This window comes from Gymnodraco acuticeps, unplaced genomic scaffold (genome assembly GCF_902827175.1).
Source record: "Gymnodraco acuticeps unplaced genomic scaffold, fGymAcu1.1, whole genome shotgun sequence".
Classification (NCBI taxonomy): domain Eukaryota; kingdom Metazoa; phylum Chordata; class Actinopteri; order Perciformes; family Bathydraconidae; genus Gymnodraco; species Gymnodraco acuticeps.
Genome location: NW_022992166.1, coordinates 243990 through 316078, shown reverse-complemented (window position 1 = coordinate 316078; position 72089 = coordinate 243990). Strand labels below are relative to the sequence as shown.

The 72089-nt window shown below is 43.9% G+C and overlaps 1 protein-coding gene across 1 annotated transcript; it reads right to left on the bottom strand.

Moving 5' to 3' along the window:
* Positions 1 to 13735: 13735 nt before the first annotated feature.
* fam83c (family with sequence similarity 83 member C) lies at positions 13736 to 51482 on the bottom strand. The gene is made up of 5 exons (XM_034204624.1): positions 50660 to 51482; positions 39886 to 40053; positions 34218 to 34342; positions 16033 to 16257; positions 13736 to 14795 (listed from the first exon to the last, which is right to left on the bottom strand). The coding sequence occupies exons 1-5, from the start codon at positions 51164 to 51166 to the stop codon at positions 14051 to 14053; spliced, it is 1770 nt and encodes a 589-aa protein (XP_034060515.1). The 5' UTR covers positions 51167 to 51482; the 3' UTR covers positions 13736 to 14050.
* Between the last annotated feature and the right edge of the window lie 20607 nt (positions 51483 to 72089).

Here is a 72089-nt window from a genome sequence, read left to right as displayed (position 1 = left end):
TTTTTTACACAATTACAAATAAAGTCATTGTATTGTATGACATGACGTTGTGCTTCATTCGGAGTCAATAATAAATTCATTCTGCCTTCAACTGCGCAATGATTGTGGACTGCACCGACATCCATGTAGCTGCCCCCCAGTAAGATGAACCAAGCAAAGAGGGTCACCATCATGCCCAAGGACATCCAGCTGGCCCGCCGCATCCGCGGAGAGAGGGCTTAGACTGACCTGAGACCAGCACACCCAAACACAACGGCTCTTTTAAGAGCCACCTACAGTTTCAAAGAGTTGCAATCCTACGTTATTATAATGATTAAACTGGTTCATGTATCACTTAGTTTACTGAACCGTGATGAATGAAATAAATGAGTGAGGTAGTGGTTTACTGAAGTTACAAAGACATTAATATATGAGTAACAGGTCAGTGTAAACACAAGCTTCTGTCAATTATGGATCATTCAAACTATTTATATAAAAATATGTAATAAAGTTCTAAAACAAGTATTCGGTATATTCCTTGATAGCTTTTGGAGAAGGTTGTTTTTAAGTTTACTAAAATCTATCGTTTCAACTGTTTCACTTTATAAAAAGGGAACAGGTGAGTAGAGCATCATTGAGTTTCTTATTCTGTCAGTAAATTATCCAAATGAATGTTTTTCATTATTTTAGTCAACCCTAAACAAATTGATTGTACCTTTTAATGATGACCTTACATGGTCGGCAAAGTTAAATTAACTTCAGAAAATCAAATCTGTTCTGAGAAAAAACTAATAAATGTTTAAAGATAGGAACTTGCCATCCCACTGAAAAACAGTCCGTAGAGATTTAAAGGCGTAGTTGTAGTTCAGTCCAACGTTTCATTTGGATTCATTTGACAACAGTCAACTATTTTCATAAAGAATATATATATTTTTCAAAGTCAACTTTATTGTCAATCTTACTCAGTTTGAGAGATCAAAAATACGCTTAAATAAAATTATACAATTTACAGATATGTATACAAATATATATATCCTATATACACCATCATGTATAATGATGGTGTATGATGTAGAAGGAAGTGTGGTAGATAACAAGTAAATATAGAGTTACATACAGATCCATGTTACAGCAAAAGATGGAATAACTAAGAAGCACGCAGTATAATAATAATTACATGCAACAATTAAATAACTGCTCAGCATCTCCACCACAATCCCAATCTGCTGTGTCCTGTTTTCCTCCCCTCTGCATAACACCCCATCACACATACCAAACACAACGCAGAGTCCGAGGGTGTTAAGAGTATGTTTATTGAAATGTCCTCCTCTCTACTGGCCAACACAGGGAGCATATGCTGGGTGTAGAATTGTTCCAGGAGGAGATTTCCATGCCATGCAGGGTCTTTGGGGATGGGGATGATGATCGCCTCCTTCGTGGTCCACACAACAAAGTAGCAGAGACTCCGGTCTGTGATGTGCAGCTGCCCTTGGACCTGGTGCCAGTATGGGTGATTCTCCTTGAGAACATAAGACCCACCCTCCTCACGGAGACAGAAGGATGGTAACTGGACTGCCTCCGTGATGGTCATGTTCCTCTGGCTGTGTGGACACTTCACCTCCAGCAGGGCAGATGGCTGCACAAGACCATCGGGTGATGCTCCCAAAACACCCGACTCACTCACAAAGAGACCAGACTCGATTCTAACACTGTCACTTGATAGGCCTCCACAAAAGCCTTCACCCCTTCGGCCTCGTTTACAACCCCCCATTTGACAGTTGGCGATGTCTCTGGCCAGTGGGTTGTATGTCTCCTCTCGCTGTTGGTAAAGTTGAGACACCGGCTGGACTACTTTGGAAGTGCCAGGCTTCCTCCACTGGCACTCAACATCTGTGGAGCTGATCTGCCACATGGCAAATATTGCCAATGCTGCAGCGTGGCTGCATTTGTACATCCCCTGTGCACAATCACAGACAGCGCTCTGCATCGCGCCATCGTCTCCCATGCAGATCTGTAAAAATAAAGTAAGTGCCATTTGTTAGCATGCTATAATAGATTGAATGAGCAATAATACAAGGATGGTCCGGATCTGGGGGTGGGAGGGTTTAATTTTCCATAGTGTTGTCCTCTTGTCTGTTGTTATTGTTTGTTTTTCTGTATTTTTTGTAATTTGTGTTGTATTGGTTGTGATTGTACATTGTATTTTTCTAAATGTGTATGAATACATTTTTGAAAAACATTTGATCAACAATAAAAAAGGATTTGGTCAGGATCTAGACTCAGTGTGTAGTTTATTAATTAATCAATGCTCTCTACATTAGGAAAACACATACCAGTGTACCAGAGGGAGTCACACACAGCTGTGCCTAGATAACCAAAATCCTTGAATCGACACACAGCAAATAAACTCAAATGACACAACGAGAAAAAGGAGATCACACATACAGTATAGTCGATATAAAACTGGCCGCTTCAATCTGAAGAGCAACTAAAACAAAACACGGGAGTGTACCTTGTTCTTGTGAACACTAATGTTATCCACAGCATACACAGAGACCACGAAGTTCTTAAGGAGAAAACTAGTTGCTAAAACAAAACACGTTAGTGTACCTTGTTAGCTAATGTTAGCTAGCTGACATTAACGTTACACATTGCACTCATATTACTCACCGAAACCTTGTAAAGCCGGTCCCGCTGCTCTTACAGAACCGACTAACTCCCCTTTCATATAGGTACAGCTCTCAACGTGCCCAGACTTGTAGTGATTTTCACCTCGTAAAATACTTTTATTCTCATGCTGAAAGAATGTGGTGAAATGTGCTAACGTGACGGCCATCTTTATGTTGGTGACGCGTATTGTGCGAGACGAGAGACCTGTAGTTCACTGAGCGGTTTCACACGAAAAAATGTGTAACTTCACAGTTTTACGACACATTTTTATTTTTTTGACTTGCAAAATGTTCTTTTAAATTGACAAACATCATATGTGTCATTCGTGGCACAATTCAAACGGGATCAAAAGATAACCTTTCTCTCTCCATTGACTTCAATGTATAATTTTCCGCTTCCGGGGTCCCATGGAGGCTTTCGGAAGGGGAGGGACTTCGCCTCTCTATTGCTGCCGATGCATATACTCAGGGCCGTCCCTGGCCAACTTGGGGCCCCAAGCGACATTGTGAGATGAGGCGCCCCCCCCCCCCCCCCGACAGGAGTGTGAACATTTTTTTGGAAACAAAGCACTTTGCAAATATAATTCCTGTTTATTATTATTATCAACACAGTTACTTGTTTATACAGTGAGGTAAATGGTAAATGTGCATGTATGTCGTTCAGTCTGCAAATACTAGCCTCAAAAATATTAAAATATAATTAATGCAAATAAACTACTTCTACTAATAATAATCATAATCATTTCAATAATATAAATACTATATTATTTTATTATAATATAGTTGTAATATAGTCAAAACATGCTTATGACATGCTCAAAAACTGATATTTCTTAAATCTGTATTCAAACGTAGTTCCCTTTGTCAGCAATGTATCAACAACTACACACATTTCTATCAGTATTTCTCCGTGTTGTGGTTGACATGACGATGACTGTTAGGAGTTAAGGGGAGAGGCTGAGCGTCACCATGAAATGTGCAAATTGACAGACAAATGAATAAAAGGGGGCAAAATGCTCCATGTTTTTTAGGGAGAACTGCGCTGAGAACTGAGCACAAGCCGAGCTCATAAGCCGAGGCCCCCTGCGCGAGGCCCCATGCAGCCTGCATGATCGGCCTGTAGGGAGGGACGCCCTGCATGTACTGCAGATACGTTGATTTGATGGGTCAGAACCATCCTCTTCCAGTGGGGGTCACTAAAGCTCCAGTGAGGTATTTAAGCCTTCTTCAGTTCAACGGTTGCAAAACAGCCTTTTCATTTATTGTAAAACCAACAACAACTGAAGTTGCTGTTATTTAAAGTATGGCTTGTCGTTTACAAGTGTTCATCCAGTTTAATGTTCTACTCCTCCTTGAAAAGTACCTATTACTAGTGCATATATTAAAATAGTTATATATTTAGTTTTAATTATTACATGTTAATGTTACAAATATACTTTTTTTTTTCAAACTCACAGGATAACTCACTCTCAGCTAAACATCACCGTCCTGTATTGGAAAACGATGCACTTAGCCACACAGCCAAAGAGCTACTGAAATTGAATAATAGCCAAGAATTGGAAGGAAGAAATCGTTAAATTGGACAAACAGAAGCCTTTCTAGCTGTTAAATGAAAAGTAGAACATATAACAGACAGGCCCTTGTATTAGACAGCCCTACAAATAAGAGGTGAACTGATCTCTGATGTGGTATTCACACAAGAAATCAGCTTAAAATGACTCAAAATTGCTTGTTTTACACATGTTTGGGTTAATATTACAGATAAGTTGTTCTGTACTGTTGTTGTGCGTTGATAGGATAGTCAGTGACACAATAAAGAGGTCTCTTATCAAGGGAACAGGTTGGGAATCCCTGCTATAGGGACCATGTGCAATTAAATACTGTATGTTGGATTCCTCTACATCTGCATAAATCCTTTATTGAAGAATTGTATTGCTTATTTCTTAAAGCACTGCGTTGCAATAGTCAACCGTCTGAATGTCATTGTGTTGTTAAAAAACCTGTTTCTTCTGTGTTCTTTGGAAAGAATAAAACACACACGCACACACACACACACGCACACATATACACACATACATACACACACACACACACACACACATACATACACACACACACACACACACTACATAAAGTACATAAAAAACATGCAAGGACCGAAGACACAAACAGTTTGTCAAGGACGCTCATTGATACACACACAGTTGCAGATGCACACACACATTCCCAGGAGCATGCACACACGCACTGAAGGCCTGATACTGTACTCAGTCAGCAGAAATAGCTCTGAGAGGCAGGAAGCACGCTGCATCCTGAAGATAACATCACAACAATCACATTCCCAGTGTGTTGCTGCAGGAAATGCTGCTGCCGCATCCAAGTAGGACCTTCTGTAATGTTTACACTCAGCCATGATAGTTTCCTCAGGTTTGTGTACGTCTATGTTTGATTTTCAGGAATGACATCACTGTTACTTTTTTTGACCTTGCAGACGATCACGCAATCCCCTCTTTGATCGTCACAGGTGCTGAAGCTCTCTTGCACGGCCACGAAGACACTGGTGCACTAATAGGGCTTTACTGAAAGGTGGTAACCTAAAAACAGATGAACCCCACCATGTATGCAAGAGGGTTATCCCCGATAAAACTCGTCAATCACTTCAAAACCTGGGATCACCTTCATCATGGACTCTGGGAAAAACGTCCTCTCTTGAAAAGTCACGGCCCTCGGCGGCATGCAATAAACTGAACCTTCGAGCCCATCCTCATGTATCGTTCCAAGCTCTGGACCATCAATGATTGACTCCATCATCCTGTCGACAGGTGCTACACAAACCTCCTTTGCAGGGTACACTATCTTACCTGGAAGAGTCATCCAACATTACAGCAGATATTTGGTGTATAACCCTTAACCTAACCCTAACCCCTATAACAATCACCAACAACTAGAACAGATGTATGGTCTAAAGCTATAACCCTAACCTGGACTAATTACTAACAAAGCACTTATATACTAATAAAGGACTGGCTTATCTAAAGCCAGTTGAGTAGCACTTGAAATGTTTTGCTCTATGAAACCTGATGTACTTTATGATTCTGTTTTCTTCAAGTTTGTATCTTGTTGGTCGAACGCACTTATTGTAAGTCACTTTGGATAAAAGCGTCAGCTAAATGTAATGTAATGTAATTAACCAACGTTACATTATACATATGGTCTATAACCTTTAACTCTAACCTGGAATAATCACCAATGTTACAGCAGATATATTTTTCTATAACCCTGACCTGGAAAAAACAATGAACATTAGAGAAGCTATCTGTTCTATAACCTAAACCCTATCTTTTGGATGTCTAATCCAAATGAAGTTTTGCCATGAGTACACCACTGATGGTTCAGTTTTCCGTGACTTTGTCAGAAAGGGGGCTTCAGAAGCACTTTAATGTGCAGATGTAACTCATAACATGGCGTTGAGTGTAAATATCATGTGCTAACAACATAAACAACAACACCAAAGGTTCATCTTGATCTCACATAAGCAGGTAGGGATGGGTATGACTTTGAGAAAGTACATTTTAAATAAAAAGAGCTGGTTTTACTGGGTCTCATTAGTTAGTGGATAACTTTATGTATGGTATCTTTTTAATGCAAATGGAATAGGCTATAAAGCCACAGAGAAAGTGTCTGTTGCCTGTGTTAGTCCCTCTCTCTGCTGCCTGTCACTGACTCCGGTAACAACGGTCGAATGTGAAACATGAGCGGGGAAGATTGTGTTTCCTCGTCTGCTCGACAAACCAGCGACGGACCCACAGAGAGGAGCTTTGACTGCTTTGTGTGTTCCTTCAAGTGTATCAATAACACTCATACACCATTAGTTCTAGGTCTATCTACTATAAAGGAAACGGTTGCAACATTGTTATATCTTCATGTTCCTAACAATGCCACAGTTAAGCATTCAGAGCCAAAGATCTACGTTCCCTGTGCCTTGTTTCAGACGTGACTCCCAATCAAAGAAATGTTCTCTGGAAACTGATGTCATTCCTCACGGTCTCCCACCTGCAGAAACATGAGGCTTTATGGGTAATGAATGGCTGGCATTCAGCCACAATATTTGTTTCTGCACAGCAGTTATATTTATCTTATCGTAACACTCAACTAGTGTGACCATCATTCCTCATTCACCCCTTTGCGCGATTCAAAAGCAACGTTGGCATGTATCACAAACACCCTACCGGCTACACCCATCATTAAACACATTTCCAGACTTTCTTGATCGATTGACGCGGCTGATCTCTTGTTCTTTTTCACGACAGCCATTGGATTAAAGCCAAGTTTAGATCAGAAATGATACACCCTGGTTTTGACAAAACAAAGTCTGGGCTGTGATGTGCAGTAAAGACAACAAACCTGTTACCTTATAAACCACCAGGAGTCCACCTGTTCACCTGTTACCACGGCAAACCGAGAAAAACATCCAGGCCACGAGTGCAGGGCAAACCAGTAACCAGGTACTGACGTTTAGCGCTGTGGTTTAGGGTGTCATTGTTTTGGGAGATTCCTTTCTAGGTGAGCCGAGTAATGTTTGGCAGAAGTAAACAGGACACCTAAAACACACTGACTCCTGCACCGTTTTAGCTTTCCTGACGTCATTTTAAAGCTGATATTAGGGATCTTAAAATACTCTAAGACCGGTACGATGTTCATTAATGCAAGGCAAACTGGTCTGGTGGGACCAAACTTTAATTGTGTTTGTTTCCTTCACATAAAAACACCTTCTGTCTCAGGATTATTGATAGATGTCTGTGCAGTGACATAAATGTGCAGTCCAGTTTTAGGTACGTTGGGTTTGGTTCATTGGATAAGATAAGATAGAGCTTTATTGTCTCCCTTATTGTCTTGGGCATCGAGATAATACACATAAAACCTTCAGGTCAATCAGTCATAGATGCAGAACAAAGATCACATATCACATGGCAAAGAAACATACAGGGACAGCACTTTCCCTATTGCATTCATACACAAATCAATATTGCACGTTCCCTATTCCCTATGCATAGTGTCCGTCAGATTGCACACATCCCTATTGTGTCCATACCTATTTACACATAATGCACTTCCCCTATTTAACCTTCTCCATTGCACAAACTCCTAACCTGCTCCATTGTTCATGTATCTGTCACATTGTTCTTTGTTTGGCCTGCGACAAATCCCCCTGGGCTGGATTTCCTGACAGGAAAACATGCAGTGCAGACTGCAGACGCTCCAGGGGGGAGAGGTGGCCTCAAGTCCAGCAAAACATCCTTGTTTCAATGAACATAAGAAAGCATAAGACGGATGGTCTTGGCAACACTCATTCATCGTTCATGAGGATCGATTGTCTCCGAAGTGATTTATCGATTCAAAAGAACGATTATTCGTATGGTGGCTGACCGGTGCAAACGTGTTACAACGGCTTAAAACTCTTCCATCAGGAGAAACTCGCTTCAGAAAGGATGCAGATATAAAAAGATGTTCCTGTGCTCATGAAGAAACATCTTCAGCAACTTGAGGAGACATGGCAGCGTTTACACAGCTGGGAGACCAGGGGACACTAAAGAGTGACGCACACAGCTGGGAGACCAGGGGACACTAAAGAGTGACGCACACAGCTGGGAGACCAGGGGACACTAAAGAGTGACGCACACAGCTGGAGACCAGGGGACACTAAAGAGTGACACACACAGCTGGGAGATCAGGAGACACTAAAGAGTGACTCACACAGCTGGAGACCAGGGGACACTAAAGAGTGACTCACACAGCTGGAGACCAGGGGACACTAAAGAGTGACACACACAGCTGGGAGATCAGGAGACACTAAAGAGTGACGCACACAGCTGGAGACCAGGGGACACTAAAGAGTGACGCACACAGCTGGGAGATCAGGAGACACTAAAGAGTGACGCACACAGCTGGAGACCAGGGGACACTAAAGAGTGACGCACACAGCTGGGAAATCAGGAGACACTAAAGAGTGACGCACACAGCTGGAGAGCAGGGGACACTAAAGAGTGACTCACACAGCTGGGAGACCAGGGGACACTAAAGAGTGACACACAGCTGGAGACCAGGGGACACTAAAGAGTGACGCACACAGCTGGAGACCAGGGGACACTAAAGAGTGACGCACACAGCTGGGAGACCAGGGGGACACTAAAGAGTGACGCACACAGCTGGAGACCAGGGGACACTAAAGAGTGACGCACACAGCTGGGAGACCAGGGGACACTAAAGAGTGACGCACACAGCTGGAGACCAGGGGACACTAAAGAGTGACGCACACAGCTGGGAGACCAGGGGATACTAAAGAGTGACGCACACAGCTGGGAGACCAGGGGACACTAAAGAGTGACGCACACAGCTGGGATACCAGGGGACACTAAAGAGTGACGCACACAGCTGGGAGACCAGGGGACACTAAAGAGTGACGCACACAGCTGGGATACCAGGGGACACTAAAGAGTGACGCACACAGCTGGGAGATCAGGAGACACTAAAGAGTGACGCACACAGCTGGAGACCAGGGGACACTAAAGAGTGACGCACACAGCTGGGAAATCAGGAGACACTAAAGAGTGACGCACACAGCTGGAGACCAGGGGACACTAAAGAGTGACTCACACAGCTGGGAGACCAGGGGACACTAAAGAGTGACACACAGCTGGAGACCAGGGGACACTAAAGAGTGACGCACACAGCTGGAGACCAGGGGACACTAAAGAGTGACGCACACAGCTGGGAGACCAGGGGACACTAAAGAGTGACGCACACAGCTGGAGACCAGGGGACACTAAAGAGTGACGCACACAGCTGGGAGACCAGGGGACACTAAAGAGTGACGCACACAGCTGGAGACCAGGGGACACTAAAGAGTGACGCACACAGCTGGGAGACCAGGGGATACTAAAGAGTGACGCACACAGCTGGGAGACCAGGGGACACTAAAGAGTGACGCACACAGCTGGGATACCAGGGGACACTAAAGAGTGACGCACACAGCTGGGAGACCAGGGGGACACTAAAGAGTGACGCACACAGCTGGGATACCAGGGGACACTAAAGAGTGACGCACACAGCTGGGATACCAGGGGACACTAAAGAGTGACGCACACAGCTGGGAGACCAGGGGATACTAAAGAGTGACGCACACAGCTGGGAGACCAGGGGACACTAAAGAGTGACGCACACAGCTGGGAGACCAGGGGACACTAAAGAGTGACGCACACAGCTGGGAGACCAGGGGACACTAAAGAGTGACGCACACAGCTGGGAGACCAGGGGACACTAAAGAGTGACGCACACAGCTGGGACGGAGCGCTTGGTGACGTTCAGGATTATAAAGCTGACCAACTGTCTCTGTTGTTGGAAACTTACCTAAAATGTTTGATGGTGTTATTTTAACAATGTGGTCACATGACTCCTGATGTTACTGTAGATCTGCTGTAAGCTAGCTAGCTAACGTAGCTAACCTAGTGATTTCAGATATACTGACTAAAGGCCCTGACACACCAAGCAGTCACCAGAGGACTCGCCGACGTCGGCTGTTGCGTCACGGTGTTCTCCTGCGTCTTGGCCATGTGTCGCACGGGAACACACAGCAAAGACTTCAGTGCGTGAGTGGCAATAACTCTCCTTACCAGCAGTAGTGTGTATTCGTCATTAAAAATAGGCAACAACCGGAAGACAGAGAAGAAGAACAGACTGCGTGATATAAACAACAACAAATAGCGTGTGCAAACTGCAGCCTGGTTATGATCCACTGCTGTCTGCCCGTCTTTGGTCCACAGCTACCCGAAGGGGCAAGTCTCCTGTACCGGGTGCACTGGGTTCGCAGAGAATCCACTTCTTCCTCAGCTCTTTCTCTGAAGCACACAAATAAACGATGTAAGCATTGTGGCTAGTTAGCATGTCCAATTCATATCGATATGCAGTGCCAAACTGCACAGCTAGCAACAAGATAACAACAAAACACAAGGTTGAAATAACAAATTACATTTCACGTTAACGTCACTATACGCTGGCAAACAATAAAAAGCCAACAACATCTGCTAAAGAGCTCAATTGATGAAAAAGATAATCTTACCCGAGAAACCAAGTTGCGTTTCAATCTCTCGCCAGAGTCCGGTTTTCACTACTCGGTTCGAGTACCTTTTCTCTGTGATGTCGTACAGAGCTGGCCTCTCCTGGATCAAGGTGATCAGCAGGTCTTCGTTTGCGTCATTCCAGATCGCCATGATGAGATGAAAATGAATATCAGTTTGTATGTGCCTTCTTAAATCGTTTGTTTACGTCCCTCACTTCCGTTTCGCTTCTCATGCACTGATTCGCTAGCTGAACAGCCAATCAGAGTGATTGTTTGGTCCGACTGCCAGACCCGATGCATGGCCGATTCAACATGTTGAATCGGCCATGCATCGGGTCTGGCAGTCCAAATAAGGCGTGTCACGGTCGACCGTGCGGGACACACCAAATTGAGTTTGGGCGACAGGACACGCTTCGTCTCCGACTTACGAGAACAGCCGATATCGGCCTGGTGTGTCCGGGCCTTAACAGTTATGAGACAGACTAACTCTGACATATCGGACTAACCAGAAGTGAGAAAACGGGCGGGGCTACACAAGGTGAATAGACATACATTTTCAACCTTTACTAACCCTGTTACTTTTGTTTCCAGTTAAAAAAACATCCACCAAAACAGCTCTTATTTTTTATTATTAAATCCACAATTGTTCATCTTACAAATTAAGAACAACTTTTAAACACAAAAAGTTCACATTCTCAAGTATACGACACAGTGAAAAATAAATACCGTAAACAAGAAGTTTATTAAGAAGTGTTTCTATAACGGTAACCCAAATTCCTGATAGTCTGTAAGTGTATTATATACAACGTTATATACATTAGCCGTAACAAAAAGACAAAGATGCCTGCAGATTGACGGCTGATTGGAGTAAAGACAATGTAAACACATATATTACAATTATAGATCGCTATCAATCGTTATTGCTCAGGAGACACCAGTAAAAATCAGTTCTCATTGGCTGCTGCTCCACGCTGAGGAGGAATATGTAACCCTGTTGTGTTGTGATAAAAAAACTACCTCACCAGCACAATTAATCACAAAAAAACTAGAAGAGAACGTAAATAATACAATTAGTTTAAACCGTATCTAAGTATTTACAAATCTACATCTGCTGTGTGTTGTAAACTAAAAATGCACACATGGGGAAACACATTTAAAGAACATAACAGACATTTAAATGCAATACATTTCATCAAGATATGACCAAACTAATGTCCCAGAATTCAGAGAAATTACAAAATAATATTGTTTTATTTCCTATTGTTTCAAATAGGATTGTGTGTTCCTTTAGTAACACGTGGACATATTATTATTATTATGACTATTATGTCATGTGATTGTAAACCTTAAGGCATGATGATTAAGGCACAAGTAATACACTTTAAAACCGGAGTGTTGTAGGAATGATCTAAACCAGAGGTGTCTAAACATACAGAAAAATAAACGAAGGGCCCCTCACCGCACATGAGGTATATTGCCTCATAAGTTAAGTTAGAAAAAATCAATCAAATGTAGGTAAATGACGCTTGATAATTGATACACAAGCTTCCTGCGTGGGCCATATTCCATTATACTTTAGAATGATCCGAGGGCCTGTTACCTTGGTTGCTGATTGGCTAATGGTTACACAAGCCAAAAAATCGTTATGACTCGTCAGACGAAAATGGCTCAGGACAAAAAGTGAGAAAATCTTTTTTCTGAAACTTTCTTTGAGTCTTTCCTGAGTCTCTTTCCACAGAGGGGACACATGTTGATGTAGAAGAGACATGAAGAAGAGGGGACACATGTTGATGTAGAAGAGACATGAAGAAGAGGGGACACATGTTGATGTAGAAGAGACATGAAGAAGAGAGGACACATGTTGATGTAGAAGAGACATGGAGAAGAAGGGACACATGTTGATGTAGAAGAGACATGAAGAAGAGGGGACACATGTTGATGTAGAAGAGACATGAAGAAGAGGGGACACATGTTGATGTAGAAGAGACATGAAGAAGAGGGGACACATGTTGATGTAGAAGAGATATGAAGAAGAGGGGACACATGTTGATGTAGAAGAGACATGGAGAAGAGAGGACACATGTTGATGTAGAAGAGACATGAAGAAGAGGGGACACATGTTGATGTAGAAGAGACATGAAGAAGAGGGGACACATGTTGATGTAGAAGAGACATGGAGAAGAGGGGACACATGTTGATGTAGAAGAGACACGAAGAAGAGGGGACACATGTTGATGTAGAAGAGACATGAAGGAGAGGGGACACGTGTTGATGTAGAAGAGACATGAAGAAGAGGGGACACATGTTGATGTAGAAGAGACATGAAGAAGAGGGGACACATGTTGATGTAGAAGAGACATGTTGATGTAGAAGATACATGAAGAAGAGGGGACACATGTTGATGTAGAAGAGACATGAGGAAGAGGGGACACATGTTGATGTAGAAGAGACATGAAGAAGAGGGGACACATGTTGATGTAGAAGAGACATGAAGAAGAGGGGACACATGTTGATGTAGAAGAGACATGAGGAAGAGGGGACACATGTTGATGTAGAAGAGACATGGAGAAGAGGGGACACATGTTGATGTAGAAGAGACATGAAGAAGAGGGGACACATGTTGATGTAGAAGAAACATGAAGAAGTGGATTTTGCATAATAGGTGAGCTTTAACTTCTTAGTTTTTTAAGGATAAATATCATACCAAAGTAACTGACAATGAAAGCTGAAATGGAATTTAAAGTCTTACTGAAAGTAAAAATGAGTTGGTCGTCAAACTCCTAGACTTCGAACGTTTGAGGTCAAAATCGTTAATAGTTATATTATTTTCTGATGTGAGAGTGCCCTAGTGAATTCTAGTTTTCTGTGAATGTGTGGGAGGGCACTGAAAATGTGCACTTAGTGATGCTACACACATAAAAACTGATCTTCACAGCTATAGAAAAGTTTACCTAAAAGACTTCATAATACAAACGGTGAAAATGGAATTTTATTGCATCACCTGGATTGTTTATAAGTGTACAACTGTGTGGAAAATTAGAGAGAAAGGCACCTCAAAGCGCTCTTTACATATACAAGTCATCAATCACCCATTGACACACATTCATTCATTGCAAGGTGATCAGGAAGATTCAAACACACTGCTCACAATCAGGAGCATTTGGGGATGTCAATATCTTGCTCTAAAACACAACAAAGGGCGAAGTACCGACCTTCTGATTGGTAGACGAAGAGACGCCGGAGGAATGGAAAGGGTTTGAAAAAAACAACTACATTTGTTCCCGGTTTAATTGGATGTCTTGAGCTCAAAGCGACTGTACACCTGTCTGGATTTCATCTTGTTGTACTGGTTCACCAGGTCCAGCTTGCTGTGTCCCAGCGTCAATCGCTTCTGGTCATGCCGGCTCATCAGCACGGTGGGAGGGGGGGGTGGGCTCTGCTCGCTCTCCGGCTCGTTCATCGTGAGGTCCGGCCCCCCCCAGGGAGGAATCTCCAGAGGCGACGGAGACCCCCGAGTGTTGTAGGTCTCCTTGGAGTTTGGCAGGAACATGTCCGATAGCTTGTTGAAGAACTGGTTTGGGGGAGTCCTTTGCTTGGGGGCGAGTTTAATGTCAGTGATGGGGGAGAGCGTATGCGTCCGAAAGTTTGTGGTTGGGCTTTGGAACATATTCGGTTTCTGATCGTACAACCCCAACGCCTGGAATTTGGACGAAGCCCCGCCGATGTTGGACCGCATGACGTCCGCCGCGTTGGGTTTGTTCCACTCGATGCCCATCTGCTGACCGTACGCCGGCGGGGGTCGATCTTGATGGCTTCCCCCGTTGGATAAACCTCGTGTTCCCGGGGGTGTCGGGGTCTGGCCTCTCCGCTCTGGGCTCAGGAGGGGGTTGCTGTTGGACTCCTTCTTGTCGTGGTTTTGGGTGACCTTGTAGACTGTGTTGGAGGTCATGCCGGGCGCAGCCTTCACACTTGACACGCTGTTACTGGATTGGCTGCTGGAGTTCTCAGAGCAAACCTTGTCCCGCTGTCTGCTGCAGGACGAGAGGGAAGGGAGGGTTAGTGTTAGAAAACTCTCACTGGTCCCCGGCTTGAGCTTGAACCTCAGGATCCATGTATCTGTGATCCTCTCCAGAATGGAAGGAGTCATCACATACAGAGCATCAACTAGTTCCTGAACAGTGTCCTTCACATGCTGATATCCAAGAGAGGGAGTTACACAGTCACAAGATGGAGGAACAGAAAGCAGTATTCAATGTTTACTTCAGATTAGCTCCACGTCAGAAATGAGCATGCTTGATGTCTCTCTCCATAGAGGCTGAATCATCATGTTAATCACAGAGCTATCATCTGCCTCAAACAGTCCTGATGCTCTTCTAGGTAATCACACATCCTGTCATGTTCACAGCTACAGTTGGGATACCTTTGTTATCACGTTACTCTCATGTTGGAAGAGGACATTCAGGATGTCCACAATAGTTAGCATCAGTGGTGTAGAGTAACTAAGTACATTTATTAATCAGGTCATCCTTGGATAAACATTTAAATAACAAAGCTTGGTACCTATCAAACTCTGGAACTCTCTCTTCCTTCACATCCAACAGACACAAACACCTGTTCAGATCAGCCTACTCACTGTAGTACTCCCTATCATCTGTCTACCCTGAATGACCTGTCCCTATCATGTGTGTCCACTTTAATTGTCTTCTCCATGATGGTATGTTTGTGTTTGTATCATGTTCTGTTGGTTTTACCTCTTAGAATATGTTGGGAAATCCTGAATGTCCTCTTCCAACATGAGAGTAACATGATAACAAAGGTATCCCAACTGTAGCTGTGAACATGACAGGATGTGTGATGACCTAGAAGAGCATCAGGACTGTTTGAGGCAGATGATAGCTATGTGATTAACATGATGATTCAGCCTCTATGGAGAGAGACATCAAGCATGCTCATTTCTGACGTGGAGCTAATCTGAAGTAAACATTGAATACTGCTTTCTATTCCTCCATCTTGTGACTGTGTAACTCCCTCTCTTGGATATCAGCATGTGAAGGACACTGTTCAGGAACTAGTCTCTGTATGTGATGACTCCTTCCATTCTGGAGAGGATCACAGACACATGGATCCTGAGGTTCAAGCTCCAGCCGGGGACCAGGGAGAGTTTTCCTAACAGAATATTTAACAAATTGTACGGTGTCCTTGGGTGTCATGAAAGACGCCTTAATTAACTTGTATTATTATTATTATTATTATCATCATCATTATTACCTGTCTGAGAGGAGGTCCAGCCCCGGGACCAGGCCACCGGGGGTCATCATGGCCTGGTAGGAGGGGTAGTAGGGAAGCCCCCCCTCCTCCTCCGCGTTGAAGAAGCAGTCGATGATCTGCGAGTCGGCGTACAGGCAGCGAAACTCCCGGTCGAAGCTGTCCGTGATCCGGCCGGAGAAATGCATCACCATGTTGCTGTGCACCTGAGCCGAGAGCCAGGTGAAGCTGGAGAGGAGGGAGGAGACAGTATTAGAGACAAGGTGAGTTTAGCGATGAAACATATCAACAAGGCAATACGAAGTGATTCACAACAGACAATAAAAGCATAGAGGGAAAAAGTACTCAGATCTTGTACTTGAGTTAAAGTAGAAGTACTCAGATCTTGTACCTGAGTAAAAGTAGAAGTACTCAGATCTTGTACCTGAGTAAAAGTAGAAGTACTCAGATCTTGTACCTGAGTAAAAGTAGAAGTACTCAGATCTTGTACCTGAGTAAAAGTAGAAGTACTCAGATCTTGTACTTGAGTAAAAGTAGAAGTACCAGATCTTGTTCTTGAGTAAAAGTAGAAGTACTCAGATCTTGTAATTGAGTAAAAGTAGAAGTACTCAGATCTTGTACTTGAGTAAAAGTAGAAGTACTCAGATCTTGTACTTGAGTAAAAGTAGAAGTACCAGATCTTGTTCTTGAGTAAAAGTAGAAGTACTCAGATCTTGTAATTGAGTTAAAGTAGAAGTACTCAGATGTTGTACTTGAGTAAAAGTAGAAGTACTCAGATCTTGTTCTTGAGTAAAAGTAGAAGTACTCAGATCTTGTAATTGAGTTAAAGTAGAAGTACTCAGATCTTGTACTTGAGTAAAAGTAGAAGTACTCAGATCTTGTACTTGAGTAGAAGTACTCAGATCTTGTTCTTGAGTAAAAGTAGAAGTACTCAGATCTTGTAATTGAGTTAAAGTAGAAGTACTCAGATCTTGTACTTGAGTAAAAGTAGAAGTACTCAGATCTTGTTCTTGAGTAAAAGTAGAAGTACTCAGATCTTGTAATTGAGTAAAAGTAGAAGTACTCAGATCTTGTTCTTGAGTAAAAGTAGAAGTACTCAGATCTTGTACTTGAGTAAAAGTAGAAGTACTCAGATCTTGTACTTGAGTAAAAGTAGAAGTACTCAGATCTTGTTCTTGAGTAAAAGTAGAAGTACTCAGATCTTGTAATTGAGTAAAAGTAGAAGTACTCAGATCTTGTAATTGAGTTAAAGTAGAAGTACTCAGATATTGCACTTGAGTAAAAGTAGAAGTACTCAGGTCTTGTCCTTGAGTAAAAGTAGAAGTATTCAGGTCTTGTACTTGAGTAAAAGTAGAAGTACTCAGATCTTGTACTTGAGTAAAAGTAGAAGTACCAGAGTGTAGGAATACTCTCTTACAGTAAAAGTCCTGCATTCAAAATGTTCCTCAAGTGAAAGTAGAAAAGTATTCTCATCAAAATATAGTGAAAGACAGTAAAAGTAGTCGTTGTGCAGATTGGTCCATTTCAGAATAATATATATATATATGTTTTATGATGATTGATCATGAAAGTGTTCTCAAAGCTGGTAAAGGTGCAGCTAGTTTGAATGGCTTTGTATACTGCAGGGTAGCTGGTGGATTTACTCCAGGTGGAACTAAACAGTTCCGGGTTCACTAAGTTGTACTTGAGTAAAAGTAGAAGTACTCAGATCTTGTTCTTGAGTAAAAGTAGAAGTACTCAGATCTTGTAATTGAGTTAAAGTAGAAGTACTCAGATCTTGTACTTGAGTAAAAGTAGAAGTACTCAGATCTTGTACTTGAGTAGAAGTACTCAGATCTTGTTCTTGAGTAAAAGTAGAAGTACTCAGATCTTGTAATTGAGTTAAAGTAGAAGTACTCAGATCTTGTACTTGAGTAAAAGTAGAAGTACTCAGATCTTGTTCTTGAGTAAAAGTAGAAGTACTCAGATCTTGTAATTGAGTAAAAGTAGAAGTACTCAGATCTTGTTCTTGAGTAAAAGTAGAAGTACTCAGATCTTGTACTTGAGTAAAAGTAGAAGTACTCAGATCTTGCACTTGAGTAAAAGTAGAAGTACTCAGGTCTTGTCCTTGAGTAAAAGTAGAAGTATTCAGGTCTTGTACTTGAGTAAAAGTAGAAGTACTCAGATCTTGTACTTGAGTAAAAGTAGAAGTACCAGAGTGTAGGAATACTCTCTTACAGTAAAAGTCCTGCATTCAAAATGTTCCTCAAGTGAAAGTAGAAAAGTATTCTCATCAAAATATAGTGAAAGACAGTAAAAGTAGTCGTTGTGCAGATTGGTCCATTTCAGAATAATATATATATATATGTTTTATGATGATTGATCATGAAAGTGTTCTCAAAGCTGGTGAAGGTGCAGCTAGTTTGAATGGCTTTGTATACTGCAGGGTAGCTGGTGGATTTACTCCAGGTGGAACTAAACAGTTCCGGGTTCACTAAGCTAGATGTAGATCTCATGGACACCAGGGTGGATGTTTCTGTACTGAAATGACGGACAAATAAATGAGCCAAATATAACCTGGTTGGCGGAGCTAATTATTCAGCCACTTTAAGTGTTTAAAAAAAACGAATGTGCTCATTATTGTTCATGACACTACCCACAAGTGTTAAACGATGATAATTAGGAACAACTGAATGCAAAATAGCTTCAGGTATAATGAACTAAATCAGAGTCATGTAAAGGAGGAATTACAAAACACCAATGTGACTCAGACTCATCAGCCGTCTTTGAGTAAATGATCTCCGTCCACCTCCAGCTGGTGAACCTGCGAATCAACAGTTCCCTGAGAAATGCTGAGTCACCAGACGACAGCAGACGACGACAGGAACACCGAGCTGATAAAGCTTTCACGGCTGAGCAGGGGATAACATAAACACAGTGGGACTCCCTACCAAGAGAAATGTAAGTCCTGGACATTTGAAAACAGATTTAGAACATATTGTACTCACTCTCTACAACACTGCATTTTAATTTAATAAAATGCAAAAACTTTCCACCCTTATGATCTCAATATCCTATGTTTGTAGCTCTTTAGTAGGTTAGTCTATTATTGGGATAATAAAGAGTGACGCACACAGCTGGAGACCAGGGGACACTAAAGAGTGACGCACACAGCTGGGAGACCAGGGGACACTAAAGAGTGACGCACACAGCTGGGAGACCAGGGGACACTAAAGAGTGACGCACACAGCTGGGAGACCAGGGGACACTAAAGAGTGACGCACACAGCTGGAGACCAGGGGACACTAAAGAGTGACGCACACAGCTGGGAGACCAGGGGACACTAAAGAGTGACGCACACAGCTGGGAGACCAGGGGATAATAAAGAGTGACGCACACAGCTGGGAGACCAGGGGACACTAAAGAGTGACGCACACAGCTGGGAGACCAGGGGACACTAAAGAGTGATGCACACAGCTGGAGACCAGGGGACACTAAAGAGTGATGCACACAGCTGGAGACCAGGGGACACTAAAGAGTGATGCACACAGCTGGGAGATCATGGGACACTAAAGAGTGACGCACACAGCTGGGAGACCAGGGGACACTAAAGAGTGACTCACACAGCTGGGAGACCAGGGGACACTAAAAGAGTGACGCACACAGCTGGAGACCAGGGGACAGTAAAGAGTGACTCACACAGCTGGGAGACCAGGGGACACTAAAGAGTGACGCACACAGCTGGAGACCAGGAGGCACTAAAGAGTGATGCACACAGCTGGGAGACCAGGGGACACTAAAGAGTGATGCACACAGCTGGAGACCAGGGGACACTAAAGAGTGATGCACACAGCTGGGAGATCATGGGACACTAAAGAGTGAGGCACACAGCTGGGAGACCAGGGGACACTAAAGAGTGACGGACACAGCTGGGAGACCAGGGGACACTAAAGAGTGACTCACACAGCTGGGAGACCAGGGGACACTAAAGAGTGACTCACACAGCTGGGAGACCAGGGGACACTAAAGAGTGACGCACACAGCTGGGAGACCATGGGACACTAAAGAGTGACGCACACTGCTGGAGACCAGGGGACACTAAAGAGTGATGCACACAGCGGGGAGACCAGGGGACACTAAAGAGTGACGCACACAGCTGGGAGACCAGGGGACACTAAAGAGTGACGCACACAGCTGGGAGACCAGGGGACACTAAAGAGTGACTCACACAGCTGGGAGACCAGGGGACACTAAAGAGTGACGCACACAGCTGGGAGACCAGGGGACACTAAAGAGTGACGCACACAGCGGGGAGACCAGGGGACACTAAAGAGTGACACACACAGCGGGGAGACCAGGGGACACTAAAGAGTGATGCACACAGCTGGGAGACCAGGGGACACTAAAGAGTGACGCACACAGCTGGGAGACCAGGGGACACTAAAGAGTGACGCACACAGCTGGGAGACCAGGGAACACTAAAGAGTGACGCACACAGCTGGGAGACCAGGGGACACTAAAGAGTGACGCACACAGCTGGGAGACAAGGGGACACTAAAGAGTGACTCACACAGCTGGGAGACCAGGGGACACTAAAGAGTGACGCACACAGCTGGGAGACCAGGGGACACTAAAGAGTGACTCACACAGCTGGGAGACCAGGGGACACTAAAGAGTGACACACACAGCTGGGAGACCAGGGGACACTAAAGAGTGACACACACAGCTGGGAGACCAGGGGACACTAAAGAGTGACGCACACAGCGGGGAGACCAGGGGACACTAAAGAGTGACGCACACAGCGGGGAGACTAGGGGACACTAAAGAGTGATGCACACAGCTGGGAGACCAGGGGACACTAAAGAGTGACGCACACAGCTGGGAGACCAGGGGACACTAAAGAGTGACGCACACAGCTGGGAGACCAGGGGAACACTAAAGAGTGACGCACACAGCTGGGAGACCAGGGGACACTAAAGAGTGACGCACACAGCTGGAGACCAATAGACACTAAAGAGTGACGCACACAGCTGAAGACCAGGGGACACTAAAAGAGTGACGCACACAACTGGAGACCAGGGGACACTAAAGAGTGATGCACACAGCTGGAGACCAGGGGACACTAATGAGTGACGCACACAGCTGGAGACCAGGGGACACTAAAGAGTGACGCACAAAGCTGGAGATCATGGGACACTAAAGAGTGACGCGCACAGCTGGGAGACCAGGGGACACTAAAGAGTGACGCACACAGCTGGAGACCAATGGACACTAAAGAGTGACGCACACAGCTGGGAGACCAGGGGACACTAAAGAATGACGCACACAACTGGGAGACCAGGGGACACTAAAGAGTGACGCACACACAGCTGGGAGACCAGGGGACACTAAAGAGTGACGCACACAACTGGAGACCAGGAGACACTAAAGAGTGACGCACACAGCTGGAGACCAGGGGACACTAAAGAGTGACGCACACAGCTGGAGACCAATGGACACTAAAGAATGACGCACACAGCTGGGTGACCAGGGGACACTAAAGAATGACGCACACAACTGGGAGACCAGGGGACACTAAAGAGTGACGCACACACAGCTGGGAGACCAGGGGACACTAAAGAGTGACGCACACAGCTGGAGACCAGGAGACACTAAAGAGTGACGCACACAGCTGGAGACCAGGGGACACTAAAGAGTGACGCACACAGCTGAAGACCAGGGGACACTAAAGAGTGACGCACACAGCTGGAGACCAGGGGACACTAAAGAGTGATGCACACAGCTGGAGACCAGGGGACACTAATGAGTGACACACACAGCTGGAGACCAGGGGACATTAAAGAGTGACGCACAAAGCTGGAGATCATGGGACACTAAAGAGTGACGCGCACAGCTGGGAGACCAGGGGCCACTAAAGAGTGACGCACACAGCTGGAGACCAATGGACACTAAAGAGTGACGCACACAGCTGGGAGACCAGGGGACACTAAAGAGTGACGCACACACAGCTGGGAGACCAGGGGACACTAAAGAGTGACGCACACAGCTGGGAGACCAGGGGACACTAAAGAATGACGCACACAACTGGGAGACCAGGGGACACTAAAGAGTGACGCACACACAGCTGGGAGACCAGGGGACACTAAAGAGTGACGCACACAGCTGGAGACCAGGAGACACTAAAGAGTGACGCACACAGCTGGAGACCAGGGGACACTAAAGAGTGACGCACACAGCTGAAGACCAGGGGACACTAAAGAGTGACGCACACAGCTGGAGACCAGGGGACACTAAAGAGTGATGCACACAGCTCGAGACCAGGGGACACTAAAGAGTGACACACACAGCTGGGAGACCAGGGGACACTAAAGAGTGACGCACACAGCGGGGAGACCAGGGGACACTAAAGAGTGACGCACACAGCGGGGAGACTAGGGGACACTAAAGAGTGATGCACACAGCTGGGAGACCAGGGGACACTAAAGAGTGACGCACACAGCTGGGAGACCAGGGGACACTAAAGAGTGACGCACACAGCTGGGAGACCAGGGAACACTAAAGAGTGACGCACACAGCTGGGAGACCAGGGGACACTAAAGAGTGACGCACACAGCTGGAGACCAATAGACACTAAAGAGTGACGCACACAGCTGAAGACCAGGGGACACTAAAGAGTGACGCACACAGCTGGAGACCAGGGGACACTAAAGAGTGATGCACACAGCTGGAGACCAGGGGACACTAATGAGCGACACACACAGCTGGAGACCAGGGGACACTAAAGAGTGACGCACAAAGCTGGAGATCATGGGACACTAAAGAGTGACGCGCACAGCTGGGAGACCAGGGGACACTAAAGAGTGACGCACACAGCTGGAGACCAATGGACACTAAAGAGTGACGCACACAGCTGGGAGACCAGGGGACACTAAAGAATGACGCACACAACTGGGAGACCAGGGGACACTAAAGAGTGACGCACACACAGCTGGGAGACCAGGGGACACTAAAGAGTGACGCACACAACTGGAGACCAGGAGACACTAAAGAGTGACGCACACAGCTGGAGACCAGGGGACACTAAAGAGTGACGCACACAGCTGGAGACCAATGGACACTAAAGAATGACGCACACAGCTGGGTGACCAGGGGACACTAAAGAATGACGCACACAACTGGGAGACCAGGGGACACTAAAGAGTGACGCACACACAGCTGGGAGACCAGGGGACACTAAAGAGTGACGCACACAGCTGGAGACCAGGAGACACTAAAGAGTGACGCACACAGCTGGAGACCAGGGGACACTAAAGAGTGACGCACACAGCTGAAGACCAGGGGACACTAAAGAGTGACGCACACAGCTGGAGACCAGGGGACACTAAAGAGTGATGCACACAGCTGGAGACCAGGGGACACTAATGAGTGACGCACACAGCTGGAGACCAGGGGACATTAAAGAGTGACGCACAAAGCTGGAGATCATGGGGACACTAAAGAGTGACGCGCACAGCTGGGAGACCAGGGGCCACTAAAGAGTGACGCACACAGCTGGAGACCAATGGACACTAAAGAGTGACGCACACAGCTGGGAGACCAGGGGACACTAAAGAGTGACGCACACACAGCTGGGAGACCAGGGGACACTAAAGAGTGACGCACACAGCTGGGAGACCAGGGGACACTAAAGAATGACGCACACAACTGGGAGACCAGGGGACACTAAAGAGTGACGCACACACAGCTGGGAGACCAGGGGACACTAAAGAGTGACGCACACAGCTGGAGACCAGGAGACACTAAAGAGTGACGCACACAGCTGGAGACCAGGGGACACTAAAGAGTGACGCACACAGCTGAAGACCAGGGGACACTAAAGAGTGACGCACACAGCTGGAGACCAGGGGACACTAAAGAGTGATGCACACAGCTGGAGACCAGGGGACACTAATGAGTGACGCACACAGCTGGAGACCATGGGACACTAAGGAGTGACGCGCACAGCTGGGAGACCAGGGGACACTAAAGAGTGACGCACACAGCTGGAGACCAGGGGACACTAAAGAGTGACGCACAAAGCTGGAGATCATGGGACACTAAGGAGTGACGCGCACAGCTGGGAGACCAGGGGACACTAAAGAGTGACGCACACAGCTGGAGACCAGGGGACACTAAAGAGTGACGCACAAAGCTGGAGATCATGGGACACTAAGGAGTGACGCGCACAGCTGGGAGACCAGGGGACACTAAAGAGTGACGCACACAGCTGGAGACCAGGGGACACTAAAGAGTGACGCACAAAGCTGGAGATCATGGGACACTAAGGAGTGACGCGCACAGCTGGGAGACCAGGGGACACTAAAGAGTGATGCACACAGCTGGAGACCAGGGGACACTAAAGAGTGACGCACACAGCTGGAGACCAGGAGACACTAAAGAGTGACGCACACAGCTGGAGACCAGGGGACACTAAAGAGTGACGCACACAGCTGGGAGACCAGGGGACAGTAAAGAGTGACGCACACAGCTGGAGACCAGGGGACACTAAAGAGTGACGCACACAGCTGGGAGACCAGGGGACACTAAAGAGGGACGCACACAGCTGGGAGACCAGGGGACACTAAAGAGGGACGCAGAGAGCTGGGAGACCAGGGGACACTAAAGAGGGACACACACAGTTGGGAGACCAGGGGACACTAAAGAGGGACGCACACAGCTGGGAGACCAGGGGACACTAAAGAGGGACGCACACAGCTGGAGACCAGGGGACACTAAAGAGTGACGCACACAGCTGGGAGACCAGGGGGACACTAAAGAGGGACGCACACAGCTGGGAGACCAGGGGACACTAAAGAGCGACACACAATGTACTCGTTTAGTTAACATTTGAACCTCCTTTCAACCATAATTAAGCCAAACAGGAAAATCAACAATCAAACACTTCCTCAAACATTTTACATTCTAAGAAAATACGGTATTAAAAATAAAAGTTAAATATATTCTCTGCCTGGACTGTGACTTGGTATACATATGGTTTACTGTGTTGCTGTAAGCTGGTCTTATCTGTGTGTCATCTTGTTATGCAAGTGTGTTTGACAATGGGCGCAACCTCGGTGAACTCTCAGAGAGTTCAAATAGAGATTTGAATCTGGCTCGTCATCATGCCAGATGCTCGAGCTCAGGCTTCTTTGCAGAACTTGCTGTAACTTGTCCCAGAGTCAGCAATAATCCACTTTATCCAACAACGTACTGAACATTGAATAAGATATGTATTAATCTCTGCAAGGGACGATACCACACACAAAAATAAAACAATCCTGCATTCAAACAACACATCTGTTTCTGAACTTAAATATTGTTGAAGGTTTGCAGAGATACAGATGCATGCTCAGACTGTGAATGTTTCACAGCAGCTTCAGAGAGAACCTGCAGGACGGCTTATCCTCCGCCATCAATCACTCACTGATCACATGCTGTGCACACGACTCACTTCCAGAGGACTTCCAGTTAAGGAGGATCGGAGCACGCCCTTCACTTCATGCACCGTAAATGATAAACCGTCTTACAGGCATGCAAAACAGAGGCTGTGCTTGATGCTCCAATTCTACTTAAGAAGTCATAAAATGTCATATCATACTGTATTTCCCAATCATGTAACCATTAAAGCCTCTGTCACACTGTCCGAAATTGACACCCGATGGACACACGAATATGGAATTGTGAATTTCGCACGAAGATGGCCCCGAACCACACACGAAGGCAACATTTACATTACAGTTAAGACATACAACTGCAATGAAAGTACCAAAAACAATTATGTTACAGTACTGTGATACTGTACTGATATTTTCAGACTTTGTTCTTTACTTTCTCCGTCTTTATATGTAGAAAATATTATGTTTTCTCCATAATGTTGTTTCCATAACAACAACAACAACAACAACTTCCTGTCAACTGTCCTTCAAAATAATATATTATATCCTTTTTAGTTTCACAGAACACAAATTGGGTTATTTACATAATATATTTACATGATTTTGTTGTGCAATAAAACAACCCGATGGACACACGATAAAGGAAATGTTCAAATTCGGCTGTGATCGTAGCAACATCGGGCCATTCGTGAGGGCATCTTAAGCCTTCGTATGACCGCCGGTGGAGTTTCTCAGGCTCCGGCAGCAACTTCGTGAGCGGTGGCAAAATCTTTGGCATGCCAAAAAATTGCCGAAGGACCTTGCGAAGGTTCATTTTCGTGTTGAATTCGTGTGTCAATTGTGCCCTTCGTAAGGCCATCGTGAGGGCATCGTGTTATCATCGGTGCCATCGGGCATTCGCCCCGATCAGAGTGAGGGCGAATGCACCGATGATAACACAAAGATGACACGATTTGACAAGATGCCCTCACGAGTGCCTTACGAAGTTGCCGCTCACGAAGTTGCTGCCGGAGCCTGAGAAACTCCACCGGCGGTCATACGATGGCTTAGATGCCCTCACGAATGGCCCGATGTTGCTACGATCACAGCCGAATTTGAACATTTCCTTTATCGTGTGTCCATCGGGTGTCAATTTCGGGACAGTGTGGCTTTAAGGGTCATTTTAAGTTCTATTGCTTCAGCTTATCTTTGTGACAGTGTTTATATTGGGTCCCTATAGATGCCCGGACACACAAAACCTACAGCAAATCAGTAGCTGGAGGGTTGCTGGTTGCTAGAAAGTACAGGTATTTGAGTTCAACATGTGAGAAGTAGAAAGTACAGGTATTTGAGTTCAACATGTGAGAAGTAGAAAGTACAGGTATTTGTGTTCAACATGTGAGAAGTAGAAAGTACAGGTATTTGTGTTCAACATGTGAGAAGTAGAAAGTACAGGTATTTGAGTTCAACATGTGAGAAGTAGAAAGTACAGGTATTTGTGTTCAACATGTGAGAAGTAGAAAGTACAGGTATTTGTGTTCAACAAGTAAGAAGTAGAAAGTACAGGTATTTGAGTTCAACATGTGAGAAGTTGAAAGTACAGGTATTTGAGTTCAACATGTAAGAAGTAGAAAGTACAGGTATTTGAGTTCAACATGTAAGAAGTAGAAAGTACAGGTATTTGAGTTCAACATGTGAGAAGTTGAAAGTACAGGTATTTGAGTTCAACATGTAAGAAGTAGAAAGTACAGGTATTTGTGTTCAACATGTAAGAAGTAGAAAGTACAGGTATTTGTGTTCAACATGTAAGAAGTAGAAAGTACAGGTATTTGTGTTCAACATGTGAGAAGTAGAAAGTACAGGTATTTGTGTTCAACATTTAAGAAGTAGAAAGTACAGGTATTTGGGTTCAACATGTAAGAAGAAGAAAGTACAGATATTTGTGTTCAAAATCTAAGAAGTAAAAGTAAAAAGTGGTCAGAAAAATAAGTAGTGGAGTAAAGTACTGATACCAGAAACATGTACTTAAAGGCAGTAACAAAGGGGGGGTATGTGTGTGGCGCGTGCGTGTAGAGAAAGCGAGAGAGAAGTTTAGCGAGCGTAGTTTCTCAAAGTGAACGTTTAACAAAGTCACAGATTTAATGCTTCAAAAATAATGCCCTGACTTCAGATTTAGTTTGTCAGATATTAAAAGAACGAAGCTTCTCCCGGTCACACATTGGCCGATGCAGATCTTTCATCGATGTATTGGTGCATCCCTAATTTGTATTACACGGCTTGGTTGAATACACAATTCTGATTGGTCAATTTGGACATTTCAGAGGTTGTTAATACTCGATAACACACTGTTGCTAGGTAAAATAATGACCTTTGCTGAGGAGGATGAAGGAAGGGAAGGAAAGAGGAAAAGAGGAAACGAAGAAGACAGACAGGAAGTAAACACTACAGGGAACAGCAGAAGAAGACAGACAGGAAGTAAACACTAAAGGGAACATCAGAAGAAGACAGACAGGAAGTAAACACTACAGGGAACAGCAGAAGAAGACAGACAGGAAGTAAACACTAAAGGGAACAGCAGAAGAAGACAGACGGGAAGTAAACACTAAAGGGAACAGCAGAAGAAGACAGACAGGAAGTAAACACTAAAGGGAACAGCAGAAGAAGACAGACGGGTAGTGAACACTAAAGGGAACATCAGAAGAAGACAGACGGGTAGTTAACACTAAAGGGAACATCCGAAGAAGACAGACAGGAAGTAAACACTAAAGGGAACAGCAGAAGAAGACGGGTAGTTAACACTAAAGGGAACAGCAGAAGAAGACAGACGGGTAGTTAACACTAAAGGGAACATCAGAAGAAGACAGACAGGAAGTAAACACTAAAGGGAACAGCAGAAGAAGACGGGTAGTTAACACTAAAGGGAACAGCAGAAGAAGACGGGTAGTGAACACTAAAGGGAACGGCAGAAGAAGACAGACGGGTAGTGAACACTAAAGGGAACAGCAGAAGAAGACAGACGGGTAGTGAACACTAAAGGGAACAGCAGAAGAAGACGGGTAGTTAACACTAAATGGAACAGCAGAAGAAGACAGACGGGTAGTTAACACTAAAGGGAACAGCAGAAGAAGACAGACGGGTAGTAAACACTAAAGGGAACAGCAGAAGAAGACGGGTAGTTAACACTAAAGGGAACAGCAGAAGAAGACAGACGGGTAGTGAACACTAAAGGGAACAGCAGAAGAAGACAGACAGGAAGTAAACACTAAAGGGAACAGCAGAAGAAGACAGACGGGTAGTAAACACTAAAGGGAACAGCAGAAGAAGACAGACGGGTAGTGAACACTAAAGGGAACAGCAGAAGAAGACAGACAGGAAGTAAACACTAAAGGGAACAGCAGAAGAAGACAGACGGGTAGTGAACACTAAAGGGAACAGCAGAAGAAGACAGACGGGTAGTGAACACTAAAGGGAACAGGAGAAGAAGACGGGTAGTTAACACTAAAGGGAACAGCAGAAGAAGACAGAATTCAAGTCATTGGTTTATATAATAATGTGCAGCGAAGCTGGCATTATTCCTTACTGAAAAGAGTGTGTGTAAACACTAAACAGGACGTGGTGCATTAACAGATAACAGCTAACAAACATACCTTTGTTGCTTCTTAAACAAAGGTATCTGTCTCCGACTCTCACAGCGGACACTTCCCGGTATCAAAGTGCCGAGCAGTATTTTTCATTTCAGCATTGGAACATTTATATATAGCGTAGGAGGGAGGGACAGGTGTGTTCAGGTGATAAGAGGAAATATTTGCCTCAACTAATTCACCTGGCAGCTCCCCACACCTCGCCCTTCATTCCACAGCTGCACACACACCTGAACACACACCAATGCCGAGTCTCAAATGAATTGCTAGTACTGTGTATACAAGAACAGCTTTTTTAAGTGCATAATGTCTCAATATGTCAAATGTCTGTCAAAATGCACCATTAGTACCGGATATTTCTCTCATAACGGTAAAAAAGTTGAACGTGGAACGCTGGACACTTCTCACACTCAACGACTACCATCTTGGCTACGTAGCTAATGTTAAATGTGGTGATCATTAGGATAATCTCCACATATTAACACCACTTTGTGATTTCTGAAGTAAAAAGCTAACGTTAGGCTAAAAAGGAACTACAATTTGCTTCGGGATAAATAAAGTACTATCTTATCTTATCTTACAACAAGGTCATATGACTTCACCACCGCTAAGCTAAAGGAGGTTAATGTTGGGCTATAAAGGAGCTACAGCACGGTCAGATGACTTCACGTCACTACCGCTAAGCTAAAGGAGGCTAATGTTGGGCTATAAAGGAGCTACAGCACGGTCACATGAATTCACGTCACCACCGCTAAGCTAAAAGTGGCTAATGTTGGGCTATAAAGGAACTACAGCACGGTCACATGACTTCACGTCACCACCGCTAAGCTAAATGTGGCTAATGTTGGGCTATAAAGGAACTACAGCACGGTCACATGACTTCACGTCACCACCGCTAAGCTAAAGGAGGCACGAAAAAAAATCGTGCTGTGCAACACGAAAAAAAGGGGCAAATCGTGTTGGGGAACACGAATCAATAGATTAAAAATCGTGTTGGTGAAAATGAAATGCCGTGAGACTGGGTTGCACCGCTGAGCTAAAGGCGGCTAATGTTGGGCTATAAAGGAACTACAGCACGGTCACATGACTTCACGTCACCACCGCTAAGCTAAAGGAGGCTAATGTTGGGCTATAAAGGAGCTACAGCACGGTCACATGACTTCACGTCACCACCGCTAAGCTAAAGGTGGCTAATGTTGGGCTATAAAGGAACTACAGCACGGTCACATGACTTCACGTCACCACCGCTTAGCTAAAGGCGGCTAATGTTGGGCTATAAAGGAACTACAGCACGGTCACATGACTTCACGTCACCACCGCTAAGCTAAAGGAGGCTAATGTTGGGCTATAAAGGAACTACAGCACGGTCACATGACTTCACGTCACCACCGCTAAGCTAAAGGCGACTAATGTTCGGCTATAAAGGAACTACAGCACGGTCACATGACTTCACGTCACCACCGCTAAGCTAAAAGTGGCTAATGTTGGGCTATAAAGGAACTACAGCACGGTCACATGACTTCACGTCACCACCGCTAAGCTAAATGTGGCTAATGTTGGGCTATAAAGGAACTACAGCACGGTCACATGACTTCACGTCACCACCGCTAAGCTAAAGGTGGCTAATGTTGGGCTATAAAGGAACTACAGCACGGTCACATGACTTCACGTCACCACCGCTTAGCTAAAGGCGGCTAATGTTGGGCTATAAAGGAACTACAGCACGGTCACATGACTTCACGTCACCACCGCTAAGCTGAAGGAGGCTAATGTTGGGCTATTAAGGAACTACAGCACGGTCACATGACTTCACGTCACCACCGCCTAAGCTAAAGGCGGCTAATGTTGGGCTATAAAGGAACTACAGCACGGTCACATGACTTCACGTCACCCACCGCTAAGCTAAAGGAGGCTAATGTTGGGCTATAAAGGAACTACAGCACGGTCACATGACTTCACGTCACCACCGCTAAGCTAAAGGCGGCTAATGTTGGGCTATAAAGGAACTACAGCACGGTCACATGACTTCACGTCACCACCGCTTAGCTAAAGGTGGCTAATGTTGGGCTATAAAGGAACTACAGCACGGTCACATGACTTCACGTCACCACCGCTAAGCTAAAGGAGGCTAATGTTGGGCTATAAAGGAACTACAGCACGGTCACATGACTTCACGTCACCACCGCTAAGCTAAAGGCGGCTAATGTTGGGCTATAAAGGAACTACAGCACGGTCACATGACTTCACGTCACCACCGCTAAGCTAAAGGAGGCTAATGTTGGGCTATAAAGGAACTACAGCACGGTCACATGACTTCACGTCACCACCGCTAAGCTAAAGGTGGCTAATGTTGGGCTATAAAGGAACTACAGCACGGTCACATGACTTCACGTCACCACCGCTTAGCTAAAGGCGGCTAATGTTGGGCTATAAAGGAACTACAGCACGGTCACATGACTTCACGTCACCACCGCTAAGCTAAAGGAGTCTAATGTTGGGCTATAAAGGAGCTACAGCACGGTCACATGACTTCACGTCACCACCGCTAAGCTAAAGGCGACTAATGTTCGGCTATAAAGGAACTACAGCACGGTCACATGACTTCACGTCACCACCGCTAAGCTAAAAGTGGCTAATGTTGGCCTATAAAGGAACTACAGCACGGTCACATGACTTCACGTCACCACCGCTAAGCTAAATGTGGCTAATGTTGGGCTATAAAGGAACTACAGCACGGTCACATGACTTCACGTCACCACCGCTAAGCTAAAGGCGGCTAATGTTGGGCTAACGTCTCAGACGAAAACAATACTAATTATTAAAACAACAAGGACGGGACAGTATTTGACATAACAAGGAAGGAAATGAAATGATTGAGAGGACTTAAGGTGTGTAGCTGAAGACACACCTCAGGAGTACAAAGATGAAAGAATGCGTCAATATAAACTCTGAAGGTCCCGACAAATATTTTAAATGTCATCGTTAGTGTATGCTGCTAATTGTTCACGGAGGTTGCTCAATCTGTCAAACAGCAGCCTTGCCTAAAGTAGTGATTTAAAACGAGAAGAAGAAATTGAAGATTTGCTTAATTTATCCTGCATGGGGGAATTCAATGTAATTATCTCCAGTTATAACAAACTATAGCTTTTCAATATGAATTTAATTCAAATTAATAGTGTAGTGCACCTGTAGATTAGATCTTAAACCTTTCTTTCATTAGTTAAAAAGTAAACAGCAAGTACGAGCACAGTGAAAGTATTTTAAACAATAAATGATAGTGGTATTAAATCATATACGGCTGACAGTCCTCTCTGAGCTACAGCAGTAATTACAGGTATTACTCAGGTATTCTCACGACAGTTTCAAATGGCACCAAGTCACAACACACACACACACACACACACACACACACACACACACACACACACACACACACACACACACACAACACACACACACACACACACACACACACACACACACACACACACACACACACACACACACACACACACACACACACACACAACACACACACACACACACACACCACCATGTTTCCGTGTGAAGAGCTAACATCCTCTCACACATCATATTTTAATCCCAGGCTTAAACATCATGACAGCCTCACTGACAAACACCACTTCTGCTGCCCAGTGCTGTTTTAGTACATGACCATTGCATGTATGATATGTGTAATGTGTATTTGTAAAGCGCTTTGAGCATCTGGAAAAGCGCTATAATAAATGTAAGGAATCATTATTATTATTATTTTTAGATTTGCAATCCAGACATTTCAACTTTAATAAAGCTGTGGGACTTGCAGGGGACAGACTGAATACAAACTGGTCCAAACTGCATCAGAGACTCTTGGACTGCAGTTATCATAACCTCAATAACATGTTTTATTATACTTTCCATCTTAATGCTAATGTCTCTTAAGCTTCTTCCAGGTTCCAGGGTTGCTGTTATATATTTGAAGTGTTCGGTGCAAACTCAGACTCAACAGAGCTCCAACAGAAGATATTACACAAGTGTTTTCACAGGCTGAGGAGTGCTAACGATGACGAGAACACTCGTCTTCTGTGAGTCTGTTAAGTCTAATTTTACTGGACATAATGGATCACATTCTGATCGTACAATGAGTCATTGTTGTGGCTCTCAGATTTATTTTTCAAAGTTTTGCAGGCCTTCTGTTTCTAACTATTTAGTTTGGTAATGAGGCATTTTTGTACGGAGGCTGACAGCTGGGGAAACACGCTGCAGCTTCAGAGAGGATGCAGATACAGAAACCCAAAGGTTCCACATGAAGAAACATCTTCAGCAACTTGACAACACCTGCAGCGTTTAGAGAACATTCAGCAGCTTGAGGAGACCAGGGGACACTAAAGAGTGACGCACACAGCTGGAGACAAGGGGACACTAAAGAGTGACGCACACTGCTGGAGACCAGGGGACACTAAAGAGTGACGCACACAGCTGGAGACAAGGGGACACTAAAGAGTGACGCACACTGCTGGAGACCAGGGGACACTAAAGAGTGACGCACACAGCTGGGAGACAAGGGGACACTAAAGAGTGACGCACACAGCTGGAGACCAGGGGACACTAAAAAGTGACGCACACTGCTGGAGACCAGGGGACACTAAAGAGTGACGCACACAGCTGGGAGACCAGGGGACACTAAAGAGTGACGCACACTGCTGGAGACCAGGGGACACTAAAGAGTGACGCACACAGCTGGGAGACCAGGGACACTAAAGAGTGACGCACACAGCTGGAGACCAGGGGACACTAAAGAGTGACGCACACAGCTGGGAGACCAGGGGACACTAAAGAGTGACGCACACTACTGGGAGACCAGGGGACACTAAAGAGTGACGCACACAGCTGGGAGACCAGGGGACACTAAAGAGTGACGCACACAGCTGGAGACCAGGGGACACTAAAGAGTGACACACACAGCTGGAGACCAGGGGACACTAAAGAGTGACGCACACAGCTGGGAGACCGGGGGACACTAAAGAGTGACACACACAGCTGGAGACCAGGGGACACTAAAGAGTGACGCACACAGCTGGGAGACCGGGGGACACTAAAAAGTGACGTAAATGCATAGTGATTATAAGTGTGTGTGTGTGTGTGTGTGTCTCACCTGTATGACCCTGCGATGACCTCTTCACAGTCGATGATCAGGAACTTCTCGAGGACCTGACCGGTGAACTTCTTGCCGCTCTTTGTGCAGTACGTGTCCCCACAAGTAGTGCGAATACGCATATTCTGCGCACACACACACACACACACACACACACACACACACACACACACACACACACACACACACACACACACACACACACACACACACACACACACACACACACACACACACACACACACACACACACACACACACACACACACACACACACACACACACACACACACACTAAGCTGAAGGCATAGGAGCATATTTCTGTTGCATTACAGTTAGCAGAGGATCCTGTGTGTGACGGATGATTCATAACTGGGAACATACAATACCATCTGTGGAGAACACTGGTGTGCGTGTGTGTGTGTGTGTGTGTGTGTGTGTGTATGTGTGTGTATGTGTGTGTGTGTGTGTGTGTGTGTGTGTGTGTGTGTGTCTAAAGTCCTCTTCTCTAATGTATGATCCATAAATACGTTTTAACACTTATACCCCACATATTCTACTTCTCTGTATCACATGTTTACTTTTATTTGTATAAACTTCTTTATTTTTAACCCTTTCAACTTTTGATATTTATATGAATATTTTTTATTTAATTTAATTTAACTTGTTTATATAATTTGCAGATTTCTACTCCAACTTCTTATTTGTATATACGTTTATTTAAATAAAGGTTGTCTTTATTCTATGTTTTATTTTAGGTTCTTATTTATATTTAAATATCCTTATTCTGATATACTGAATATTTTTATTGCACATTCATATTTTAACTTTAACTTTAGGAAATGTTCAGAGATGTTTGGGAAACTCAGAGAGCTGGTTTCTTTGAACAGACTCAAGGCGACTCTTAGATAGGAGCATGCTTATCATTTGTCCCACGCATGTAGCCGATGTCCCGCATTTGATTGACAGTCGCCCGTCTAAAACAAGGCTTTCATACGAAGGTGTGTAGAAAATGAGAGCTATCACCATTAGCGGAGTCAGATGCCAATCAGTCAACAGAGGAATGACTTAACGTGTGGGTGCAGCCGGTGGAGGCAGAGTTATTGTCAGATTTTGTTTTTCATTGCGCACGGAGGTGAATACGTTTTGAAGCTTCCCCGAAACTCTCAAGAAACGCCCGTCTCATAAAGAAAATATGGATCTATGGATACATTCCTCCTGAAAGCAAAGCGACGAGGGACCAGCAGCTGATTTAATAAACGTTCAGCACACATGGCCGTCAGCTAGCTACGGTCATTTCTTTCTGGTCATAATCATTTGTTATGTTGATTCCATTCAAAACAAATATATGTATTGACTTACTTGCATAGTTTGTGCAAACATTCAACTAAAGTAAAGCGTTGTTATTAATATTTATAAGCTAATAGTTTAATAGAAGTGTTTATTCTAAAGGGTTAGACATTATATAAACATCTAATCTAGCTCTTAGCAACGCAGTAACATGTCCCGCATTGTCCCACATGTTGCTTGTTGGCACCTGGTCACTCTAAGACCAGGACTCTCTTGGAGCAACTTTCACGAAGCCCATTTCCCCGGGATACATTAGTAGTCAGATTGTGATCAAGTCATCTTAGGGGGTCAATGTGTTGCTGATTCCTCACAGATATCCCATCATGCACACACACACTTGTGCGATAGAACGATAGATCTATTAACAAAGCACTTATATACTAATAAAGGGCTGGCTTATCTAAAGCCAGTTGAGTAGCACTTGAAATGTTTGGCTCTATGAAACCTGATGTACTTTATGATTCTGTTTTCTTCAAGGTTGTGTCTTCCTGGTCGAATGCACTTATTGTAAGTCGCTTTGGATAAAAGCCTCAGCTAAATGCAATGTAATGTAATGTCAGTGGAGAGGAACACCAAAAGCTTTAGATCAAACCGACGTGAGGAGTGTTTGGACAGGAGGATTCTGTACGCTGATCCTCTGCTTCCTCTCTCACACTGCAGTGAGACTTCTAGAAGCTCAGTGACACTGCTGAGTCTGCGAAACACTGATGCAACACCCAGGAGACCACGCCCCGAGGACAAGTCTGTTTACTTTCACATATCTTGGACTGAAAGGGAACACGACTAAGGGCCTGTTTTTCATTAAAGAGCCTTACGCTAGTCATTCTCAGGTTCACATCAGTATCGTCTCTGCTGTTAGAGCCAGTGCTTTGTTTTATAAGAAAGACCGCCTAATCGTGACGTCTGTAGTCAACACACTATAAAAGACTACAATTCCCACGGCACCTCCTCTAAAGTGACAGTGGTGGTCAGCAACCTGCTAGAAAGACGCCGTCGAGGAACAGTTTTTAACCGTTCAATTACCCTTTAAGTCAGTGGTTCTCAACTGGTCTGGCCTCGGGACCCACTTTTTACTTTGTCAATAAATCGCGACCCACCATTTTGAAGCACTCAAATCTATTCAACAAAAAATAGTGCTGAATTATATACACTTTTCAGCATACAATATTAATTAAAGTGAAGTACAGTGCAGATATCCCTTATATCCCTTCACAGAACTAAAGTATGCTTTTAAAAAAGGTTTAATGAGATGATGGAATCAAAGCTGAACTATATAAAAAGGCACGCATGCTGAAAACCCAACCCCAGTAGGGGGTCTGGGGCGATTCTCCCCCAGTAGGGGGTCTGGGGCGATTCTCCCCCAGTAGGGGGTCTGAGGCGATTCTCCCCCAGTAGGGGGTCTGAGGCAATTCTCCCCCAGCAGATTTTTAGAAATACTAACATATAAACTACGCATTCTGGGACACTCCGAGAAGAAAATAAATACATCTATTCCTACTCGACATATTAATAATATGTTCTGCCATTGTTTGTTTTTCACGGGCCTTCAAAATAAAAGTTTTTTTTTTAAAAACTCACACATCCGCGACCCACTCGAAACGGATCCGCGACCCACTTTTGGGTCGCGACCCACCAGTTGAGAACCACTGCTTTAAGTTATATAAGCATTACCAAGACAGAAAGAATACCTACGTTGTTTGTTATTTTATTTGAGTTGAGCATATTCGTTTTGAATATTGTAAAGGTCTCTTTTCTTTGCTGCATGTGTAAAAGTTTGTTATTTTTATTTTGAGCAAACACATCGCATAATATCATCCAAACCATCGGAGGCCAAGCAACTCTTCAACTGTGAGTAATATAGAGGAATAAAACGGGTTAAAACATGTCTGTTGAAGGCGTCTAGTGGCTTGAAAGAAAAACAAGGAAGCCACGACATCTACTGTGATATGTATTCATCCTTTAATGTTCAAAAAGCTCTTCCAAAGTGAGGGGTATTGTTATTAAATGTGTCATGATTGTGACAGCAGCCTGGGTGGATATCATGAAGGTTCATTCTGTTCATACGGTCACATGTACCGGCTGTCCTCGGGTCAAATGTCAGGTTTAAGGTTTGTTTCTAGGAAGGTGCCAGAAAAATAATATTGCTTAAAGAGCCTGTGACACGAGTTTCCCCCATCATCCAAACCCATCAATTTGAGTACATATTGTCCCCTTGAAAACCGTTACTGAACTGATTTTGGATATTTGTACTTTGATAACCATTAATCTGCCCTTCAATGTTGACCATTTCCTGGATCTGCTCGGGGATTCTTCAAGTCCTGCCAAATTACGTGTGACGTCATTGCGGGCACAGCGCTCCAGCTGCACCGTTCAGGATCCCAGCATCTGCATGTAAACGCACGATGGCGCACACAGCAGCAAGCTCAGACAGCGATGACAGTTTAATTTTGAACGTGTCTGAGAGCTCATATGAGGCTGAAAGATCGGTTTATGTTGTATCTGTTAGAAGTTTAGGAATTAGGTGCGTCAATATGGGCGATCATACGGTCATGTAGCCAGTGGTGGACTGGGACTAAAAATCATCCCGGGACTCTCGACCGGCCCACTTCGGTACCGCTAGTAAATTGTCAACGGGGGGAGTGGGGGATGTCAGGGGCGGCGGGTGCTGTAGATAGTACATGTAAATATGTACATATTTGTGTCACTGCATCCTGGTAAAATACAAATATAATGCAATGTCTGTGTCTTTGACATTAGCGCTGCCAGCCACCTGTGCCCTGCACTACGAAGCCAGTTCAACATACCCTGGATATGTTTGAGTAACAAACTAACTAACAACAACAAACTAACAAACGAGATCTCGCTAAGCGGTCCTACGACGCTGGTTATCAACTCGGTAAATCAAGCCAGGGTTTCTCTCACCAGCTGAGAGCGCGTTCACGTCTAAGACACGATCTGACTTTAATTACATTTGACTCGAGTGTTTCGTCAACATAAAAATAATACTTCTGCATACAGTATGTGACACTGTAAGTGTTGCACGGCCAGACACGGCAGATAAGGAAATATATGATACATTATATGATCGATGATCTGATTGATGATGTAATATGAATGATAAGTGCGACACGTCGGCGTCTTCTCTGCATACGGCAGTTTAAACTGTATTTCCTTTATCCTGTAATATGACTTGAGAGATTTAAACTCCGCACACTGAGTTGATCTCTTTTCTATAGACGCCGGAGGCGGGCAGCGTCAGGTAAAACAAGTTATGTAGCCTTCCCAAACCTGAGCCTCACGCGCCGCCTCTGGGGGATGTGCTAGTGACTTATCCGACCGGCCCACTTCGGTACCGGCCCATCGGGATTCGTCCCGATGGCCAGTCCGCGACTGCACCCAGCCCACATAAACTGTCAACGGGGGGAGCCTCGCTGCGGGGAAACGGTGGACCTAGTGTCCCGATCGGAGTGGGAATAATAATAATAATAATCCGTGCATTTTATCCATTAATTTCCCCAACATTGTGGTGAAAAAACACACGTTTAATCCATGTTGGTGTACTACTACAAAAAGCATCGGTTTGTTTTCTCATCAGGAAATGCAGACCGGCTCAAACAAACGATTTTTAATCATCATTCTCACGATCATTTAATGTATCATATGTTCGCCGAATTGACATGAAAGCACTAATAAATGTAGTTTCATCCACTTGAGTTTACAACTACAAAAATAATCGATTTGTTTTTATATCACATCCTACGGGAGGAAATTCAGCAGCTCTCACTAGCGATTTTTAATCCTAATGTAATCATCATCTTCACCACGATCATTTATGTTTATGTTCGCCGAATTGACATGAAAGCACTGACACATATGAATATACTGTAGTCAACTTCATTAAAACGTTATTAACGTGCCTAAACTCAGTAATTCACCATTTCTACGCATGACAACACACTTTGTCCGTGTTTGGCTCTCTCGCCGCACAGTGAAGCGTTCCCGCATTGACGTCACTTCCGGCTTCCCCCAAAACTTCAAAATGAGTCGAAGGAATTTCCCCGCGATGTTCGAAATTATTGATATTTAACGGAACGGTATCGCTTTTTCTTTTTTAAACTGACGGTTCGAGATTACTAGTAGCCCAATATTTCATTGCACAACAGTTGTTGGGATGCTGTCACAGGCTCTTTAAGATGTGTGACACAGATTAGAGTGATTATTTACACTGTACACTATGTCGGGAAAATGTGCGCAAAGTTTAAGTAGACATTTGAAACGCATCCATCTGAGGTTTAACTATAAATAAAAAAGGACTCACACTCATGTGCGAGCTCTGGATATCGAGCACGGTGCACATGTCGGTGAAGGAGTCGATGTTCTTCTCGTCCAGCAGGATGTAAACGGGGACTCGGCGCTTATTGGACGCTTCCATCAAATCACAAAGAAGATCCACGTCCGTGAACACGTCCATCACCAGAGCGATCACCTGAAGAGAGAGGACTCTTTAAAGTAAAGACACTACATACTGATATACACCTGAACATCAGCAGGAGAGGACTCTTTAAAGTAGAGACACTACATACTGATATACACCTGAACATCAGCAGGAGAGGACTCTTTAAAGTAGAGACACTACATACTGATATACACCTGAACATCAGCAGGAGAGGACTCTTTAAAGTAGAGACACTACATACTGATATACACCTGAATATCAGCAGGAGAGGACTCTTTAAAGTGGAGACACTACATACTGATATACACCTGAACATCAGCAGGAGAGGACTCTTTAAAGCAGAGACACTACATACTGATATACACCTGAACATCAGCAGGAGAGGACTCTTTAAAGTAGAGACACTACATACTGATATACACCTGAACATCAGCAGGAGAGGACTCTTTAAAGTAGAGACACTACATACTGATATACACCTGAACATCAGCAGGAGAGGACTCTTTAAAGTAGAGACACTACATACTGATATACACCTGAACATCAGCAGGAGAGGACTCTTTAAAGTAGAGACGCTACATACTGATATACACCTGAACATCAGCAGGAGAGGACTCTTTAAAGTAGAGACACGACATACTGATATACACCTGAACATCAGCAGGAGAGGACTCTTTAAAGTAGAGACACTACATACTGATATACACCTGAACATCAGCAGGAGAGGACTCTTTAAAGTAAAGACACTACATACTGATATACACCTGAACATCAGCAGGAGAGGACTCTTGAAAGTAGAGACACTACATACTGATATACACCTGAACATCAGCAGGAGAGGACTCTTTAAAGTAGAGACACTACAATACGGATATACACCTGAACATCAGCAGGAGAGGACTCTTTAAAAGTAGAGACACTACATACTGATATACACCTGATCATCAGCAGGAGAGGACTCTTTAAAGTAGATACACTACATACTGATATACACCTGAACATCAGCAGGAGAGGACTCTTTAAAGTAGAGACACTACATACTGATATACACCTGAACATCAGCAGGAGAGGACTCTTTAAAGTAGAGACACTACATACTGATATACACCTGAACATCAGCAGGAGAGGACTCTTTAAAGTAGAGACACTACATACTGATATACACCTGAACATCAGCAGGAGAGGACTCTTTAAAGTAGAGACACTACATACTGATATACACCTGAACATCAGCAGGAGAGAACTCTTTAAAGTAGAGACACTACATACTGATATACACCTGAACATCTGCAGGAGAGGACTCTTTAAAGTAGCTGGTTGTTGGCTCGGAAAGAACCTCGATTTTATGGGGCCAGAAAAACTGTGAAATAGGACCCGCTAGCCGGAGCTACGCCAAGTGGAAACGCAACCAAAAACGGGCCCGGCACGGCTCGGCACGCTTTAAGCGAGCTCCGCGCTGTCGTGGAAACGCGTCATTAGATACCAGTTTGATGCCATGTTAATTTAACGGACAATAAAGTAATCTGAACATTTTAATGCAACATTTTTCAACTTAGACATCAGGCCAGTAAGGTTTTGCTGAAACATTACTATCCAACCATTAAAAGTCCACCAAAATGAGCAGGACATGCCCTTTTCAATAATAAATGTATCTAAAAAAAGTGATAATTCCCTCTGAATTTGAAGAATATATCTCAATGCAATATCAGTTGAAATAATCGCAGTTAGTCATGTTTTAAATTGCTCAGCCCTAGTTTAATGACACATCTATAGAATGTAGATTACTGAGCATTTATGACTCAACCGTTTAGGAACATAAAGTTTTGCTTGTCTCTGAGAAACACGTTCGACCTGTTCTCAGTCCTCTGGAACATGTGTCTGTCATACCTCTAATGCCTCCACGACCATCAAGTACAGGACAAAAACTCTACATCTTTCCAAGTAGGCTATATGTGTCTAATATCTGGTCAGAATATGTATCTACTCCTGATATAAGACACACTAACTTTAGACGTAACACTGAAGTGAGATATCAGGCCTTGTTTTTAGACAATGCTTCATCTTGTTAAGTCAAAACATCTGATTTTGAGTTGTATCTCAGATTAATTAATTACGATGTGAGGGTCTAAGGACAGAGGGTCTAAGGACAGAGGGTCTAAGGACAGAGGGTCTAAGGACAGAGGGTCTAAGGACAGAGGGTCTAAGGACAGAGGGTCTAAGGACAGGTCTAAGGACAGAGGGTCTAAGGACAGAGGGTCTAAGGACAGGTCTAAGGACAGAGGGTCTAAGGACAGAGGGTCTAAGGACAGGTCTAAGGACAGAGGGTCTAAGGACAGAGGGTCTAAGGACAGGTCTAAGGACAGAGGGTCTAAGGACAGAGGGTCTAAGGACAGAGGGTATCGTATTGTCATACTGATATTCTGTACAAACTGTGAAGTCCACTGAGACAAATGTAACATTTGTGATATTGGGCTATAAATAAACATTGATTGAAACACATTACATATTTATTAGAAAATCACCAACGCACATCAGAAGAAAAGAAAAACAGTTGAGCATTTGCAGCTTATATTGTCACACAACATCTCCTGATTCTGGTCAAATATAGTTCAAAATGAGTTCTCCAGATAATTATCAATCAATGTTTATTTATATAGCCCAATATCTCCAGATAATTACAAGATGTGATTTATCTAAATATCCCTTCTTAGTTCAAGAAATCTAACCAAGCACATGTTCACTTGTTCTATTGGCAGCATGTTTTCCACACTCTGTAACAGAGCATCACGCAGGTTTCTGAAATGACTTTCACAAACTAGTAAACATCGGCATTTCCATTTCACTTTAACTGTGGACGCCTCAATGTGCAAATAAACTCACATGCAACACAAAGAAATGAAAGGGCCTCCATACAGTGTGTGTTATGCAGCATTAATGAACACACACACACACACACACACACACACACACACACACACACACACACACACACACACACACACACACACACACACACACACACACACACACACACACACACACACACACACACACACACACACACACACACCACACCACACACACACACACACACACACACAACACACACACACACACACACACACACACACACACACAGTATTGTATGTTTAGTGTCCCCTGGTCTCCCAGCTGTGTGCGTCACTCTTTAGTGTCCCCTGGTCTCCCAGCTGTGTGCGTCACTCTTTAGTGTCCCCTGGTCTCCCAGCTGTGTGCGTCACTCTTTAGTGTCCCCTGGTCTCCCAGCAGTGTGCGTCACTCTTTAGTGTCCCCAGGTCTCCAGCTGTGTGCGTCACTCTTTAGTGTCCCCTGGTCTCCAGCTGTGTGCGTCACTCTTTAGTGTCCCCTGGTCTCCCAGCAGTGTGCGTCACTTTTAGTGTCCCTGGTCTCCCAGCTGTGTGCGTCACTCTTTAGTGTCCCCAGGTCTCCAGCTGTGTGCGTCACTCTTTAGTGTCCCCTGGTCTCCAGCTGTGTGCGTCACTCTTTAGTGTCCCCTGATCTCCCAGCTGTGTGCGTCACTCTTTAGTGTCCCCTGGTCTCCCAGCTGTGTGCGTCACTCTTTAGTGTCCCCTGGTCTCCAGCTGTGTGCGTCACTATTTAGTGTCCCCTGGTCTCCCAGCTGTGTGCGTCACTCTTTAGTGTACCCTGGTCTCCCAGCTGTGTGCGTCACTCTTTAGTGTCCCCTGGTCTCCAGCTGTGTGCGTCACTCTTTAGTGTCCCCTGGTCTCCCAGCTGTGTGCGTCACTCTTTAGTGTCCCCTGGTCTCCCAGCTGTGTGCGTCACTCTTAGTGTCCCCAGGTCTCCAGCTGTGTGCGTCACTCTTTAGTGTCCCCTGGTCTCCAGCTGTGTGCGTCACTCTTTAGTGTCCCCTGATCTCCCAGCTGTGTGCGTCACTCTTTAGTGTCCCCTGGTCTCCCAGCTGTGTGCGTCACTCTTAGTGTCCCCTGGTCTCCAGCTGTGTGCGTCACTATTTAGTGTCCCCTGGTCTCCCAGCTGTGTGCGTCACTCTTAGTGTACCCTGGTCTCCCAGCTGTGTGCGTCACTCTTTAGTGTCCCCTGGTCTCCAGCTGTGTGCGTCACTCTTTAGTGTCCCCTGGTCTCCCAGCTGTGTGCGTCACTCTTTAGTGTCCCCTGGTCTCCCAGCTGTGTGCGTCACTCTTTAGTGTCCCCTGGTCTCCAGCTGTGTGCGTCACTATTTAGTGTCCCCTGGTCTCCCAGCTGTGTGCGTCACTCTTTAGTGTACCCTGGTCTCCCAGCTGTGTGCGTCACTCTTTAGTGTCCCCTGGTCTCCAGCTGTGTGCGTCACTCTTTAGTGTCCCCTGGTCTCCCAGCTGTGTGCGTCACTCTTTAGTGTCCCCTGGTCTCCCAGCTGTGTGCGTCACTCTTTAGTGTCCCCTGGTCTCCAGCTGTGTGCGTCACTCTTTAGTGAATGAACATCTGAAGAACCAGTTTCTTCCAAATACTGCAATTAGGACATAAAAGTAGGGCTGCTCGATTATGGCAAAAACCATAATCTCGATTATTTGGGTCGATAATTGATATCACGATTATTAAAAACGATTATCCATTTGCTTTGAAAACATGAATTTACTGGAGAAACATTTTTTAAACAGTATGTTTTTAACAGTTGATTCCTCTGAACTTTAAGTATAACTCAACGGAAAGAACAATAATAAAAAATAAAAAAAATAAAAAAAATAATCGTTTTATTTCGATTACGTTGTTTTTGTAATCGTTGCAAGCCATAATCATAATTGCGATTAAAATACGATTAATTGAGCAGCCCTACATGAAAGGAACAAAATAAATGCAATAAAGTAGAGCAAGAGACATAATGGTGTAAGTAGAGGTACGTGGAAAATAAATTGAGATCGGAACAAAAGTGACATTTTTGTTTTTAGTTCTGAGATTAAAGTCAGAAAGAATCATCTCTTTTAGTCAGAACTCCAAAAACAAATGCACACGTGGCACTACTCCTCTTCTGCTTCTATGTTTTTGACCATTTCAAATCTTATTTTCTCAGTTTTAGGATCTCTTTTTTAGCTCCTTTACTGCACAGGAATTGCATCTTGATTTGAGTTTTGCAGAAGTGACGTCACAGCTCCTTTACTGCTCTTCTCTGGTCAATGGCCCCTGCTGTGCAACCTGCTGACTCAGCACATTCCTGCACTCTGTGACCGACACGCAGGGCCGCCCCTGGCCAACTTGGGGCCCCAAGCGACATTGTGAGATGAGGCCCCCCCCCAACCGACAGGAGTGAAACATTTTTTTTTTGGAAACAAAGTACTTTGCAAATATAATTCCTGTTTATTATTATTATCAACACTTTTGTATACAGTGAGGTCAATGGTAAATGTGCATGTATGTCGTTCAGTGTGCGTTTACAGGTGAATACGTCTGCATTTCCTGCCAAATACTAGCCTCAAAAAGATTAATATAATTAATGCAAATAAACAACTTCTACTAATAATAATAATCATAATCAATTCAATAATATAAATACTATATTATTTTATTATAATATAGTTGTATAGTCAAGACAAAACATGCTTATGACATGCTCAAAAACTGGTATTTCTTAAATCTGTATTCTAGTTCCCTCTGTCAGCAATGTATCAACAACTACACACACATTTCTATCAGTATTTATCTGTGTTGTGGTTGACATGATGATGACTGTTAGGAGTTAAGGGGAAAGGCTGAGCGTCACCATGAAATGTGCAAATTGACATAAAAATGAATAAAAGGGGGAAAAATGCTCCATGTTTTTTAGGCTGTAAACTTGAACTGTTAGCTAAGCCAACTAGACAGACAGTGTATCTCTCTTCCTCCTGTACATTAGCAGATACAAGGCATCACATACTTGAATGAATGTTAAATAAAGAATGCTGGAAATAACTGCATCTCCATTAGCCTATGCTCTGCAGAGACTGCCTTCTTCATGTCGTGAATTGCAGCTGATGTTTTAATGGCAATTGGCAATTTGACTTATACAACATTCACAAGTTGTACATTTGACTCATTCAATAACCCACCTTCGAGTGATGCTCTAGTTTCTTCATGTTTTGTTTTTTCCCTCTTGCTTGCGCTGGACTGAAACTGTCTTTTCACCGACATCTCTTCACCTGCACTAGTGGCCGTATCAAAGCCGTGATTGGTCAGATGTCGATTCATTGCAACGGTGTCGGGTTACAGACGTGCTCCCCTTGTCACCTCTCACTCTCGCGTGTCAGCCGGGGGTGCGCGGAGAACTGAGCGCAGCAGCTGAGGCCCTCTGGGCGGGGCCCCCTGCGCTGGGCGGGGCCCCATGCAGCCTGCGTGATTGGCCCTGCCGACACGTCCAGACAGAGCGCACTTTATTCAGGTCAGGTTTATATGTCTCTGTTGGCGTCTTTTTTAGCACAGTGAGCGACATGCATAGAGAAGGAGGAAGAGTGTGTGTGTGTGTGTGTGTGTGTGTGTGTGTGTGTGTGTGTGTGTGTGTGTGTGTGTGTGTGTGTGTGTGTGTGTGTGTGTGTGTGTTTGTGTGGTGACTCATGCAGCGTGTGCCCGACGGTCTGCCAGTGAACTGACTGTTTCTTATTTATGAGATTATTCTGCAACAGAGCTGAGAGCTGGTGAATAATTCGGACATTATTTATTGCTTTTGTTTTATTTTGACAGCTTTCTCAGAGCCTGTCGGGGTCAGAGGTCATCACGGGGTCAGAGGTCATCACGGGGTCAGAGGTCATCAGTGGTAGCAGAGCTTCTGTTTGAAGTGACATGAACATATCAGAGGGGTACGTTCAATAACAGAGAGTCAGACTGAAGAAAGACGAGCAGAACAACTCAAAGGAGACAGAAGACACAAGGACACAAAGGGACAAGGACACAAGGACACAAGGACACAAAGGGACAAGGACACAAATGACTGAATACAGATGGGAAACTACCAAAATAAGACAAAACAAAAAGCTGTGAAAAACAACTATAAAAAGTGACGTAACATTTCTAAAAAGACACAAAAAGATTTGACAGCGATTGAAACGACTGCAATATAATGCAACATGACTATAAAGACAAAAAAAGCATCTATGAGAGAGACTCAACGACAACGCAAAACTACTACAGAAAGAAACAAATGGCAAGAGGAAGGTGTGCAAACAACTACAAGACAACACATGTGTACAAAGACACAAAAGAAGATAACACAGACTACTACAATAAGACAACATGACGATGAATGATGGCAAAGAGATGCAAAATACACAAAGACACAAAAAGCCTGCAGAGACAAGACGTCCACAAAAACACAAAGCAACTGCTGAGAGAATCCAAAAGGCTACAGTGAGACAGATCAGTCATAAGCAGACACAAGATGGCAGACACTCCCAAGACGAGACACACAGATACAGAGTGATGCACACAGCTGGAGACAAGGGGACACTAAAGAGTGATGCACACAGCTGGAGACAAGGGGACACTAAAGAGTGACGCACACAGCTGGAGACAAGGGGACACTAAAGAGTGATGCACACAGCTGGAGACAAGGGGACACTAAAGAGTGACGCACACAGCTGGGAGACCAGGGGACACTAAAGAGTGATGCACACAGCTGGAGACAAGGGGACACTAAAGAGTGACGCACACAGCTGGAGACAAGGGGACACTAAAGAGTGACGCACACAGCTGGAGACCAGGGGACACTAAAGAGTGACGCACACAGCTGGAGACAAGGGGACACTAAAGAGTGACGCACACAACTGGAGACCAGGGGACACTAAAGAGTGACGCACACAGCTGGAGACCAGGGGACACTAAAGAGTGACGCACACAGCTGGAGACCAGGGGACACTAAAGAGTGACACACACAGCTGGAGACAAGGGGACACTAAAGAGTGACGCACACAGCTGGAGACCAGGGGACAGTAAAGAGTGACGCACACAGCTGGGAGACCAGGGGACACTAAAGAGTGACGCACACAGCTGGGAGTCCAGGGGACACTAAAGAGTGACGCACACAGCTGGGAGACCAGGGGACACTAAAGAGTGACGCGAACAGCTGGGAGACCAGGGGACACTAAAGAGTGACGCACACAGCTGGGAGACCAGGGGACACTAAAGAGTGACGCACACAGCTGGGAGACCAGGGGACACTAAAGAGTGACGCACACAGCTGGGAGACCAGGGGACACTAAAGAGTGACGCACACAGCTGGGAGACCAGGGGACACTAAAGAGTGACGCACACAGCTGGGAGACCAGGGGACACTAAAGAGTGACGCACACAGCTGGGAGACCAGGGGACACTAAAGAGTGACGCACAGAGCTGGGAGACCAGGGGACACTAAAGAGTGACGCACACAGCTGGGAGACCAGGGGACACTAAAGAGTGACGCACACAGCTGGAGACCAGGGGACACTAAAGAGTGACGCACACAGCTGGAGACCAGGAGACACTAAAGAGTGACGCACACAGCTGGGAGACCAGGGGACACTAAAGAGTGACGCACACAGCTGGGACCCGAGCTCTTGGTGATGTTCAGGATTATAACGGCCCGTCCACACTACAGCTTCAAAAAAGCTTGGAGCTGGGCGTGTCTGAAGCTCGACCAACAACCAATCACATGAATCTCCCGCCCCTGACACACAAGCAGCGGTTTGATTGGCTAGAGCTATTACTGGCATATCTGATTTGATTGGCTGACGCTTCCACCGAAAGCTTCAGAAGCTTCAAAAGTTGAACATTGCTCAACTTTTGCAGCCTGAAACGCCAGGAAAGCTCCGCTCTGCTTCCCACAATGCAGTTCGGCGAAAAGTGACGTCACCCCATTCAAAGTGAATGGGCAGACGCGTTGGAAACCGTTTTTGAAGCTGTCGAAGCTGTAGTGTAGACGGGCCGTAAAGCTGTTTTGAGCTTCTTCAGCGTTTGGTTTCTGTAGCTTTTAGTAAACGCTGCATGTCTCCTCAAGTTGCTGAATGTCCTCTAAACGCTGCATGTGTTGTCAAGTTGCTGGAGATGTTTCTTCCTGTGGAACATTTGGGTTTTTATATCTGCATCCTTCTGAAGCCGTTTTGCTGAAGTGTTCCGGGTCGTTGTAGCACGTTAGCGCCTGTCAGCCTCCGTACTGTAGAGAGGTAACAGAGAGTTTCCCCTGAGGTCTGGTTACTAAGCGAGTGCCTGCTCACAGAGCAGAGAATCCAACCTGACAGCGGGGGGGGGGGGGGGGGGGGACCTCTGCAGGCAGCAAGGATGCATTCAGGTGGACACAAAAAAACAAAAAGTGCCGACACAGGAGGAGACTTGTTAGTCAGGCATACTCAGCTCGGATGCACATAACCCAATATTCAGGTTCCTACGTCTCTGTGAAGCCCAACCCCTCCTTTCCTTCTGCTCATCTGCGTTGTGTAAAACAAAGAGACAAGTATCACTACTAGATAACTCCAGAATGATACACAGAACAGCTGGACACAAACTAGCACAGAGATGCAGACAGATCAAAGAGACAACATGTCACAGAGACACAGAAGACTGCAAAGAGAGGCAAACTGCCTACTACAGGAAGGTGACGTAAACAACAACAACAACAAGACCAAACAACTGCTGCAAAAAGACCAGATAGACACAAAGGAACCGTAAAGACTGGCTTTTAATGTGTGAATAAGGTTGTGTTGTTGTTGTTGTTGTTGTTGTTGTTGTTGTTGTAATATTTTAATGTGGCAGGACTAGTAGGTGGCAGCATCCAAAATAAAAACAGCAATCATTTAAATAACTGTAGATTATTGTTAATTGTGCAAAAGTAAGTAAAAGTCGTGCCTTCAAGACCGTCCTTAAGTAAAAGTACAAATGCGTTCAAAGTATACTAATATAAAAGGACAATGTTGTCTACTAAAATGTGGTAGAGGAGTAAAAGGTATTATACAAATAAGATACTACTCAGGTAGTGTACAAGTACCTCAATATTAGGTACAGTACTTTAAAAGTACTCACGAGCTCAATGAACATAGAAAACAACCTGAAAGCACAGGGAGATGACACTGACCGCTGACTGATGTGTCTGTGACTATGAGCTCAAAGCCGCAGATACCAAATGTCAGAGTTGGAAGACTCAGAACTTTAATATCGGCTTCCAAAAATAGTGGTGTAGATAAATGATGCAAAACTACCAAATTAAGACTCCAGAAAGACATAATAAAAAGAGATATGAACTGACATACAATAGCAACAATTAGGGGGATTTGTGTTCATTAAAGCTACATGATGCTCATGTTTCTGTGACTGCATACTTTCAGACACTGCTCCTAACACTAAGATGGGTCAAATGCAGAATGTAAATGTCCCCTGCTCTGTGGGACGATGAATGGTGAATCAAATACAAATCAACCCTAACCCTAAAAATAAGTATTATGGAGTAAAAAGTACAATATTGGCTTCCAAAGAGAGTATAAAGTGCAAAACTACCAAATGACTCCAGAAATACATGCACAAAATATATGTACTGATATATAAATAGCTCATGTTAAGTTAAAGCACACAGCAATACATGATCCTCATGTTTCTGTGACTCTATGAGCTCAGGTACCCTCATTATCCCCCACTTTGACCCCGAGCCTCTCACCTTCTTGGCCTGGTTGATCAGGGACCGGATCAGGTCCTTCACGTTGTGGCTCTTGTCCCTCTGGAAGTAGATCTGGGTCTCTGATGGCCCGAATTTGTTAGGGTTTTCCGGCCAGCCGAGCTCCAGCATCGGCGGCTCCTCATCGGACATCATGGGGAAATAAGTCCCGGAGGTGAGCTCGGACACATCCTCCTCGAAGTCCCGGTCATCGGAGCTGTCCGGTCCGCAAGAGGTCTTGGAGGCAGTGGCTGCAGAGTACCGGGTGATGTACTGGACCTCCTGCTGGGACAGGAAGCTCACCTCGCGCTCCTCCGTCAGCACCCTCCTGTACTCGTGCTCACCTTGCTCCAGGAGCGCGTCCGTGGCCAGGCGCGCCGCCTCGTTGTGGCTGAGCTCCAGAGAGGAGACCTGTCTCCACGGGTTCTTCACCTCCTCCAGCCGGGAAGAGAGCTTCCCCAGCGGCTTCCTGCCCGACTGAGCCGGCCTCAGACTCTCAGAGCTCTGCATGATTCAGACCTGATTAAAAAAAATCCTCAAACTAGTCCCTGAAATAAAGCGTCTCTACGCGCATTGTTGCAACAGAGGAGACATCAGGACAAACTAAAGCAGCACAGAATAAACTACACCGCTCCTGAAAACATGTTTTGAAGCCTCTAAAGTAGCTCTCCCTCCGCGCGGACACTCTTTAAAGTGCTTTTATATTCTGTCCCGGGTTATAGAAGCGCTTTTAATCCAAAGGAAGGAGTTTTTCCTCTGAGGCTGTAATGGTCCTCACTTCTCTAGTTCCCTGTCATGTCTCCGCAGCAGTGTGTGTGTGTGTGTGTGTGTGAGAGAGGTGTGTGTTTCCCTCTCACCTGTTGCTACCTGTCCTGTGATTGGTCCCCAGCTGGGAGAGAGTCTCCTCCCCCTTCCCTCCTCCCTCCTCCCCTTTGCCATCTTATCTCTCCAGTTTGCAACAGATATGCTACTTCCGTTAAATATTTCAAAAATAAAAGTCCCATGTGAGCCAACCCGTATTGATAGTGTTTTATTTTTTTAGATCTGACATTTATCAATAATTCTGCTGGGTTTGTTTTGATAATATATTTTTGATATACGGAAATAAATCTGAGTATCTACTTTAAAGAGTCCTCTCCTGCTGATGTTCAGGTGTATATCAGTATGGAGTGTCTCTACTTTAAAGAGTCCTCTTCTGCTGATGTTCAGGTATCAGTATGTAGTGTCTCTACTTTAAAGAGTCCTCTCCGGCTGATGTTCAGGTGTATATCAGTATGTAGTGTCTCTACTTTAAAGAGTCCTCTCCTGCTGATGTTCAGGTGTATATCAGTATGTAGTGTCTCTACTTTAAAGAGTCCTCTTCTGCTGATGTTCAGGTATCAGTATGTAGTGTCTCTACTTTAAAGAGTCCTCTCCGGCTGATGTTCAGGTGTATATCAGTATGTAGTGTCTCTACTTTAAAGAGTCCTCTCCGGCTGATGTTCAGGTGTATATCAGTATGTAGTGTCTCTACTTTAAAGAGTCCTCTCCTGCTGATGTTCAGGTGTATATCAGTATGTAGTGTCTCTACTTTAAAGAGTCCTCTCCTGCTGATGTTCAGGTGTATATCAGTATGTAGTGTCTCTACTTTAAAGAGTCCTCTCCTGCTGATGTTCAGGTGTATATCAGTATGTAGTGTCTCTACTTTAAAGAGTCCTCTCCTGCTGATGTTCAGGTGTATATCAGTATGTAGTGTCTCTACTTTAAAGAGTCCTCTCCTGCTGATGTTCAGGTGTATATCAGTATGTAGTGTCTCTACTTTAAAGAGTCCTCTCCTGCTGATGTTCAGGTGTATATCGCCGGACTAAGTTCCGTACTTTGTGTATATTTTGTGATATTCGATTCAGAACAAACGACTGCAATCCATCCCACTTAATGCACAATAAAATACACTTTATAAAGATATACTGTATAGCTGTGCTTTAGTCAAATATACAATAACCAGTTTTATAAAAGATCTCAACCTTTAAATCTTGTTTACGGCTCAACGTGTGCTTATTTTCAAGTGTAACGAATTATGTGCTTTTATTTTGAAGGCAGCATTGCCTGACTTCCGGTTCTTCAGCGAGTCTGTTAGCAGAGCTGCCCTTTCTTTCCCAAAAGCAAAAAGCAACTCTGTCAGATCACTGTGATGTGTTATGGACCATAGTGGAAGACATGTTAGGACATATGTGATGAAATATGAAGACAAATGCCCAGAAATAGAACATGAAAAAGTCTCTTTGTTCCACTTCCTGTTCCTGTTGCAGCTCCTTCAACATGAGGATTGGTTGATCACTAATATTATATAACAATATCTAGATGTATCAATATAATCAAGAACAAATAAGGATAAGTTTGCATGTCATGTTTTTTTTCTTGATTTATTTGCAGAAATGTCGATGGCTGATCCTTTTGACTCTCTCCTCCCCCGGGAGTATCTCTCTCTGGGAGCATGTTACATGAACGCTTTTCTCCTAGTTTATCTAAGAGCTCCTTAACTCTTACGGCCCGTCCACACAGCGGCGTGCGTTGAAAGCTTCACCATTCACTTTGAATGGGGTGACGTCACTTTTCGCCGAACTGCATTGTGGGAAGCGACGCAGAGCTTTGCTGGCGTGGCTCGCTGTAAAAGTTGAGCAATGTTCAACTTTTGGCGCCTCGGCAGAAGTGTCAGCCAATCGAATCCTGTTTATGCTGGGAGAGACTACGCAGGTCATTTCCTCATGTTCCAAAAAATGGAGGAGAAATTAATTATAGCGGTAGTGAATCACCCGGTGCTGTATGATCAGTCTCTGTTCACCTACCGGGAAACCGGAGGAGCCAGGCATGGAGGCAGGTGGCAGAGACAGTGGGTGGAACTGGTAGGTTTTCGCCTGTTTGGGGATTTTATATTGTATATGATATTCTGAACAATCTGTGCTGTTGTATTTGCTGTAAAGTGTCTCTACTGTAGGCTAGTTTATGTACAGCACTTTGGCTCGACCAAAAATCGTTTATAAATGTGCTATATAAATAAAACTTGATTTGATTTGCACGGGAGATTCATGTGATTGGTTGTTGGTCTCGTTGCTCGCATAAACTCCCTAAGCTTCAGACACGCCCACCGCCAAGCGTCAACGCACGCCGCTGTGTGGACGGGCCGTTGACGCTTCAAAGCTTCTGCCCATTCACTTTGAATGGGGTGACGTCACGTTTTGCCGAACTACATTGTGGGAGCGAAGCGTAGCTTCAAAAGCGTTGCTCGCTGCAAAAGTTGAGCAATGTTCAACTTTCGAAGCTTCAACGCAGCGTCGTGTTGAAGCTTGCCGGCGGGCGTGTCTGGCGTGCGACCAACAACCAATCACATGAATCTCCCGCCCCGGACAAACACGCATGCGGTTTGATTGGCTAGAGCTTGTACTGGCATATGATTTGATTGGCTGGCGCTTCCGTCGATGCTTAAAAGTTGAACTTTTCTCAACTTTCAGCGCGAGCAACGGAGGCAAAAATCCGCAAAGGAACCACAATGCAGTTCGGCAAAGCGTGACGTCACCCCATTCAAAGTGAATGGAAGCGTCTCCGTTGAAGCACGCGACGCTGCCGTGTGGACGGGCCGTTATACCTCTACCATGTGCATGATAACAATCCCTTATGAAAAGACACCAAAGGTAAAAATACAGTTATTTCCTGCACAGTTTGGGCTGTTTTTCTACCAAAACGTCTTATTTGAACCCAATGGGAAGAAAACAGCTATAATACAGATTCAGGACTTTATTTTACTAACTGTGTCTGTTTCTGTCTGCAGATTCTTCCTACATTCAACAACAGTTAGCATTACATAAAGCCTCATTAGCATATTAAGACATAACATTTCAGAAAACTTGTAATATAAAAAGTAATTGTGTGTTTGTCATGAAGTGGTGAAGTTTCAGGGTGTTATCTGTTAGTTCAATATGTGACCCTGTTCACCTGCAGGGTGTTTTGATGACTTTTTGAAATGTTCGACTTCCCTTGTATTTTGTTCACCTTATTTATTATGACTTCTTTCTTTCCATTTTTGAAATGTTATCGACTGTCTTTTTGTAAATATTTGAACCTTTTTAAGTAAAAAAATTACAACTTTTTCAGGATTATTACGACCTTTTACCTCTAAAGTGTTTGACTTTCTTTGCTCAAATGTTTCCTTCGATCTCAGCAGACATCTTTTACACACACCAAACTGTCCACTTTCATTCCTCTCTATATCCTGAAGCTTTTCACACTATTCACACACTCATTTCAAGACACTTTATTAATAAAAACATGCAGAAAATGACTTTTTATGGCAGTATTTTCAGATTTATGAACCAATACAAAGAGATTCCCTCTGTCGAAAGCTTTGACTCTAATATATCAACAACATGAAACAAGAATATGAACCGGCTTTATAACACGCTCACCTTTCTGCGACAGAAATGATGCAAATTAGCACAAAGTCAATAACATAATGCCTAATTTGCATATTTAAATATAACATGTCAGAGAACTTGTAATATAAATGATAATTGTCTTTGTGTCAGTGATGAAGAGGGGAGGGTTCATGGTGATATCTGTTAGGTAAATATTATACCCTGTTGATCAAAGACCCTTTGTGGTGGGACAAATGCTTGCTAGAATAATGGACACACACACACACACACACACACACACACACACACACACACACACACACACACACACACACGACCATCTGCCCTTTAGGGATCAAGTCATTACGGACACAGATTACTGACTTTAGTCTTTTGTTTTGTCGCTCCACAAGCTGTTAATGAAACTCCCCCACTGTGCTTATATTAGTTTATCTAAAAAAAAGATAGACAACATGAACTCTATAATCATCTAGCGGATGGGCAGTGCTTATTATAACGGTATACCTTCAATTTAGCCTTTAGAACAATATCTTTAACGCTTTTGCAGTCGTCTAATATCCTGTATTTATCTGCATGTAACTGCCCTTTTATTAATATCCTTTAATACCATTTAATGATGTTAATCATTGACTTTATGCACTTCAGATCAAAGAGGTGAACCGTACGGTCATTTAGTGTCTGCAGTTTTATCAATGACATCCAAAAAAAGTGTACCCTATATCAGTGATTCTCAAACTTTTTTCAATAACCTGTTAAGCCCCGAGCCTGTTTTTCAGGTTTCAGGCTCGAAAATGACATTCCCAGAACAAATGACCATATCTTTCCTTCTAAAAGGGTTAAATTAATAATGTTTTTTCTCAAAATAATGATAAACCTGTGAGTTGGATGTAGAAAAGTCAGAATAAATATAGATGTTTTTTATTTTAAAGAAAATTTTGATTGAACATGGTAAAAAACTGTAAATTATAGTGTCCGTCCAAAATATATTTTGTACTTATAGTGACAACTAACCTTGGATGATGGGTTAGTAGACTAAAAGCTTTAGGAATCAAAAGTACAACATATAATAAGTACCCTGTTTCAAGTTTGAAGCAAAACAAGTGATATTTGACCTTTTTAGAGAGATTTAGCAAAAAAAAACCCTCTTCTGGGGCCATTTGGGTGGATTTTCCATATCTCTGACACCCCTTGCTCGATTTTGACATGTGACATCTCTTCCTGACCGTTAGAGCCAATAGAATCGAAGGGGAATCGTCCCATAGACTCTCATGTTAAAAAAAGAAGCTGTCGTCTCTGCGCATGAAATCTTGTTGCAGAGTGTAGGAATATCCCTGCTCTGATATCTGGAAACGGAAAAGCAGATTTATTGCTCATGGATTATCAGAACATTTCAAGGGGACACAGACACTTTGGATTAATTTATAGATTAACTACACCATTGTTTTTATGGTTTTAATGCCATTGAAGACCAGTTTTGACCAGAGAAAGACCAAGGTAAACCATGTTAGCGTTTTGGGCTACCTAGTGGCACGTGTTTTGATGTAGGTTTTTGTTATTTTCTCCATGAATTTGTAATCTTTGAGTGTTGAGGTGGGTACCAATAGATTCTGTGTCTCCTTACGATCATAAACGATATGTTGAATGTGCAGCTACGATAAGTAATAAGGGTGCTAGGAATGATTTTCGGTGCAGTAATAGGTTAGCATGTTTCGCTCGGGGCTAATTCAGAGGGTCACTGTTAGCATTTTGAGTTTAAAAAAAATGAAAAATGAAAAAGATCAGTTAAATTAGTTTTTTTCCGTTTATTTAATATTTATTAAATATGAAGGTTCCTTAGACGTTGTTTCCTGCAAATTACGCGATTTCGGGCCCGGATACGGGTCCGTGGGGCTTAAGAGGTACCCCCTTTGAAAAAAAATTCAGACCCCCTGATCAGCGCAAAAACAATTTGTTAAGGAAGAAATGCCTATATAAAGAGGTACAGTACAGCGCTGCACCATCAGTGTCTGATTTATTAAAACAACAACATTGTAACTGATAAACACTTAAATGCTACATTTCAAATGTTTACAATCCATCACTAAATTCATGGCAAACCAATTTTAACATCATGCAATCACACTGAGACGACATTAGTTGCATTGAACTGATCTTTTTAATAAGTTACAATGTAGTGAGAATCATGGGCTTGAGCTTCACTGAGGATCTTTGTCATTCTGACAGGGAGGCAAACTGCAGTTATTACACTTGGCGTTTTGAAATATGTGTAACTCTGTTCATATAAAACCCACACTGCTCAAACTTCCTTACTTTTCCTGAAATTGGTATTTTTTATTTTTTACATTAACATAAAATAAATCTCACGTAACCCCTGCAGTACTCCAACGTACCCCTAGGGGTCTGCGTACCCCCATTTGAGAACCACTGCTATATATCATCTCAGAAAAAGTGATTTATATCAATGCTATAACTTACACATATGCTAAGCTAAAGCACTTGTGCAGAACGAGTCATAAGCGGCCACTTCTTTTGCTGTTCGTGCAAGTTTGTATTCCTTTTTCACACGACTCTTAAACTCAGAGTCTGTAGCGATGGCTCTTTGAGGTTGTATTGATGCTAACATCGACATGCTAACATGCTCATTACAGCGATGCTAACATGCTGTTTAGCAGGTGCAATGTTAAGTATGCTAACCATCTTACCTTAGCAGACCAATGCTCATCAACAAAATTACTTATTATGATATTTTTTCGTTTTTATTTGAGTATATAACAGTGCACATTAACAAACATTGCTGTAACTGCAACATTTTTCCTCTGCAGTTCCTGGACAGACGTTTCGAAGCCACTCTTCAAATATGAACCATCGTTTCATGAGAATAACGTCACTAAAATGGAGTTTAATAAATAACATCTTCACCAAAATAGCCCCATATTTTAGATGAAAAATAAGAGGATTCAAGATTCAAAGGCGTTATTTCCATATGCACAGATGCTACAGTTTAGAAATAAGTCCCAAGATCCTCCAACAACAGTTTTATAGGACATACAACAATAAAAACAAATACAATAAATTGTGCTAGAAACAGTAGATCCAATCCAACTTTATTGATATAGATGAGAGTAACACATGCGTCACTTCTGGGCAGAAATGGCGGCTCCGCCCACTTTTGAGGGAAAACAAAGCTGTCATCTGAATGGCCGTCAATACAAATTCTGAAGTTTTTGCCAATCCAATCAGAAATGTAAGAAAACCGTGGATTTTCTGATCTTCAAAGAGCCCGATTACGATGGCCAGACAGGCAAACAGTTACATTAAATCATTGGAAATCGACGAACGGGCTCGATATATGGTTAAATATAGCAGTAGGCGATCAATGGTCGTAGATGAGAGTAACATCTACATCACTTTACGGCCCCGCCCACTTTTGGGGGATACAACGCTGTCATTTGAACGGCGATCGAGCCTGAAGTCCTTTGTTCTTAGAGGAAGTACAGAAACACGTAACTCTGGATTTGTTTTAATGTTTGAGGAGCAATAAACGACACAGCAGCTTGTTGGCATGATACAACAATTATCTTCTGCCTCGCTCAGGAGAGTAACAGCTGGAGAAATGATGGCCTCGCCTACTGATTTTTAATGTAACCATATATCGAGCCCGATCGTCAATTTCAAATGATTTAATGTAATTGTTTGCCTGTCTGGCCATCGTAACCGAGCTCTTTGAAGATCCAAACATCCACGGTTTTCTTACATTTCTGATCGGATTGGCAAAAACTTCAGAATTTGTATCGACCGCCGTTCAAATGACTGCGTTGTTTTCCCCCAAAAGTGGGCGGGGCCGTCATTTTCGCCCGGAAGTGACGTAGGTGTTGCTCTCATCTATGGGCACATTTAAAAACAACAGAGTCGACCAAAGTGCTGTCCAGTAAATATATAAAAAAGTAGCATAAATACATTTAGAAAAAACCGACAGGACAAAAATAAACTAATGTAAAAGCACGAGACAATAAAACTGTGTGCAAGTAATGCAGATGAAGTAAACTAATGTAAAAAGAACAAGATATACAATAACAGAATGTTTAATTAAATACTGCTTATTGTAGGGAGCACAGACTGGAGGAGGTACAACTGACAACAGAAAGAGCTTTCATTTTTGCTGAGATGTTTTGTTGGTTCAATAAAATGATAAGACCCCCAAAGTGCTCCTGTGGGGATTGCCCAAAGTATTGAGTACTTAAGTCACTTTGGAAAAAAGCGTCTAACAAGTGACATGTAATGTAATAAGTAATTTGCAGAAGCTGCTTATGTTTTCCCCCCAAAAAACGTTTTCTTGCTGCAAATGTTGATATTAAATCTGTTGCCATTTTCTTTGTTAACTGCATGTGTTTTTGTCAAGTTCCAAAAGGTGTAGCAACAGCAACTCGAGACATGTAAACACCCTCTCCAGTTTCTCTATGAGTAGAGCCAACTTGCTGGAATCTACATAATCATTTCCAGTTGAATTCCTAGGAAAGCATGAAGTGTTTCTGCGTTAATGGATGTCAGAGAGAATTAGAAGAAGGACTCCCCTGGGTCACATGACCAAATTAAACAGATGAACGTCTGTCCTAAATGAGATTGTTCTGTGATGACGCGCAGTTCCAAAAAGGACACAAAGTCACATTAAACTTCACTTTTCAAACAATAGAAGCAAATAAACCGTTCTGGAGGTAAACATCCGCAAACACTTGTGAGCGAGTGTTTGCCCATGAGGGTGAGGTGTGTGTTTGGATAAGTAAACAGAAGCCTCTCACTTATTGGGAAGGGATTAGAGTCACGAGGCATGTGGAAAGTAAGAGCTGTCACACCGGCCGGACGGGTTACACAGCGTTATCTGAAGTATGATAAGATGACGCCATAAAGCTGCAGACAAACCTGTGGCTGGCATTCAAAGTCAACTTTAATGTCAATTTGTGTGTTTGTACAGACAGAGAGATCGAAATAACGTTTCCAACAATCCCAAATACAAAATACAATAATACAAATATGTATCCTATATTATATATCCAAAAACACATTTGCACATATGCACACATTAAGATAAAAACACAACAATCAATAAATACAAAAGCAGTGACTTCGATATCTTCAAGCTGCTAATAAAGATCCAGAGACACAGAGAGAGGTTGTATATGAACAGAGATATACGTTCATTTCATTCATTCAGTTCTTATTTTAAAAGTGACTCAACTGTATATCATTTTAATTTGATCTTTAATTGTGTAACGGAGGTGATCTCTGGGCCCGTAGATCTCCGTCTCCGTTACATATAGCTTCACTATTGGCGAAGCATATTCATTTGTTCCACGGTAAAACATTTCACAGGAAGCATTTGATGTATGAAAGATGACAAGAGCTTGTGTGGCGTTCAAACCCGTTTATTGAATGGTTGACGTCATTATGAGAAACACATATTAATCCTTAATGTGGGGGGAATAGAGAACCGCAGTGACGCGGCCTAAAACCCGGAAGTAAACTCCTTCCGGTTCCTTCGACAAAAAGCAATGCAATCTCTCCGTAGGATTTAGGAAACTATCTGGAAATAAGGTCTGTGGTTGAGACACATTTAAGAGACGGATCACGTTTTGTTCGGCCGGATAATCTCCACATGTCTACTTTTATCATTTTCTAATCATAAATCTAGTCGCAAGAAGCAAAATGCTAACGTTATGCTATAAAGGAACTACAGCAGGGTCGCTGCTTCAACGTCACGCCAACTTCAGATCCAAATTCAAACACACAGATTCTAGATGGAACGAGTTGAAGCGTTTGTTTGAACAGTCTGCAGGAGGCAGGGACTTGCTTTCAAGCAGAACAGGAACTAACTTAGAGGAGTGTTCACGTGTTCGGCGTAATGACGTACAACGACCTCCACGACTTCTGTAGTCCTATTCAGCCACTTGGTAACAACCATCGTTTCTCAGACACGTCAACTCTTCAGAAATCACCAGCGGGGTCACTGCTGATGATTTAATGTCCTAGAACAAAACGTGATCCGTCTCTTCAATGTGTCTCAACCACAGACCTTATTTGGAGCTATTTTCCAAAACTCTACGGAGAGATCCCATTGCTTTTTGTCAAAGGAACCGGACGTGGTAAAAATGCTAACTTACTTCCGGGTTTTAGGATGCGGCACTGCGGTTCTCTATAACCTCTATAGTGCTGGAGACAGTCATATGGATGATGCTGTTAATACGACTGTTAATCATGTACCAATGATTAATACATGCCCACACCGGGTTGTATTTGGACGTTCTGCCTCCTTCCTTTGATCACAAATTGTATCTTTCATTTGTATTAATCTTTAATCTTGTTTGAATCTGTGGTTTCCTGTTTTTCAAGCTTAACCTGTTGCTGCTTAAACTCCTGAATGTCCCCACAGGGATTCATAAAGGTCCATATTATCTTATCTTATCTTACATATACAGGCTCTTGACTATTTCTTAAAATCACACTGTACATTTATATCCTATTTAATATTTAATATTCCTCTACTTATGTTTATATAATATCCTGCTTTATATTTTGTTACTGTACTGTAATTCAACATGTTTATTTTCTACCTTTTTTTAATGCTATTTTATTTCTATTGAGATCTTTACATTTTGGATTGTTTATTTCTGCTTTTTTTATTTGTCATTCTGTGCAATGCCTTGTTTTGTTTTATGATTTTATCTTATCCTAAATACAGAGGCTCTTGACTATTTCCGTCTTCTAAATGTATACATTGTAAAGCATTTAAAATAAAACATATTCTCTCTGCATGCTGCTGATCAAAGGTGGAAGTAGTAATCATGCATTCATCACATCCCGTATCGACAACAATCAATGTTTATTTCTATAGCCCAAGATCACCAATGTTACATGTGTCTCAGTGGACTTCACAGTCTGTACAGAATATCAGTACGACCCCCTCTGTCCTCGGACCCTCCCATCGGACAAGGAGAAACTTCCAGAGAAACCCCTCAGTCAATGGGAACAATGTTATAAACCTGGGGAGAGCAACAGAGGAGGGTCGCTCTCTCAGGGCGGACAGACTGCAATAGATGCCGTGTGTACATTAAAAAGATAACACATTTAACACTGTGACCTCAGATTTTCATCGTCATAACACTGTAGCTATGTACGCATGACCAATAAAAGCCTTGAACCTTGAACCTTTACAACATAGGTAGTCCAAATGCTTGGAAATGCATGTGTCTATAATAAGAAGAAGATCCAACCAAGTCCTCTGACCACAGCACCCCTAATCTCATCCACCTGGATCGCTGTTCAATCCCGGATCAACTACCAACAACTGCTCACCTACAAAGCCCTTCACCACCTGGAGCTCCACCTATCTGACCGACCTCCTTCAGGATTACACCCCCCCCCCCCCCATTGCTCCCTCCGACACTCCGACACAGTCACCACATTCAACCTTAAAATATTTTCACTTTCTTCCCACATCAGAGTGAGATGCTGCCATTTAAAATACAGTTGAAGTTTGAGGGGAAGGGGATAACCACAGAAAGCAGAATAAGGCTTCTTTAAAGCAGTTTTTTTCAGTACAATAACTTGTTTGTGTTTGACAGGAAGGTGCTGTATCACCTTTTGACCTTGTGTGCTCTGATGAAGTTGCCTAAGGCTTTTAACCGTAATTATTTCCTTCTTCCTCAGAGATACTGTCTATGGTAACTGGATGGTCGTTATCCTGTCACTGTAAGATGTTCACCAAGACAGGTGAGTGTCCTTATAAGGCATCACTTCTTGTTTGCAGATGTAAGACTAAGAGGCTTCAGGGTCACATGTTGGAGGTTTGTCAGCTGACCGGGAAGTCTTACCTGAGTCATGGTTAGATCATTATGGAAACACCTGAGTCCATACTGCGTAGTAGAGCTGGGAGATACCAGTATTCAGATCATTTATTAAGCAAATATAGCAAAACAAACTATAAAACCCTGAGGTGAAAGTAGTAAAGTATAATCAGCAAGATGTGTTAAATATCAAAGTAAGAGTTCTTCAGTCCACGTCTCCAGTGTTATCAGGAAAGTATTAGAAAGAAAACTTGTTGTAGATCCTTAATAGCCCAACATTAGCCACCTTTAGCTTAGTGGTGGTGACGTGAAGTCATGTGACCGTGCTGTAATTCCTTTATAGCCCAACATTAGCCACCTTTAGCTTAGCGGTGGTGACGTAAAGTCATGTGACCGTGCTGTAGTTCCTTTATAGCTCAACATTAGCCACCTTTAGCTTAGCGGTGGTGACGTGAAGTCATGTGACCGTGCTGTAGTTCCTTCATAGCCAACATTAGCCACCTTTAGCTCAGCGGTGGTGACGTGAAGTCATGTGACCGTGCTGTAGTTCCTTCATAGCCCAACATTAGCCGCCTTTAGCTTAGCGGTGGTGATGTCAAGTCATGTGTCCGTGCTGTAGTTCCTTCATAGCCCAACATTAGCCGCCTTTAGCTTAGCGGTGGTGACGTGAAGTAATGTGACCGTGCTGTAGTTCCTTTCTAGCCAACATTAGCCGCCTTTAGCTTAGCGATGGTGACGTGAAGTCATGTGACCGTGCTGTAGTTCCTTTCTAGCCAACATTAGCCGCCTTTAGCTTAGCGGTGGTGACGTGAAGTCATGTGACCGTGCTGTAGTTCCTTTCTAGCCAACATTAGCCACCTTTAGCTCAGCGGTGGTGACGTGAAGTCATGTGACCGTGCTGTAGTTCCTTCATAGCCCAACATTAGCCGCCTTTAGCTTAGCGGTGGTGACGTGAAGTAATGTGACCGTGCTGTAGTTCCTTTCTAGCCAACATTAGCCGCCTTTAGCTTAGCGGTGGTGACGTGAAGTCATGTGACCGTGCTGTAGTTCCTTTCTAGCCAACATTAGCCGCCTTTAGCTTAGCGATGGTGACGTGAAGTCATGTGACCGTGCTGTAGTTCCTTTATAGCCCAACATTAGCCCCCTTTAGCTTAGCGGTGGTGACGTGAAGTCATGTGACCGTGCTGTAGTTCCTTTATAGCCCAACGTTAGCCTCCTTTAGCTTAGCAGTGGTGAGGTGAAGTCATGTGACCGTGCTGTAGTTCCTTTATAGCCCAACATTATTCTCCTTTAGCTTAGCGGTGGTGACGTGAAGTCATGTGACCGTGCTGTAGTTCCTTTATAGCCCAACGTTAGCTTTTTACTTCATAAATCATAAAGTGGTGTTAACATGTGGAGATTATTCTGCTGAACTAAACGTATATTTTAAATGTTGTTTGACACAAAGATTTTCTGCAATAATCCAAAATCACATGGAGACATCCCATTGGACCGGGGAGATGCTGCCTTCAGGGACCAACACAGAAACATTACATTACATTACATTGCATTTAGCTGACGCTTTTATCCAAAGCGACTTACAATAAGTACATTCGACCAGGAAGACACAACCTTGAAGAAAACAGAATCATATAAGTACATCAGGTTTCATAGAGCCAAACATTTCAAGTGCTACTCAACTGGCTTTAGGTAAGCCAGTCCTTTATTAGTATAAAAGTGCTTAGTTAATAGTTCTAACGCTCGAAGTGGAGTCGAAAGAGATGAGTTTTCAGTTTGCGCCGGAAGATGTGCAAGCTATCTGCCGTCCTGATGTCAATGGGGAGCTCATTCCACCATCTTGGAGCCAGGACAGCAAACCCACGTGTTTTCGCTGATGGGAACTTGGGTCCCCCTCGCAGCGAGGGGCGCAACGAGTCGTTTGGCTGATGCAGAGTGTAGTGCACGCGCTGGGGTGTACGGTTTAACTATGTCCTGGATGTAGGAAGGGCCAGATCCATTTGCAGCATGGTAAGCAAGTACCAGTGTCTTGAAGTGGATTCTAGCAGTTACCGGAAGCCAGTGGAGGGAGCGGAGGAGCGGAGTGGTGTGGGAACATTTAGGAAGGTTGAAGACCAGACGAGCCGCTGCATTCTGGATGAGCTGCAGAGGTCGGATGGCACATGCAGGTAGACCAGCCAGGAGGGAGTTGCAGTAGTCTAGGCGTGAGATGACGAGAGCCTGGACCAGAACCTGAGTCGCTTTCTGAGTCAGCTGGGGACGTATCTTCCTGATGTTGTAAAGCGTGTATCTGCAGCAGCGGGTTGTAGCAGCGATGTTTGCAGTGAAGGACAGGTTGTTATCTAGGGTCACACCCAGATTCCTTGCAGTCTGAGTCGGGGAAACAACTGAGGTGCCGATGTTGATTGTCAGGTCAAGAGTGGGACAATCTTTTCCCGGAAGGAAAAGCAGTTCAGTCTTGTCAAGGTTGAGCTTGAGGTGGTGAGCAGACATCCACTGAGAGATGTCAGCTAGACAAGCAGAGATGCGTGCAACGACCTGGGTCTCTGAGCGGGGAAAGGACAGAATTAATTGGGTGTCGTCAGCGTAGCAGTGGTAAGAAAAACCATGCGGGCTAATGACTGATCCGAGCGAGTTTGTGTACAGGGAGAAGAGGAGGGGACCAAGAACAGAGCCCTGAGGGACCCCTGTAGTTAATTGACAAGGGTCGGACTCAGACCCTCTCCAAGTCACCCTGTAGGTACGGTCTTTCAGGTATGAGGTGAGGAGGGAAAGTGCAGAGCCTGAAACTCCAAGTTTTTGGAGAGTGCGAAGGAGGATCTGATGATTCACCGTGTCGAATGCAGCAGACAGGTCCAACAGGATGATGACAGAGGAGAGGGATGCAGTTTTGGCAGTGTGCAGTTCCTCAGTGACAGCAAGGAGAGCAGTTTCTGTGGAGTGACCTGCCTTGAAACCAGACTGGTGCGGATCCAGAAGGTTGTTCTTATTGAGATAACAGGAGAGTTGTTTAAAGACAGCGCGTTCAAGTGATTTAGACAGGAACGGGAGGAGAGAGACAGGCCTGTAGTTTATAACATCAGACGGGGTTAGGAGTGGGTTTCTTTAGGAGAGGGTTTACTCTTGCCTCCTTGAGACTGTTTGGAAAGTGACCAGAAGTTAGAGAAGTGTTGATGAAATGGGTGAGAAACGGTAGAATATCAGGAGCGATAGTCTGAAGGAGGTTTGAAGGGATAGGGTCCAGAGGACAGGTGGTAGGGCGGGCAGAGGTAATGAGGGTAAGAACCTCACTTGGAGAGAGAGGGGAAAAGGAGGTTAGTGTGTTGGTGGAAGGAGGGTCTGGTGACCCAGCGGTGAGTAAAGGTGAGTCAGAAAAAGAAGAGCGAATATCATCAACCTTTTTTACAAAGTGGGTAACAAAGTCGCTTGACAGAAGTGAGGAGGGGGGAGGAGCTTTTGGAGGGTCCAAGAGGGAGGAGAAGATGGAAAATAGTTTTTTAGGATTGGAATAGGAAGATTGGATCTTATCTTGAAAGAAAGTGCTTTTTGCCTGAGAGATGGAAGCAGAGAAAGAGGAGAGGAGAGCCTGATAGGTTAGGAGGTCGTCACGGTGTTTGGATTTCCACCATTTCCACTCTGCTGCCCTAAGGACGGTTCTATTAGCACGCAGTGCATCATTTAGCCAGGGAGCAGGAGGGGACTGACGAGCCTGCCGAGATGTGAGAGGACAGAGCGAGTCCAGAGTGGATGAGAGAGTAGAGAGGAGAGTTTCTGCAGCAGAGTTTGGAGGCAGGAGTTGGAACGAATCAGAGGAAGGGAGGGCTGAGAGCACCGACGAGGCAAAGGTAGAGGGGGAGAGGGAGCGAAGGTTACGGCGTACAAGTGTAGGATGGGAAGAGATTAGTTTGTTATGTTTGGAAAGGGATAGAGAGAATGAAATGAAGACGTGATCGGATGTGTGGAGCGGGTTTACAGAGAGGTTAGAAGTAGCGCAATTCCTTGAGAATATGAGATCAAGGACATTGCCAGCTTTATGAGTTGGTGGGGACGGAGACAGTGAGAAAGCAAAGGCGGTTAACAGAGATGTTAGTTTGTCTATCTTCCCCGTCTGGAGGTTGAAGTCTCCGAGAAGTACAGCGGGAGGGCCAGTTTCAGGGATGAGTGAGAGGAGATTATCTAATTCCTCCAAGAAGTCCCCCAAGGCGCCTGGTGGACGGTAGAGAACAACAATGGTTAACTGTATAGGATGGGTTACTGTGACGGCATGGAACTCAAAGGTGGAAGGAGTGAAGTTAGGTAGCTTGAAGAGGGAAAAGCTCCATTTGGGAGAGAGCAGGAGACCAGTGCCACCTCCTCTGCCAGTGGGTCTGGGTGTATGGGAGAAGGAATATGCTGTGGAGAGAGCTGCTGGGGTGGATGTGTTGGATGGAGTAATCCACGTCTCAGTGAGAGCAAGGAAATCCAGAGACTGCAGGGAGGCGTAGCCAGAGATGAAGTCAGCCTTAGGAACAGCTGACTGGCAGTTCCACAGGCCACCTGAAACTAGATGTTGGATCTCAGTGGAGCATGTGGGATAGACGAGAGCAGGCCGGTTATATCGATTACGAGATACACGGGGCCAGTGATAATTGCGAGAAGACACATGAACAGGAATGGAGAAAATACACATGATTATAGCATGAGGGGCTAGAAAACTAAAGAAAAGATAAATAAGACACCAGCTCAATCAGAGTAGGATTTGCCTCCTCTTTGCCTCCCTCGTGACTCCTGTAGGACTCCAATGTCTTTGTCAGTCTTACTCCTGTAGGACTCCAATGTCTTTGTCAGTCTTACTCCTGTAGGACTCCAATGTCTTTGTCAGTCTTCGGCTGTCTGACGCTGAAGCTGACGCTCCAGGAAAGTGATACCTAAAAATGGACGCCTGATTGCTCAGTTCTCACAGCTGTAGGGGCACGCCCCTCTAATTAGTTAACTATCTACAGCTGATGGGCGACAATAGACTGGCCGTGCCTATATTAATGCAGGCTTGAGTGCTGAGACCTGTGAAGCAGGTTTCGCCTGAGCAGATCTGAGATTTAAAATCTCTCAAAAGCGATTTAGCCGTTTAAGGTACAATAACAATTATACAGAGTAGAATAAATGAAACAGAGAAGTCTAATTAAACAAGAATATAACTTACAGTGGTTGCTGCGTCAATAGGTAATGTCGTCACCGGGTCCCGATGCACACCGAGTTCATCAGTTTTTAAATGCGGTATTTAAATGCTTTTTGAGCTAAAAGATGACTGAGTCACACAGAATGTACTTATTGTAAGTCGCTTTGGATAAAAGCGTCAGTTAAATGCAATGTAATGTAATGTAACACAACATCACCGCACCACTTAAGCATTCAAACTATTAAAGATCAAAGTCTTCAAACTGAGCAGGAAACAGGTTCATTTAAGTATCGCTGCTCAGGTTTGGCAGTATGTTACCGTCACTCTGTTCTCTGAATATGTTGTTATCGGCAGCGACTGGATGATCTCCAGCTGTAAACAAACTTCATTCCTGTCTTCACCTGCCAATAGAAATGTCAAACAGCCCCATTGTATGTGCCGGTGGTTCAGATAAACTGCTGATGGATGAGTTATTTAAAGCTTCACCTTTGTCAGATATAGCTGTTGAGCAGCTTTCTGTCACAGAGTGATTTCTACAGAAGTACACGCATGTTCCAGCCGGTGACATGTTTAATGTGTTGGGTTTAATGATATTGGTCATGTGTGGATAACGAAACAATGGGCAAAGACATGCAAAGGGCCCCAAACATACGGCCCGCTGGATGACATTGCAAAGTATAACAAACACAGTGAAGACATAAGCTGCAATTTTCACAACTTGTATGTATTTTGTACGTGCATTTTATACATTTACAAGACAGAGGGATAACTCTAACTTCCTCCTTAACGGCCCGTCCACACGGCGGCCTGCGTTGTCGCTTGCCGGCGGGTGTGTCTGAAACTCGACCAACAACCAATCACATGAATCTCCCGCCCCGGACACACAAGCAGCGGTTTGATTGGCTAGAGCTTGTACTGGCATATGATTCGATTGGCTGACGCTTCTGCCGAGGCTTCAAAACTTGAACATTGCTCAACTTTTGCAGCGAGCCACGCCAGCAAAGCTCCGCGTCGCTTCCCACAATGCAGTTCGGCGAAAAGTGACATCACCCCATTCAAAGTGAATGGTGAAGCTTTCAACGCACGCCGCTGTGTGGACGAGCCGTAATAGTTCCCACTTTAGTTTGTTTGGTGGTGGATTAATACACAGATGTGGAAATGAATGTCAAATCATTTCTAGATCTTGACAAGTTGTTTTGATCATAAAGTAAAACACTATATATTGTTCAGTTCCAGAGACACTGTGATCTGTACGTTGTGATGCACATGAGTAAAAGATAAACTGATGCCTGAAACGGTTGAAATTGCACTTATTTTTCTTTATAAATGTCAGGTTGTTCATGAGGTTTCGTTGAAAGATAGTTCATTAAATACGAACTTTTTCAGAATGTGTTTTTTGCACTAAAACAAAGGGAACAATTAAGAGTTGTTGTTATTTCTAGGTTATTATGCTATGTTATATAATGACTGTAAAGGGACACAAAACAACTACAATTGCATACTGGTCTGGCCCACCTGAGGCTGATTTGGGTGCATGTGGCCCCTGAACTAAAATGAGTACACCCTGCTTTAGTGGTTGTGTTGAACCTGGTTGTGTAGGGATTCTGTGCCTCTTGAGGGTCATTTTGAGGGTCTTTGTAGTTGCTTTTGTCTCCTTGTCGTCATTGTGTGTATTTTTCTGATTGCTACGTGTCTCTTTAAGGGACATTGTGTGGGTGAAAGCCAGGGATGTGATCTAAAAGAAGAATGTTTTCATTTCTCCTCGCCTATAAATTGAAGCAGCGGTCACACCCTCATTTGGAAAACAATCAAATGCTTAAGATGCTAGCGTCGCTCTGCATACCAAACTATACAAACAAACTGTCATCACAAAGGTGTTGTAACAGTACAAAGTATGTATATTCATCAGGTTTCCTACTGTTACTACAGTATGACTTAGATTGCATGTACTGGACTTCGATTTCAGGATAAAAAATCGAATCAGTCAGAGACCACGGAACAGTCACCTGTTATTGGGATAAGGAATGAGCAGCCATTGATTTAGCAAAGGTTAAGATAAAGTGTTTTATACAATGTTGTGATATCTCTCTTGCAAGATCGGGCATCACCTTACGTTTGAGAATTCACTACCTAACTAACGTTGACTTCACGTCACCACCGCTAAGCTAAAGGAGGCTAATGTTGGTCGTGATGACGTTTAGTCGTCTCATTTTGCCTCTTGTTAGGAACCTCCATTTTTAAATTCACCAGTGGGATATTTACTGAAGTATTTTATTTCGTAGAACAAAATCTCTTCAGCTTCTGTTAACCACTGACCTTATTTCAGGCTAACAACCAAAAACACATTCAGAAAACCATTGACTTCCAGAGCAGGAGACAAAAAGTGTTGATATTCTAACTAATTCCCAGCTTTAAGACTCATTCCCGCACCTCTCAATTGGAACCTTGGCCACTGAAGACAAAAGACAGATTTTACTGGGTGATAATGTTTTTCTGTCCTGTGAGGAAGGGGCTGAAATGACAATGGAGTAGCATCCTCCTGTTCTACAGATCAGGATAAACCGGATACCACCGACCCCTAACTGCCTCACACACACACACACACACACACACACACACACACACACACACACACACACACACACACACACACACACACACACACACACACACACACACACACACACACTCCACCTCCTGTTCAGCTGCTCTCAGTGAAACTCCATTCTGCTGAAAATGGGTTCATAGTGTAACTGTTATACAAAAGAAGCGATTTGGATGAATCTGTGTTGCACAAGAACACACACACACACACACACGTCTCAATGAAGTCAATAGTGTGTGCGTGTGTGTGTGTGTGTGTTACATAACGAACATCAAGGCAGTCGTGTTGGACAGTGTGAACACGAGACATGTCATAAAGGAAACACTGATCTCTGTCTGGTGGAAACTAGTGTGACCGTGAATGAAGCCCAGATATTTTTAAATCTCATTGTAGGAAACAAACAGCATTTCTGAAGAAGGATTAAAAGATTTAATAACAATTGTATTTTCAAAAGAAACCAGTCAATGAGAAATATCTGGCAATTGTCAACAACAATACACCTGCAGGATTAAATTCAAATGTACCAACAAAAGACAAAATAAAGTATTTTTAAGGTTTCCAGGTAAACCACATACTTCCTGTTCCTGACCAAACGAGGGTTTCTGTAGGCAGAACGCTATTCACGCCTCATTTATTTAAAGTTATATGAGTTCTAATTGCAAGGCAGCAGGGGGAGGATTGCACTTTGGAACAGCTATTAACACCCACAGCGTTCACACAGATCTGCTGTGTTCCCCAACAACGATCCAATTACAGCCACAGCTTTTTGAGTCTCTTCCTGGTCGCTTCTTGGATCGAAAAATTCTGACTTATTTCCAAAAAATCTGAAAATGATGACTTATTTCTCATAATTTGACTTTCTTAATCCAAATTCTGACTTTTTCTGAACTTCTCAAAATTCGGACTCTTTTTTAGAACATTTCAAAAGTTTGATTTTTTTTTAATGAAAATGTGAAGTTTGAATTTTTTAAAGGGCCCATGTCTTGGCCATTTTTACTGATCATATTTCCATCGTTAAGGTCTACTAGAATAGATTTAAATTGTGCAACTTTCCAAACTCACATTGCTTTCTCATACAGCATCTCTGTATGTGTATTCACCGGTATTCACTCTCTGATACACGGATTGTTGGAGCTCCTGTCGACTGTGACTCTGCAGACCGTTTACATGCAGAAAACCCTTCATAACACACAAGGGGACGGGTGATAACCGGAAAAGCATGACCCTAACTCTTTAATGAAAATGTCAAGTTTGATTTTTTTATGAAAATGTCTGACTTTTTTCTCCTAATCCGTCTATTTTCCCAATTGTTTTTGAAAAATCTCAACATTCGGACTCTTTTCTGACTGAGTACACTAGAATATAATAATATATGACAAACAAGTGGAGAGTTGTGCAGATTTAAAAAGAGCTAGTGTCGAGCAGAAAT

Excerpts from the sequence above, each read along its gene's own strand:
- fam83c (XM_034204624.1), bottom strand. The coding sequence starts at position 51,166 with ATGCAGAGCTCTGAGAGTCTGAGGCCGGCTCAGTCGGGCAGGAAGCCG. Across the intron at positions 40,054-50,659 it reads TGATCAACCAGGCCAAGAAG|GTGATCGCTCTGGTGATGGA; the intron begins GTGAGAGGCTCG and ends CTCTCTCTTCAG. Across the intron at positions 14,796-16,032 it reads CTGGACCTCCTCTCAGACAG|CAGACAGCGGGACAAGGTTT; the intron begins GTAATAATGATG and ends CTCGTCCTGCAG.